Here is a 72089-nt window from a genome sequence, read left to right as displayed (position 1 = left end):
GTGTGGTCCTGCCCTGTGCTGTTCCTGCTGCAGCTGCTTCCACTGGATCATGTTGTGTAGTATGGCACATACCATGAAAATTTGGGTACATGTAGCTGAAGAGTATTGAAAGGCTCCACTGGATGTGTCCAGGCACCAGAAGTGTGACTTGAGCATCCCAAACACAAGCTCTATTATGATTCTTGTTTGTGCATGTGCCTCATTATGGAGCTCTTGTTCATTTGTGTGTGTATTTCTGATGGGTGTCATCAGCCATGGCCCCAGTGTGTAACCAGCATCCCCCACTAGGTGCCCGTATGGGATGTCCCCACTGGCGAATCTCTGGCACATCTGCGTCAGATGCCAGATGTGGGAATTGTGAATGCTCCCAGGGCTTCCAGCACACACATTCATTATAATGCCCTGGGCATCACACATGACCTGGCAGTTGATAGAGGGGAAGCCCTTGTGGTTTATGTAGACCCTGCCCTGCTCATGGGGTGGTGCTTTATGTGTATGTGCATGCAGTCTATAGCACCCACTACTTCAGATTATTCTGCTATTTGTTGGAAGAGATACATATTGCTGGCCAACGCCTCATGGGTGTTGAGGAAATATATGTGCTCACCGGCATGTGCTGACCTGGCATCCAGGAACTGAAGTACCCTGGATGCTGATGCCTGTGAGATCCCCATGATATCCCCAGTTGGCCTTTGGAAGGTACCTGTGGCTAGTATTCTTAAGCCTACACATAACATGGTTTCCACTGGGATGGGTTCCCTGCTGTTGGTTCTGTGTCTGAGATCTGGCCGGCACAGCTCAACGATATGCTGTAGGATGTCCCTGTCCACCCTATAGTGCTCCACTACCTCCAGCTCATGTAGCCCCTGGTAGGTTTCACTGGGTCTGTACACCCTTCTTCTCCTCCTCACTGTGGGTTGGTCACCAGCATTCACATCCTCACCACCCTCAGCCTCTTGCACATGTTGGTTTATGATAGCAAAAACAGCCCTTCACATTTTTTCTCTTGCTTTCGCTTTGCAAAATTTCCCCATTCATATACATTGGTGGTGCAGGTTTTTTGGGAAAAAACAAGGGGGAAAGGTGTTTGCATAATTTATAGTGGTGTGCTGGGCTGGGCTGGTCTGCTGCCTGTGTAATTGGATGATTCTGATACATTTCACCTGCCAGCTAAGCTAGTTCTCCTTGATTACCTTCCTACTACTGTTTTCCCTTCCCACTGCCTCCTTGTTTAAGCCTGTGTGCGCGCTGTGCAAACAGAGTGCTCAAATGTGCAAACTGCTGCTATTTCCTGGCTTAACTTCTGTTTTCTTCATGTAAAACCGGATGCATAGCGAGCACACCCGCTTACACTTTGTAAAGAGTGCTAGGCAGGTTTAGACACACCCCCTAGCTTAGCTGTGCTAAGCCAGGAGCAAACTCGAGCCACAGGGCTCCAATCCGCTTACAGTATGCCTGACACATCCACCCATGATGTCACCTACTGCCTAGTCTTGCACCCAGCTATTCGTACTCTTACACTGTTGGGACCTGCCTCGCATGCTGGGGAAAACTGAGATTCACTATCCTTCCCCTCATTTGCATATGATTGCCTGCTAATGCATAGTTACATGTCTCACACTGAGCCTCCCCCCTTAGCAATCACTACTCACTGGCCAGGTTGTCTTCTGCCTGCCATTGTCTCTCATGGCAGAATACTGATTTTTAGTTATAATGCTTATTTTAGGTTTATTTTCTTATTTCCCCCTCCCGATCCCATTTGCGCACCACTGCCCTATGCTTAAACAGCCGAGATCGGTGAAAAAAAATAAAAGTTGTTTTTTTAATTTTTTGTATTGTTTGTAATACCAATGGTCTTATACTTGGCCATTGGCATGCTTCCTCTAAGATATGCAGCCTTTATTTGGGGCTGTCATAGCTCCATTTTGGATTGTGCAGAAATGTACTCGGTTACTAACCGAGTACATTTCTGCAGATAACACTAGTCTTGCACAGACTGTTGCAAGCTTCCTGGATTGCAAATTCACCTCATTTGCATGGATTTCACCTGCAAATTGGGTGATTTGCATACAAGAGCTTAGTCCGTGCAAGATTACTGCAGGAGTTCTTCTGCACGCCCCTGCAGGCTGTTTCTGGATCGCACTACAGACATATTGCCTGCGTGTGCTCCTGCACAAATCTTGCACTCCGTGCAAGCTCTTGTGAATCCGGGGGAGTATGTTTAAATTTTGGCATGTTGTGGATTCCAATCCACATAGGTAATACATATACCTGTACGTGTTACTTTGGTTAACTTCACCCATAGCATTTTTTTGGAACACACCACATTGCAATACTCTGTATTAATGTTTATGTTGTGCATAGTAATGACTCACTGATATAATCTTCATATTTCTATGAATGTGGCCATAATCGGTAATGGTCTTATAACATCAGCTGTCTAATAACAGGGTTTGTAGAGCAGTTCTTCTTTGGTTAAGAATAATGTGCTGACTGTTAGCTTGGTCTATAAGCAAGCAGCCAGCATGTTTAAATTTTGACGTATTGTGTGTTCCAATCCACATAGGGGAAACATATATCTGTATCTATTACCTTGGTTAAATTCAAGCATAACATTTTTTGATTGAACTATATTACAATACTTTATATTAATGTTATGATGATCTATTTTCTCATAAAATATTAAAGTCAATAGTAGAACAACATCATCCACAAATTTTGAGGGTCTGGGATGGGCAAACTAACAGCTGAAATGCAGAACAGGGAGCATGTATGTATTTTCCTACTGATGTGCAATTTAGCACGGAATATCATGGTCCTGACACATATCTTACTGTGTCCATTATGTGCAGGAACATGTCATTGTCATACTGCTTGAAGAATGTATGCTCTCCATTATTGTTATTGTTTCTGAACACAGTTATAACAGGAAAACTGTTTAGCTACATGAGAAGCACATGTTCATACTTTGCAATTCTAAGCCAAGATCATTATTTGTAGAGCAACCCCATCCAGAATATGTTATAACTTAACTCTTTTCATTACATGCAAAAGATGCATTTTAGGTAAGATGTTTTAGACAGCCAGGTAGCTGTCAGGATTAAAGCTTGGATATAGATTGTGGTTGCAGGTTTGAATTTCTTGTCCTCCAATCTGTGTTTAAAGATGTTAACACCTGAATGTAAAAATATGAACTGCATAGTGTTATTATGAAATGTTCTTCAGAAAGAAATATCTACAAACGGCGATGAAAAATGTATATCAATGTTATTTGAAGAATTCATACATTCTAATTTTTGATTTCAGGTGAGGAGGATAACAATCAGAACAGAGCCATTTGCATCAAGCAGATGCACAGGCTTGAGGATAAGCTGAGGAAGAGAGGCATGTTGATTATTTTACTGGAAATGTCAACAGTATATTTTGACTATCTAATGTTCTTCAGAAAGAAATATCTGCAAACTGTGATAAGAAGTGTATATCAGTGTTATTTGAAGAATACATCACTCATACATTCCATTTTTTGATTTTAGATTAGGAGGATTGCAATCAGAACAGAGCCATGTGCATCAGCTGAGGGAGAAAGAGAGTGTGTTGATTATTTTACATTTTTTTAACTGAAATGCATCTTCCCATGTTTGCAGGCCTGTATTTTTCACAATAACATGTATATTGATTAGAATGCAGGAATTTCCATCATGCATCATTAGCAAAATCATCACATAATACTTGTGCTTACAACTGTGATTAAAACCTAACAATGTTGAAATTTTATGTATCATTGAGCAAGCGTTTCAGCACATATTTTTGAAATGTACTCCATAACCTAAATGACAGTTGGGATGGTGAATCTGTCACACATCCTTGAATATGGATGTTTTATATACATGTTTACATGTTTGTGATGTCGTTTTTGGAGTACTTGTATTTCTGGTGGTATATATGTGTATATAATATTTTACTTTTAGGGTGATTAAACTGTTGTGTATCATTGGTGTGTTCACAAAATGAGTGGGTGTCTGCTGTGTCAGTGTTTGAGGACTGTGTGGCATGCTTTTCAGTTCAACACTGATAATGGTATTGTCAAAACAGTTATATCCTAGATTGACTGACACTTGAGTAGCTACCAGTTTGATTGCAGCAGTTCATATTCAGCACACTCTGCAGGTCAGCATTGGTACTGCATCTGTTTTAAACCCCTTGGGTGTTTTGTAGAAACACAGTTATAGCCTAGTTTGACTGACACTTGTGCAGATACATATTTGGTTGTGGCAGTACAGTATCAGCAAGCATATTCACAATGTTTTGCTTTGTCAGGCTACTAATTGTTAACTGTTTTGTAGATAATGCATACAGTTGTACACATACAATACTTTTAGTAACAAATATATTAGATTCTCATATGTCAAAAGTTGTGTTGATTGAACATATCACATTATTTTTAATATGTACTCATTTTATTGATGTGTATTCAGCCAAATATCATGCTGCCTGTTTCGGATGTTTGTCATATGGCTTACTTATTGTCCACAATATTGTCAGATCACTTTCTCCTGATTTTAGCAATGACACTTTGAGGCTGCTCATATAAATCATTGAATGCAGACAGTGCAATCTGCTTATTTCAACATTTATGCATTTTTACAAAGTTAATGATGTGTGTGTGTGTGTGTGTGTGTGTGTGTGTGTGTGTGTGTGTGTGTGTGTGTGTGTGTGTGTGTGTATCTAAGCATATGGAATTGCTCAGAAAAGAATACTGTCATTCTTTTTAGGATTACGACATATAGGGCCATAGGTAACTCTCTCCATAATGGATGTGTCTCAGTCCCTGTGCAAGCTGCCATCATAATCATATTGTGTTGTGCTGTGATATTCATGAGACTGCTCTGCATGATAGACATTTGATTTTCTTTTCTTTTGTGTTTTACAATTAAACGCTTTACAAACCATGAGACCCATAGACAATCTTCGATCTAAAGATGACAATGACAACACGAGAGGCCACTGCCAGAGTTTTCCAAGGATGGTGGCGATGATGATGATGATGATGATAATGATGCCAAGGAGTCTGGACCTGCCTCTGCCCAAGCCATCCTGCTTGCACCCTGAAGGAGACATCAAGACAACCGGGTTAGGAATGATTATTGGGAGGAGAACAGGGAGGTCATGACCAATGTGTTCTGAACACAGATGACAGACATGATGGGGTCCTTCTTTGAAGATATGGCACAGGCTATGCAGGATTCATTCAGGGTGATAGCTCATGAGATCATTTGGGACTCTGAGCCCCAACAGCCTGGTCCCTCTGGCCTGTAAATATTTTCTATGTGCTCTACTTTTGTCATGCTGCCAACATGGTGATCCCTATTTCATTGATTGGACTATATATGCACAATTGTGTATATGCACAATTGTGTATACATACCATAAATCTGTCATGCCTATATGTTACTGTTGTATGACATTTACTTCTGTTTCAATGTGAACATGATACATATTAACACATTGCACTTTCCTCCCACATTCAACTGTCCATGCATTGTGGCAGTCAACCTGCAGCTAGTGCTGCTAGAGGTAGCCTGTAAACATGTGTGTTACTGGGGTGACTAACAGACAACATATGTTCTCCATACTCCATCACTAACAATGTGATATGCCTTGAATTTCTATTTTGCCATATCAGTTAAGTGCAACATACAGACATGTTATTCTACACATTTTTTGGATGAATCTATCATGATGTCCCACTGTAATGATGTGGTGTTGTGTCATGGTTTGTCACTACTAATGAAATGTGGGATCATATACAGGTATATCCTGTCTATGTGCAGTCTTCCTTTTCTGACTGCATCAAACAGCAATGTAACATTAATCTGTACACAATGTTACACATAACACATTTTTTTCACACTGCGTTTGCTGTATGTACACTTCTACACCTGTTACATAGTGACATTGGTGCACACCTTCCATAAATAGTAGTACATATTAAATGATTGTTCATGTGTTTGCACATAGTCAGATACATACTGACACACAAATGACTGTTCATGTGTTTGCACATAGTCAGATACATAGTGACATACAAATGTACCTTTATCGTAAGCATTCAGTGATTTACTGCTGATGTGCTGTAATGATGATCACAGGAGTGTCCTCCACTCCATAATGTCCAGGACGGCTGACATACACCTGCATTTCTTTATGACAGTATATGTGTATGTGCTTTTAATTCTCACCTTGCTTACCTATACATATGGATATGACATGATTGCACATTACTGTGTATGTGTGCTTTATACATGTCCAGTTCTGTGCCCTTTGTTAAAACTACTGACCATTACCATGTATAACTTTGACACTATGAAGAACGCAGGACATGGGCACACAAGTTTCTGGCTAATGCTTGCAATGCATGCTTGTTCTTATTATACTTGTGTGCTACCCAGTGCAGTTTTTTCACATCTATGTGCACAAACTGCTATATTTATTATGCAGTACTGTTAAATTTTTGAGCATATTATTAGATGTCATTGGTGTATGTATGTGTATTGACATTGATTTCATGTACATTCTATTTATAAAGCAGAGAAAAATAAAGGAATAAAACACAGTCAAAGGAAGCATAAATTGTTAAATTTAATTAAAGCATCTGATGAAGCTGAATGTGAAGGCACTTACCAGGTCTTGTTTAATCTGTTTGATTTACATTTAATTAAATTAAACATTTTATGATTCCTTTGAACATGTTTTTTTCTGTTATTTTCTGAGTTTTATACAAGTTTTATTTAATAATGGATTATTTATTCTTGGAGTCATAACCCTTGTTGTATACATTCCATGTATGCCACTGACAGACATACATACACATGTACACCTGTGTGTTGCCTTTGACATGGCATATGTATGTAAGATATACTCAATCCATTACCCATTCGCTTGTGCTGTCTAGACCTATTTATGTATGCAGCAACATTTGTTGCTCTTCTGCTATACTTCTGTTTGGCACTGTGCTTGGTTATGTGCCTTAAACATGCATAGTTCTAGGTTTAGTTCTGTCCTCTGTTGGAGTTACCAACCATTGTTAGACTTGCATTTGTTCATCTGTGATGTTGTTTGGCTTACACATGCATTACTGATTGACTAATTAGATGTCTTAATTTATACAATGTGTACTATGATCCTACTATATTATCTTGAATCACACATCTACCATTGATCATACTCATCCAGGTCTGACTGCCACACAGTTTTTTACATGCTGTAATGTGATAATGCATAGGTGGATATGTTTTTCTGTATTTCACCATGGCTGGTATGCATCCCCACCCTGCTTGTCAACTTTCCATTGTCCATGCTGTGCAGTGTACTGTCTGTGTGACTTATCTGTCCTTACTATTTTTTTCCGACCTTTGTCTGTCTTGTGTTGTACTATTTGTTCTATGGGTATACCTGCTATGATGAAATTCTCCTCCTCTTCCCCGATGTTTACATTTCCTTAAAAACTGGTCCTATTCTTACAAAACAAAAAAAAAATACCCACGGCCCTCTGACTTTTCCTCAGATATTTCAATTCCAATATCCCTCTTATAGGATTATCAGAAAAAATCAGGTAAACACCACTTAAGAATGCTGCCAGAAAAACAAAAGACTACAGAAAAACAAGGAGCGCATCACCACAGGCAAAAGATAAAACAAAGTAAAATCTTTAATGAACAATCCACTGAAAACTCAAAACAGGACAAGCGCTTTTGGCGTAATGCCTTCTTGAAATCCTGATTATTGAGTCCTGATTGCCTTAATTTAAAAAAACTGACTTCCAATCAGTATACGGAATTTTGATTAAGTGATTCCTTTTAAAATCTGACAGGAAAAAACAGTTAAAAACATTAATCCATGATATTTCATGGATCAGCCAATCCCAGATCATTAGAAACAACATGCCTATTTTCTAACCAATAGGGTTATTTACTCCATTGCTTACTACTCATTACCATCCAATAAGAGTGTACATCACCACACTGAAGTACCCCACCAATAGGGTGTGAGCAAGTGCTACACACCTCTTTTGTCGTCCTATCTGTAAACCGCAGTATATCTTTCATACTCAGAGAAAAGCTTCCTAAGGCAACTTTAATAAACAATAAGAAAGTTATGTCAGCTGCAAATAGTTTTCATCTGTAAACATCTAACATTCCTTTAAATTAAGAATCCACTTTTAATTGTACCATTGCAAATGTTTTTCGTCAGTGAACATCTAACATTCCTTTTAGGTTAACAATCCACTTTCAGTAATGATGTTGATTATACTGTGACTTTTATAAGAAAAATCTAATCAATTTATACTTCCTTATTCATAAACTTTCTGCTATTCTCTCTTTAAGCAGAAACTAAATAAGGGAATCACAAGTCCTCAAGAAGTGTATATGTATGTCATTGACTGTTGTTTAAAAAAAGTGTGGAGCATTGTCTCTACTCTGCATTAAATTGAAGCATACTCAATCGCTACCTCAACTCGCCAATAATAAGCCTAGATGAATAGCGATCTAATTCTCTGGCCAATGGCAAATCTTCCTCCTCTTGTTAGGTGTTTTCCTCATTATGAGGGGTCTGTTTTCTGTTACAATTAATACATCCATTGCAAGGCCATATGTAGTTGGCTTTTTCCAGTAATTTCAGCCATTCTTCATTGGAGCCAAGACTAGGCTGAGGAGACTACAAAATCTTTCTCTTCGTGTATTATTTTATCACTCACGATCACTTCCAAAGCAAAATAAGCCATAAAAAAGTATGGTAAGTGGCTATTATCCCATCCAATCAATGTTAAGTCAGAGAAATATCAATTCTAACCAATAGAGATGTGCTTCCTTGTGTCTGATCAATATTAAGTCAGAAAAAAACAGCAAACATCTATCTTAGCCAATAGGAATTGTGCTTTCGTATGGGAATGTCAAATATAACTTCCAGACAAAATATTGTGTCTCAATATGTCATGTTACTTAAGCCCATTGGTAGACAACTCTACCTTTTTTCTGCAGTCTTATAGGATCTTGGGATCATAGGAGATTGTTAGGCTATCAAAAAGAAGGTCATTTTAAGCTTAGCTGTTTCAACCCAATGTAATACCATAGAGGTACTAGTCAATATCCCAATATTGCATTTATTGTTGAGTGCCCATGTCCAGGAGGGTTGTGGGCGCTATTCCCTGGTAAGAATTTATGGTGGTCCATCCACTCATGCAGGTTCCTCTTGAACAGCATCTTAGAGGTGCTCTGTTTCACATGAATTAGTAACCTGTTCCAAAGATGTGGCAGTCACTGAGAGATAAATATGTCTCTCCAGCATGTCCTATTTAAGTCACATGTCATATTTAAGTCCTTGAAATGGGTGGCTGTGCTGCCCACCATATATGATGGCCACCAATATGTGTCATCCCCACACTTGGCCAGTAATCAAGGAGCCTGAATCCTTACCACTGACACTTGAGGGGAACATCCACTTGGAATATAAATGGATTATTGTGTGATTTCTCTTTGTAATATCCAAAATATAATTTCCAAGAGGGCTGGCAGAATGTCCTCATCTGGTCACCTGACTCTGGGTTCTCACAGTATTCCCCTTTGAAGCTGAGACAGGAAATTAGCACAGATGTCCACAATACACAGACACATGTTTATGGCAGTATCTGGGCTGTCCCCATTTTCACTGAGCTAATGGACAAAGACTCTTCCCAGACCCACCAACTCTGGTCCTAGTCAGCACTGTGTGGTGCCTTTTAATGATTTAACAGCTCATTTGTATTTCCCTTATTTTTCTTAAAGTAAGTTAGCTGGTTAACCTCTGCTGTGCCAGTTTCCTCATAAACATTTAATTCGGTTACAGTAATATATGTGCATTCCTTTTCATTTCAGCAGGGTGCACTGTTGATACATTTCAACACAAGCAAAGCTCACAAATACATTTTCATCACAAGCAGCTGTACAAAATCAGTTTGATATACAAATGACATACAGTTCTAATACATTTGTAACACAAGCATGTTGTATAAATTAGTTTGATATTCAAAGGACATATCATTCTTTACAAAACTCCAGCTGGCTATGTTTTCACTTACCCATATCATCACAGTAGCCCTAGACCCATTTGATGTATGGATATGCAGTAAGTTCATTAGGTTTGGCTCTTACGTTGCTCTGTAGGCCAGGCATAAGTCTCCCAAAAGAGGTCTATATGATACAGAGTATAGTCACAGAGATTTTAGACATTCCATGTAAGGCACATGCTGGATGGCCTTGATCTTCTTTGTTAGAAACCACTAAGGTCTCTCTAATTGCTGTAGGTGCTTAGTACGGTACATATCAGTTGTAGCATTATAGTCAATTATGGGCCAAATAAGTGCAGAGTATAGTGTGGTTATAACTTCTTTTGCTCTTGAGGTGATGCTTTTACTAATCAAGTGAGCTCCGTGGAAAGCTTTACTTACAACGGTAGACACATGGTGGTCAAAGTTAAGGTCGCGGTCCACCTGTGATCCTGGTTCCCTTACCACTTCATGGATACTTAGGGTATTGTTATTAATCTTATAGTGTGAAGGGAAATTGTGCCAAAGGGAATGATGATACATTTCTTTGCATTAAGTTTGTGACTGTGACTAATACACCAGTTGTTGGTCTGTGTGAGACTATCCTGGAGTATACTGACATCATTTGGGGGTTCAATGATTGCACCTAGTTTGCAGTCGACTGCAAACTTTGTCAGCCACAGCCCTTTAGTTATGACCTGAACTTCTGAGAAATATATACCAAACTGTAGGGGACCCAGCACTTACCTCTGTGACATCCCACTTGTAACAGGTCTGCTGGTTGCTGTAGTTTCACCCACTTTGATAGTGTGTGTCCAGTTTGTGAACCAGTTGACAACCCATCTTACAATGAAGAGGTTTACATTCAGTTTGCTAAGTTTACCGGTAATGCTTGAATGTGGGATTGTGTCGAAACCCTTTGCCAGTTTGAGGTATGTTGTGTGCACAGATATGCTCTCATCAATGGCCTTGGTTACACTTTTAAAAAAAATACACTAGATTTAACAGGCAGGATCTGCCCTTCACGAAGCCGAATTGGGTAGTATCCAGAGTTTGGAGGTCACCTATGTCTTTATTTATGAGGGCCATAATGATAAGTTCCATGGCCTTACAGATGAAGCTATTCAGAGTTATGAGTCTGTAATTCTCCAGGTCTGTTGTTAGGCCATCTTTGTGGAGGGGAATAACTGTAGCTTTTCTACATTTCACAGGAACAAAGCCTGTGGTTAGGATGTGATTGAAAAGGGTACTTGGTGGTGCTGCTAGTTAATGTTTTAGTCTGTTTAGAAGACAGCCTGGGATGTCATCTGGTCCCATAGAAGCCATGTTCTTTGTCTTGGACAGGGCTTTGAGGAAGTGCTCTTCAAATATGTAAGATGGGCGGAGTTTGGGGATGGTTTGTTGTAAGCTAGGAGGGGATAAGGGAGTGAAATTTTCATAAACCTACTCTTGTATGTCTATCATCTTCTCAGGTTTGCTATCTCTGTGGGGTCAGTGTGTGTGATACCGCTGGCCATCAGTTCTACACATGCTTGGGTCCTACCCTTCAAGTTACGTACATAGCTGTAAAAGGCATTATGGCTATCCTTCACAGTACTTGCTAGGTTTCTCTCAAAAGAGGTCTTGGAGGATTTGACAAGTTGTCTTAGTTGCCTGCTAAGGCAGAGGAGGGTGCTTTTCCATTGTTGGGCCTTGTTTTTCTTTTCTTGGACAGCAACCTTTTGTGTTTATAGTAGAGCTTGATGATGCTGGATGCCCACCATGGCAGCTTGATTTTACTTGGGGCTCTGGCTTTGATTCTGTCTGGTACAGCTGAGTTTATACACTTATACAAGTGATTGTATAGGGCTTTAGTGTAACCTTCAGCTTAGTTACCACTTTCAGCTTGGTTTGGGGCTTGGAATGCATTTATACCTTCAACTAGGAGGGTATAGTCTGCCTTGCTGAATTTCTTTAGTCTGATTTCAGCCTTTGTGAGTTCTGGTGTTAGTGTCAGTTCAAAGGTGACTGATTTGTGGTCGGTTTTATCTAATGAGGGTCCAACAGTTGCAGGAGTTCACCTGTTTGACATGTTGGTGAGGACCAGATCTAGAATGTTTGTTCCTCTTCTTGGGGTATGGACAATTTGCCCCAGGGTGTTTGAATTCATAAAGTTAAGGAACTTTTGTGCTAGTGAGTTTGGACTAGAGTATAGTTTTTGCAATTGATGATGGGATAATTGAAATCCCCCTCCCCCATAACAAGTGTGGTTTGTAAAATTTGGATTGTCTTCAGTTTGTTTAAGTAGGCTTCATGGGTTTCATCAGTCATGGATGGGGATCTATAACTGGCTAGGGCTCGAAAGGTGTTCTCACCCACTGTAACCTGAACCTGGAGTAACTCCATGGAATTGTCCAGTCTAACTAGACGAGAGGTGAATTTATCTCTTATATAGATTGAAACACCATTGCCTTTTGTTTTCACATGTTCATTTTGTGGTCTAAAGGTGTGAAAGGCAATGTACCCTTGTAGGGTCAGGGTACTCTCTGAGGCCTTAAACCAAGTTTCATTAACTGCACAGACATATGCATCTTCTAGTGATAGGAGTGCTCCCAGGGAGTGCAGTTTTTGGTTTAAGCTGCTAGCATTTAGCAGCATGACACTTATTTTGTTTTGATTGGTTAAGTTCACATCGGTAATGTTGTTTGAGACCTTGTCTAAAAAGGCACTATGGGGTAGGCAAGAGACATTGCCAGCAGCTGAAAGTCCAGGCGTGCCAGTTGCAAACTGTCTCTGGCAAAGCAGTGAGTTTTGCCGACCATGGCTTCCCAGGCAGACAGGAACTGGATCCCCTTGGAATGACACCAAAAACTAAGCCAATTATTGAACTCAATCATTTTTGTTTATACTGGGGCATCATTCTTGGTGAGGGTAGCATGCTACTCAAGGCTAGGGACATACCTGCCTGGTACACATACTTAGAGAGCCCCACCATGTTTCTCTTCCTATAGTCCAATAAGGTACATCTCAGGTCATTCACACCAACATGAATTATGACACAGTCATAACAATATTTGTTGCTGAGAGATCTGAGTGCATGTGTGATTTGGTGAATCCTGGCACAGGCCAGGCAGCTGACTGTGACTTTCTCCTTGTCCAGCCTGGGGAGTGGGATATCCGTGTGTTTCACTCTTGCATGTCCATCATCTTCACACATAACCCAAATCTTCTTTTCCTTCTGCCACTTTCCTTGGGTGTGTGTGCATTACTCAAACAAGTCCTGAACTCATTATTAGCAAATATTAGCTATGGAAATGTAGCTATGATTACCTTTCGCTTTTCATTTTTTTATTAGAAAAGTTACAGATTTCAAGGAATCCATATGTCCAAACCGATATATTTTAATGATACATGTATTATAGAGATATCCGTAGTTGTCTATGAGTTGACTGTAAAGACTGATGCCAGTATACATATTACAAATAGCCTTGCAGCTTTGAAGGAAATATTTTAGGTTAGTGGATGAAATATGGAAATATCCATAGTTGTCTGTGATGTTTCTTTGTCTGCTCCTGCAAATTTATGTTCTGAAAGCCATGCATCTATCATTGCGATAATTTGAATAGTTGTTCATAACCTTACTAAACAGATTCCATTGTATATATTTCTATAAATCTATCAGGATTCTTGAATTGTAACTTTGTTATTGTACAACATGGTTGGACAACCTTCTCTTATTACTTATGGATTACTTACAAATTTCTATAGTGTGCCACTGATACTGCAATATTTCATTGTGCGCTCAGCTATTCTGAGTTTATTGTCATACATTAAAATAATACAAAGTTATCTGCAAGTTTCATGCTGATATCAACATAATGCACTGGATTCCATGACCTTTGCAGAATCTGGGCTAGTATATATAGTAAAAAGGGGAAGGGTTGTCAAGAATTAGACAAACCGTGGATGATATTATGACTAGAAAAGAAGCAAAAAATCATGTTAGGAGAGCTTAATAAGGCATGTGATAAATTTTCACTTGAAATCTTATGGGGAATAATGAAATAATATAATATAATATAATATAATATAATATAATATAATATAATATGAGAAATTTAGGAAATTATTGTTGTTATTGTACAGTATTAATAAAGTAAAAATACTTGTAAATGGCTGGTTAATCCAAAAGGTCCATATGAAGAGTGGTATAAGGGAGGGATGCCCTATGAGCTGTATACTCTTTGCATTAGTTATGATTGTAATAGTACGTCAAATAAATTACAAAATGAAGGAGGTGGCATATGTAACACCTGAATGGTTAAAAATGCTAGTTCTGTTAACACATGCAGATGACATTATAATAATTATTGCAAAAAACAAATTTTTGATAAAAGAAGTAATAATTTGCAGTCTAGAGGTGATAGGGATGGTTTAAATAAAGATAAAAGTAAAGGTATGGGTGATTTAGTAAAGAGAGAGGGTATATACTTTTACAATGAATGAAATTCCTGTGTTAGGTATATAATTTGGGAACAAATATGTAGAATTCAATGGGAAAAAGCACAAGGAGTGAAACAAATATGTCTTTTCTGGAGAACATGTAAACTATCATTCAGAAAAAATGCTTACTTGATAAATTGAGTACCGATGGGAAAATAGCATGCTTAGCAAGTGCATTTATTTTGACAACAGTACTTGAAAAGGAATTATTATGGATAATTGTTTTTCCATTTATATGGGGTTCTAGATTAACCCCAGTAAAAAGAGGAGTTTTGTATGTAAATAAAGAGGAATGAGGTTTAGGGTTAATTAAACCAGTGGTATATGCTGCTTCATTACACTTGTACAAAATGTTATAGTGGATAAATGAAAAAGATGAGAGATTAGTAGTAAAATTGTATAATGTAAGTATGGTAAATTTATGGGTAATGGTAAAAACAAAAAAATAGTGTTTAAATGAAAAAATAAATGTTACCAAGAAAATATATTTTTGTGGAAAATAAAAAATCGATGATATAGAAAAAGAAAGAAAAGTATGACATAAGAATGCAATGATAAAACATTGCTATGTAAAAAATATGGGGAAATCTAACAAATGAAAAATTTAAAGCCATAAAAATAAGAAAGAATGATATAATCAGAAAGTAGAACATCAGGATTTTTTTGTGGAGACTGGTAATAAAAACTTACCAGTGAGATGGAATATGCCATATTAAAAGAAAAGTTATAGAATATGTTTACATTGTCAAGAAGAAGAAACTACTGAACATGTGTTATTGAAATTTAAAAGATTAAAAAAGTTATGGGAAAAACTATGTAAAGAATATTTTTTCAAAAATATAAAATAAGTTGATAAAATAAATATGGATATGATTAAATGTGGATATTATAGGAAGAGACATAAAGAATATGTCAAAAATAATAGATACAAAATAGATAAATAGTTATTTTATGTCTTATGGGTTATATGGAATGGAAGAATAAATGAAATTATATTTAATGGTAAATGGGTTTTAGCAACAATATTAAGTGTAATCAGATGGTGGTTATGGAAAAAGGAGTGAGGATATAAAAAGCATAAACATTTAGTATGATTGTAAGGAATATTATGAACTATGTGCAAGTACAGTTGCATATCTATATATTTATAGACTTATAAATTTTTGTAAGCATGTAGATATGTTGTAAATAAGAATTAATTTTGCATACAAATAAAGGACCCCTGCACTTTTTGCGGGTCTATATTTCATAACTGAACACTTAAATAAGCGAATGATGATTAATCAACCCCATGTAAGTGAAAGCTAACAATGTTGAAACCCAAGAACAGCATTTTTTTTCCAAGGGAAAAAAAATTGCTGTAACAAAAAAAAACAAAACAAAACAAAAAAAATCTTTAAAACAGTACATAAAGTGTGTGTGGGGGGTGTGCCCCCCACCCCACCCTACTTAAATATACCAACTCTGAGATCACACTACAGTGCCAAAAACTGCAAAAATAATGGAAGCGGCCAAGCAAATTCTTTCCCAGGGAAAGAATTTGCTTAAAAGCCGCTTCGCTATTTTGCCTTTTCGTTCTTTTACAGTCAGTCAAGACGCATTTGACAGAATGCATCTTTGATCACGTAATAGGAACCCCTTTTTGCTAGGTGCTGTAAGATCTCTTACATCCACCTGAGCTACCACAAACTCAAGCAAACATGACTTTAATTTAACATCTCATCCAAATGATAGCACATTCAGAAGTTCAGCACCCTCTTATGCTGCACTATAGTGTCAGTAATCAATCTACCTGTTGTGGGAATAGAACCCACAGCCTTGTTTTATATTTGATATATATATATATATATATATATATATATATATACATATATATATATATATATATATATATGCAAATGCATACAATACATACATCACACACACACACACACACACACACACACACACACACACACACACACACACACACACAAACATGTATATCATCATCTCAGAGTACTATAAATGTTATATTGTCTTCCATATTTTTTTTTCAGCACCATATATGAGTAATGGACCTCATTAACATGCAGTGTTTCACAATATCAGGGACTGATAGCCACACAGTGTCTGCTAACAACAGAGTTGATATTGGTTCACACATATTAGTAATGTAGTCAGCGTGCAGAAAAGTTTATTGTGACAATATGGTAATGTACTATTCCTATGCACTACTAAGAGCTGTACTAACATTTTTTTCACGTGCTTATAAAAGGTTTTGTCCAGCAGGTAAAACATGCTTATGTGTGTATAGAACTAAATTTATAGTGAACACATTACTAAGTTACCCATGGGCACTTTTTGCATACTTGTAGGATGACAGGTGCCCAAAAGTAATGGAGCTACATAAATGATACAACCTGACACTGAGACTCTGAGATAATAATCTCATTCTGTTGTCACACAGTTTAAGAAATATCATTGTGATAAATTAGCATTTTACTTAGGAGTTTTTGTCACATAAGTTTAATTTTCTTATTATATTAAGTCTCTAATTTATCAGTATGTATTTCCAGTTTAGGGATATGCAAAGTAATAGAATATTACAATGTTCAAGCTTTAATAAAAAAAAAAATCTTTTTTTTTTTTTTTGTTTTAAACAGCTTACTACAGTTTAGATCGCAGAGTGAGCACTACGTCAGTACATCACTCATGTTTGACCACAAATGCAATGCAGTCTTTTAAAACCAAGTATCACACTAAATAGCAATTGGGATTGGCTGATCATGCTATCTAACACTTTGCACCCTTCACCCCCCTGTAGCTACTCTATTATTGTTTAACACCAAACTCCAACAACTGTGCACCAATTATCTTCATAAACATCTTCAGCAATTGGTGGGGAAAAAACACACTTCACTACTAAAAAACAAAAAGCTATCAACTGTGTCTCACAGATGAAATATACTGTGTTGAAAATTAGTATATGATTATTTTTGAAACCATAATATAAGTAAGTAGTTGTTTTTGTAAGAAGTTAGGATATTTTAGTTACCCAGAATGCTTTGTCCAAATATGTAAATAGTTGCTAGTGCCTCTGTTGACATCATTGTTTGGGTACGGTCATGAGGAAAAAATGAGTTGGCAGGATATCTAAAACATCAAAAACATTGTCATAATCTTTGTTTTGGTTTCAAACCACTTGCAGCCTTAATATACAGAATATACCCAGAAATAAAATTAACTGTAGTACAGTGATATGTGAGACGTATAAATATACACTTTAATACCTATACATAATTGTTTCTTTCTATCCCCTCACTTTTGCATGTGTATTCTTTTTGTGCATTTCATCTATTACATAATACTAGGGTTTCAAGCAACACTTGCAGTGCTTTACATTTACATTGCTTCCCCCCTTTTTATTTTTATTTATTTGTTTGAATTTGTAAACCATGGTAGACCACTGATCCAAAACAGACAATTTCAGTTTCAGACAGGTGTAAATAGCATTCAGTAAAACAATTAATGTAATAAAGAGTATAATTTGCTTGAATTTTATGGGATATCATATATTGTTAGAGGGCTAGAGTTTACTGAGGGGAATGCATGCACTCTATTCAAACTTACCTTGAAGAAAGTTGCCCAGAAAATATTTAAATGTCATTTGCAGAGTTTGCAGGGTTTATATTGTGTTGGTATTGGGATGTAATAGTTATTATACCATGACCCCCCCCCCAAAATGTGCACGCTGATTGGCCAGCGTGCACATTGTAAATCGAGTTATACTAATGGAAAAAGGTCCGGTCGCCCGGACTTTTTTCCATTAGTATAACTCTACTTTTAAAACACTGTCTCGCTATGTTAAATGGGTTTAACATAGCGAGACAGCTTTAAAATAAGCAACGGAGATCTCCGTTGCTTATTTTAAAGCTGTCTCGCTATGCTAAACCCATTTAACATAGTGAGACAGGTTTTAAAAAAAAAGCAACGGAGAAAGCAAGATATCCGTTGCTTTTTACTGTTCGCTATGTTAAATGGGTTTAACATGCGAGACAGTTTTAAAATAAGCAACGGACATCTCTGTTGCTTATTTTAAAACTGTCTCGCCATGTTAAACCCATTTAACATAGCTTAAAATAAAAAGCAACGGAGATCTTGCTTTCTCCGTTGCTTGCCCACAACTCTGATGTACTGCGCAGGCGCGCAGTACATCAGAACTGCCGCGGATGCCAGACATCTGCCGAAGGGCAGTAAACAGGCATTATACTATGCCATTATTTAAGAAAAGTAATAGTTTCTTTTCTTAAATAATGTCATGGTATAATAGCAATAACCCACTTCTGGGTGTGGGTAATGCTGTATTTACCCACAGTTGGCTTTGTTTGGTCCCGAGGGCAAAGCCCGAGGGACCAAACCATGCCAACCGTGGGTAAATCCAGCATTACCCACACCCAGGCGTGGGTTATTGCTATATAGTTTCATTATTATTTTACCTGCTTCAGAATGGATTGGGAGAGATATGTATGTAGCTCAGCTCATTATGTATGCAAAGAAGTTCAGGCTGAACTACATTATTCTGTAGGTTAACAGCACTATTTGTAATGCTAGACAAACTTTTTCGAATCCTACCATGTTGTGGACTCGTGAAATGTAAGTTCATATTAAAAATATCTTGGCATACAGAAAAAGCATCTCAACATTTCAAAGTAAACCAATATTTTTAGTACAGTCTGATAGAAAAATAAGCTTACCTTCCACTGCTGACAACACATGCTAGTAATTATAACATTATTTTCCTGTTATAGCTATGACATTTTCAAAACTCATCTTGTTAGTGGACAGCAATAAACAGCAAAGGTCATCTCACAGAAGTGTAAGAATATGACTAAGATACCTTATTACACTACATGACTTTTCCTAGTTTCGTAGGCAGTAGAAAGGAGTTCATTAGCAGAGCCTGTTATTAAACCACTAAGCATTTCATTTTTAATTGGAATACAGTTACTAAACAAGAATTGCATGAGTCTGGCATAAGACTGCATATTGCGCAATTACAAAACTTCAATCAGGTGAGCATGATAATGATAGATAAGATGGCAATAAAAAACAATCCATTATGTGTTGTCATAGTAAGATTTTTATAAAAAAGTAATGTAACTGTTTTTTGTAACAATTGTATACTCCTCTGGAGTTTACAGACAGTGATGGCATACACTAACAATGCTAATGTTGTTTCTGATCAGAATATATATAAATTATGTTTTCATTCTATATATAGCAGTAGTCTATATTGCTTTTTATGATATATTTTCTCAATAAGTACCATTAGCTTTGGTAGGCAATATTTATAAACACGGTGCACATTGCATCACATGGGGAAAACATACAAAACTCCACATAGAGAGTGTCTGTTCATCAGGATGGAAACTTGGATCTGTGAAGGAGAGATTTTGAAGTATATTGACCATGATGTAATGTGCACGTTAAGCAACAAATCTATAGAGTTGGATATAACCACTTTACTATATACAATTTAAAATTATACAGTTTTTGAAGAGAAAAGTTTGTTGTTTTTGTATTTTATTTTCTTGGTAAGGATGGCCCTCTTAATGTTTTTTCTCTGAGCTATAAAATTCCTGCCATGATAGTATGACAGACAGAACCCATAATGCCTCACTACCTAAGTTAATGTATGAACTACTGTATCTCCATGTTAAATGCATCAGATGTAGATTATTTATTCATGGAAAGGCACATTGTCAATTAGTTCTTGCAGATATAATAACTCACACTGAAAATTATCACATAGTAATATAGAAGTGATAAAAATTAGTAACCAAACAGGAACACCAATAAAACCAACAAAACCAGATCCAACAAACGAGGCTAGGAACACCAGCTGAACATCCAAAATGTATTACACTCAAAGTAAGCATTTGTCTAGTAACTATAACCAGACTTCATCAGACAATTTCAATAAATTAAAACCCTTCTATTTATATACAAATAATTTAAGGCAATAAACTAATGAACCAATGAAATTTGATATTAGTACAGCATAATAGAATAATGCAATCAAATGTCAGCAGCAACAATACCCTAAAAAATTCATTCCATTATAAACTCAAGATACTATTAAAAGCTGGCTTGGTTAAGTCCCTGTATTAAAACAAACATAGTAAGCCAACATTTACCCAGAGAGCCATGTGGTCTAGTCTGGCAGTGATGTCATTTGTTCTAGTGTTACCAGGTGGAAATAGATGCCAAGAGATTAATACTATAAATTAGAAACAAATAAAAATATTTTTTTTGTTGTAAAAGGGGAGAATTTCTGGCTAAAGCTGTTAAAGCAAGCAGAGTTAGTAGGGAGCCAATGGAGGAATTACAGCACTTTTCAATAATCTTCACTACCAGGGAAGCTTCTGACATTAAACTTACATAATCAGATATAAAAAAAATAGCGAAAACTAAGTAAGATTAAAACAGCTAATGAAAAGACCACATGTACAACTGTATTAAAAAGTAAGATAGGGACAAATCTCATCATTAAAAATTGATAAATATAATAAAAATAAAAATAAACATTAAAAATAAATAATTTAAAAAATTAATACATTTATCTTTATTTTTTTTTAATGTTTATTTTTATTTTGGTTGCACTGAGGAAGGCTTTTTAGCCGAAACCATTATGCTGTTTTTGCTACCATTGTAGATATGCTATTAAGTAATTAAATGGAATTGTACTGACAAATTTGTGCTGGTCTTCTGTTTTTATTTGTGGATTATACCCACATCCTACCATTGGTGAGAGGTCCCAGATACACCCCCTCCATTCAATATAAATGCTTCTGCTTTACCTGTGTGCAGTTAGCACTGGACAATGCTTTGGAAGGCTTCCTCAATAAAAGTTTCAAAAGGCCGAATGACTCCAAGCCTCACTTTTACTACTTTAAAGAAACTTGAGATCTTGTTTTTCTGCATTTTAACTTTTTACTGCAGCTTACTTGAATTTACCAAAGGCTCTTTTGGCACATACTGAGATTTATATGAATGCTTAGATTTTTCACTCCTTTTGGGCTGTCTGAGAATTTGAACTTCCTCACAGCAGAGTTCACAGTAAGTATTCTCAGCTGGGCTAGTTTTTTTTTGGCGGGAATAAACCTCATTTCTTTATTTTATTTATTATTATTTTTTTTCGAGAATAGAAGTAAAGGAAAAGATAGAGAAAAGGGAGGACAAGGGCAAAGCAGCAGGTTTACGATATAACAAATATCACAAGTCATAATAGACAAAGGTTGGAAATACACATAAATGAAAGGTAAGATACACAGACAACATACTCTACAACATGGATAATGGAAAACTGACAGAGAAGGAATGTATACCAGCCATGGTGACATGCAAAAATACATATGTACCTATGCACTATATGTTTAAAACTGTGTGACAATCATATCTGAATGTGTATGACTGATGGTGGCTGTGCAGTGTAAGGAAATAAGTAGAGATCATGGCACACATTAGATATTGAATCCAATACTCAAGTAGACTGTCAGCAGTGTATGTGTAAGTCAAGAAACGGCACAGATGAGCATATGCAGCCCAGGAAATGCTGGAGAAGACCAGCAGAGGTTAGAAGAGAAACACTAACCATGCACATGACAGGAGCACTATATCAATGCAATGAACTGGCTGCTCCTTACACAAGTAAGTGTACACAACCCAAACAGATGGGTAATGGAAAGGATATATCACAGGCATATGCCATGTCAGAAGCAACACACAAGTATAGATGTATATGTGTTACCTTTATTGGCCTAACAGGAATCTAATAGAAAGCAATGTCAATAAACATACACACACCAATAACGGAATAATATACAATAGAAAATCTATGATTACTGTTATATAAGGATTATCAGACTGTGCACATGAAGTAAAACAAACTGTCCTGGGTAATATGTAACATACAAGTATAACAGTAACAAGGATGTAATGCAAGCAATAGCCTGCATATGTCCTACTTGTGTATAATGGCTAGAGGGTTTGCACAAGTTGACCTTCTAACAATACATATAGATATATATAGATTTTATATATATATATATATATATATATATATATATATATATATATATATATATTTCTATATCTATCTATATATATATATATATATATATATATATATATATATATATATATATTCTATACACACACACACACACACACACACACATGTATATATATATATATATATATATATATATATATATATATATATATAGTTGGTACTTACGTATTATCACAACCAGATTTTCACGGTAAAGGTATTCACTTGTGTTTTCCTTAAAAAATGAAATTAAGGATATTAATACTAAATAATGCCTTTTCTATAATATTTTTAATTTTTAGTAATATTTAAAGTTGAAAACACACATAAAATAACATTTTAAAATAGCTTGTCCCTTTTATCGCCATTAACGCATATGTGTTCCAGTTCTTCTCCTATACGAAAGTTGTCAAAGCTCTAGTCAAAGATTATTGAAAAGGCATATAGTTATTAACCATCTAAGGAGATTGCTGTAGTCATAGTTTTGTTAAAAATGTGACTGTGGGATTTACCTAAGGCAGATAAGGAGGCAATTCAGTTATTTCAACAGTATGGAATTATACACAGTTTTAAGGAGGACATGAAATGAAATTATACTATGGAAAACAAGTATTTTGGAAATGCAACTCTGATAAATGCTACCAGCATATAGGAGTTCGGGAAGGTAACTTTTTTGAAGGAAGTAGAATTTCTTTTACAACTGCTGTTCATTTTATATACACTTGGTGTAAGCAGTTAACTAGCATTAATTTCTGTCGCGAAAAATTGGATATGGCTGACAAAACAGTTATTGACTGGAGTAATTATTTAAGGGATGTATGTACCATGGAGTTGGAAAAACAAGACAAGAAAAAGATCGGAGGGACAGGGAATATAGTGGAATTCGACAAACGTTTATTTACTCTGCAGAAAAATAACAGCGGTCGCATCCTGCCTCAACAGTGGATTTTCAGAGGGATCTGTAGGGAAACGAAAGAAACGTTTGTAGTAAAAGTGCCTGACAGAATTGTCTCTATATTGTTTGACCAAATACAAAAAAAAATCAAAGACGGCAGCATTATATACTCAAACTCCTGGAAAACATACCAAACAAAACAACTACAAGAAGCTGGCTTCAGCCATGACAAAGTTAATCACAGCTGCAATTTTGTTGACACGGACACTGGAGTGCACACACGACATATAGAAATAATGTGGGGCTCAGTAAAGTGGTGAAACAAGAAACAATGAGGAACTGCACATCAACTAAATAAAAATAGTAGTCAAGATGTGAGATGAAATAACACGATGATAATAGCGTAGTCAATAGTTTAATACCCGCTTTCGTCACTGGACTTCATCAGAATACAAAAAAAACCACAATTCAATGCACTTAAATAATCAAACAATTAACAAACAAATTACTTAATTAAAATCAATCAAGCTTTTTTTAAAAAAACATTCACTTTAACTAAAAAACTCAAAGGAATCTAGTCCCTTGTTTACATGTAATTTCCTGTGTTTTAAAAAACATTTAATATTAATGTAATCATTTAAACCAGGGAACTTGTCCGCTTTGAGTTTTATTTGCCACATAGTTTCACGCTGTTCTAAAAAATTCTTATAATCGCCCGCTCTGAGATCAGGGTGCACAACTTCTAAAATAGAAAATAAAAATTTTTTATATGTACTGCAAATTTTCGTGTGTTTGTAAAGGGCGTTATTCTCGTCGTTAGTCTTAATACTGTAGAGGTGCTCTCTAATTCTAGTGTTTAAACAACGTGTGGTCATGCCAATATAATATGCAGAGCAACCTGAACATAGACTGATATAAACCACCCCCTTTGTTTTGCAATCAACATTACCAGGTACTCTAAAAGTGTTGTCAATGGTGTCTATTTTTATGTATGGACCCTCTGAAATGAATCGGCACATGTTGCAACTATAGCAACAGTGCATGCCAGTCTTATTGGTGTTAATTTTTGGTACAACTAAAGTTTTGTTTTCCAAAATTCCTTTTAAATTATAACGATTCCTGAAAACAAACTTGGGACCTTCACCTAGAGTCCTTCTCATCTCCTCATTGCCATTGATGATTTTCCAATTGTCAGTAATTATTTGTCTAATCAATGGGCCATCGGAACTAGTCTCAAGGGAACACAAAATTTGCATGTTGAAATCATTCCCATGTTCTCTCTCATTCAAACTATTAGTTGATGAAGTAGGAAAATCAATTATTGGTTTAAAAATGCTTGGGCGTTTCTGTAAAACTTCATTACTAGTTGAATTTAATTTGTTAGTGTCATACCCCCTGTCTGAAAATAATGAAAAAATGGTGTTAAATTCTTCAAGCAAGTCATGCAATTTGGATGTCATCCGGCTTGCCCGTATAAACTGCCCTCGGGGAATGTTTCTGATGACATGTCTGGGGTGGTTACTGGAATGGTGTAAATACCCATTTGTAAATGTCTCCTTACGATGAATCCTACTGTGTAAACGTCTTTCCTCATCGTCCCAGTATAGTGAGACATCTAAAAAATTCACAATAGTTCCCACGTTACCCAACGTGAACTTCAAGTAATCAGAAGTTGAGTTCATGTCTGTAAACAACTCATTTACTGCAGTGGTATCACCCTCAATAACAAAAAATAAATCATCAATATAACGACAAAAAAACTTGATGTTAAATTTTTGTTTTAACATGGGAATCGTCTCAGACTCCCACCAGGCCATAACTAAGTTTGCAAATGCCGGAGCCGCCGGAGACCCCATGGCGACCCCCTTCTTTTGTCTATAATATCTGTCCCCAAAAAGAAAAACATTGTTTTCCAAAATTAGTTCTAAAAATAACCTGGTGGTTGAAATAACTCCAGCAGTAAAACTACCACCTCTTTTCAATAAAAATTCACAAACTGCATCAATTCCTTCCGAATGGGGAATGCAGGTATACAAAGAAATGACATCAACTGTGAAAATTGTGTGTTTCAAAGGATCAAAAGCATGTTCCTGTAGAAAACTACCAAATTGGCTTAAAAAATGCCAAGAATCCTTGACATAAGATGGTTCATCACTTAAAATGGGACCCAAAATTGCATCAATTACTAAGGAAATGCCTTCCGTTAATGAATGTGGACAGGAGACAATCGGTCTTAATGGAGGATTTTTAGTGTCTTTGTGGGTTTTGGGTATCCCAAAAATCACCCCAATACGTGGCTCTGCCACAACACAAAAATCATAAACCTCACGTGTGATGTCTCCTGTCATAAATAACCCATACAATTCAGAATGTACAAAACGCACCCTGCGTTTGTAATCAAAAAGGCTTGTAGTCTCATATTCCTCTGAGTTGTTAATAATTTCTAACATTTTTGCTTGATAAACATTCTGATTCATAATCACAATGTTACCCCCCTTGTCGCTCTTCATGAACCTAAGGCGCTGACATAGTGTCTTCAAGTTCCTAAGAGCCACCCTTTCATCCCTAGTGAGGTTGTCGACAATGTACCTGTTCTGATTCAAGACTTTGTTAATGTCCGCAATGCATTGTTCCTCAAACACTTTAATAGTGTTGTGTAAATGAGGAGTGAAAGTAGAGGGTTTCACCAAAGACTTATTAGTCTGTTCTTTTTTGGTTAAAAAATCTAACACGTAGTGTACATTAAGTTTCCTAGAAAATTTTTTGATGTCAATGATGGTGTTAGTAAGGTTTGCCCTTGAAGTGGGAATAAAATTTAAACCATATTTCAAAACATTGATCTCACATTCAGATAAACAATGATCTGTCAAATTTATGATTTTAAACTGATCAAATGTCCTTTCTAAGTTTCGTCCCCTGAAGAATTGGACCCTAGAAAGGTCCGACTGCGAGTCAAAACAGTGTTCCTGCTGTTTTGAGTTCCCTTTTTGTTTAAAAAAGTGGAAGTAGAAGTAGAGCCAGAATTAACGTTGCCACCAGTGTTGCTACCCGTCTTGGCCTTAGGTCGCACTGACCCATCAATGTTAATGCCATGTCCATTAGTCTCTATATCACTGTTGTCAAAGTCAATAACTACTTCATCGACAAAAATGTCTTTGTCTCCATGAGAATCAACAAGTGACTCCTTAGTTGAACACCTGTTATGATCATTCCTGCTTGAGTGGTTTTCGCTTTGTTTGACTTTGCCTGCCGTGACCTCGTTGGGCCCAACCAACATCGGTTCCTTAGAACCTACTGTTGTGTTACTAGGGGTCCGGGTAACCCGCTGATTGGAAACTTTGCGGTAGTTTGTTTCACCTCTTGGTGCCCTGTAGTTGTTTCTATTAGCAAAGTTATCATATGCCGACCCACTGTCATAAGCGATTGAGTCGCGGGTTAATTTAACCCGGTTACGGCTGGTTACCTCAGCCGTATGTTGTTCCAATTCTTCTTGTAATACTGTGAAAAGTTCACCCGCCTTAGTTTCACCCAACAGTTCTTTAAGCTCACTCTCCAACTGCAAAATTTCAACTTTTAATTCACCCATTTTATCAGTGTTATTTTCAATGAGTAAAGTTAAAAAGTTAATGCCAGCCGTGTTGAAAAAGTTAACTAAGGTCTTAAAAAATGGTGAAGCCGCAGTAACCCCATTGGGGCATTTGAAAAATCTGAGTCCCTTTGGAACTATCCCCAGATCAATGCAATGTTTGAAATAACAGTTTTCCAAGTCTAATGAGCGGTGTCTTTTTAACAACCTTACTAGAAAATTACGTTTGTTATTCACATCAATGTAATTTGGTCCCCGATGTTCTTTACCTGAATGTCCGAATGGATTTCGGACTCCATTGAGAAAAACTTGCACCGTTTTGTGACCAGATTTGTAATCCAAAGAAGACTTCTCCCGTGAAGAAGACGCCGCAATCCGGCAATAATCCCTCTCACGCTTGTCTTCTGCTTCAATAACAGTGTTTAGTTCAAAAAAAGACGTGTTAGGACTCGATTCCTCTTCGGAACGTTGTTTGATCACATGAGAACGTTCATTCTGGTTGGCCCTCGACACCAGAATTTTAAGGGAACTCTTAATGTCCAACAGTGTAGCCGTTAGTAGCTCGCTCAAAGTAGTGGCTGCCGAATTCGGCGTAGGGTGTACTGTAAGGTTCAAAAGTTCGTCATCTCTCACCTCAGACATGGCACAAAAAGACACCAAATAAATGCAACGCCCAAAGTCAAATAAACTAAATAAAAATAGTAGTCAAGATGTGAGATGAAATAACACGATGATAATAGCGTAGTCAATAGTTTAATACCCGCTTTCGTCACTGGACTTCATCAGAATACAAAAAAACCCACAATTCAATGCACTTAAATAATCAAACAATTAACAAACAAATTACTTAATTAAAATCAATCAAGCTTTTTTTTAAAAAAACATTCACTTTAACTAAAAAACTCAAAGGAATCTAGTCCCTTGTTTACGTGTAATTTCCTGTGTTTTAAAAAACATTTAATATTAATGTAATCATTTAAACCAGGGAACTTGTCCGCTTTGAGTTTTATTTGCCACATAGTTTCACGCTGGTTTACATTAGTCAATGTTCAGGTTGCTCTGCATATTACATTGGCATGACTACACGTTGTCTAAACACTAGAATTAGAGAACACCTCTACAGCATTAAGACTAATGACGAAAACAACGCCCTTTACAAACACACGAAAATCTGCAGTACACATAAAAAATTTTTATTTTCTATTTTAGAAGTTGTGCACCCTGATCTTAGAGCGGGCGATTATAAGAATTTTTTAGAACAGCGTGAAACTATGTGGCAAATAAAACTCAAAGCGGACAAGTTCCCTGGTATAAATGATTACATTAATATTAAATGTTTTTTAAAACACAGGAAATTACACGTAAACAAGGGACTAGATTCCTTTGAGTTTTTTAGTTAAAGTGAATGTTTTTTTAAAAAAAAGCTTGATTGATTTTAATTAAGTAATTTGTTTGTTAATTGTTTGATTATTTAAGTGCATTGAATTGTGTTTTTTTTGTATTCTGATGAAGTCCAGTGACGAAAGCGGGTATTAAACTATTGACTACGCTATTATCATCGTGTTATTTCATCTCACATCTTGACTACTATTTTTATTTAGTTTATTTGACTTTGGGCGTTGCATTTATTTAGGAACTGCACATCACTATCCACATTCCTATCTTGTTGAATATATGTGGCACGAAACACAACTATCAAATTCAAAAGACTGCTTTGAAGAACTATTAAAAGCCATCGCTAACAACTTTCCTCCACAAAAAAACAAAAAAATCAATACCAACAACTACCACAGCAATTAACCAACCAACTGCTTCTAAGCCTTCAACAGTAAAAAACAAAACAATGCCCAGTGAACTATCCACATCTTCAGAACTATCTACACTGATAACCAATATAACAGCAACTGAAGAATCCACAAGTAACAATATTAAACAGTAGAACCCTAACAGCAGTGAAAATTAATGACATTCAAAAATACATTCAATGAAGAAGCAAAGCAGTACTCTGAGTTTACCTATATTACATTGCATATGTACCATTCAATGAATACAGTTTAACCATTGAACACTTTTCCTCAATCACTTACCTTGTCTCCATTTTCTTTATTTTTTTAATGAAAGCATTTAAGTAATCCAAGAATTGAATAATCCTTACGACTTTCTTCCACTGACCAAATGAAAATACAGCTGAAAAATAAATCTCCACATCCAACAAACCAAAAGCTCCTTCGATTGTTCCAACGATATCTCCAAAAGTCCTTTCCAACCAAAGTTCCAATGATAACTCCAAATTAAAAAACACCATCAATTGTCCAAATGATAGATCCAAAAGTCCTTTTCAACCCAATGACGTTCCGACAGCTTCTAAAGTCCAAAAACACCATTGATTGCCCCAATGATAGATCCAAAAGTCTTTTCCAAATAAACAAAGTTCCAGTGATAGTTTCCAATGTCCTTTGAGAGCTCCAAAATGAACACCACCATCCAACGATGCATCCAGTGATAGTTTCCAAAGTCCTTCGATAGCTCCAAAATGAACACCACCATCCAATGATACATCCAAGATGAAAAGCACCTTTAATGATCCCCAAATCCTTCGATAACTTCTCCAAAATGAACACCACCTTCCAAGGACACATCCAAAATGAAAAGCACCTTTAACAATCCTTTGATAATTCCCATACGACCAGCCTGTTCCTGCGACAGCATTCAAATGTAAAGCACCTTCGGAAAATGATGTCTTTTCAGCACACTACGAACCTATCCAAAAACTGTACCCATAAAACATTAAAAAATCCCCCACTAATATCCCAGCATACTTTTAAATAGGCCACCCTTCCTTAATAAACTACATTTACAAACATTCAAATAAATGGTGGAATGTACAGTACATCGCAAAATCTGGTTATGATAATACGCAAGTACCTTACATATATATATATATATATATATATATATATATATATATATATATATATATATATATATATGTATATATATAATGCCAAGCATGCAAAGGGGGAAATGAGGTGGACAACATGGGCTTACATCAATGTTGACATGCCAGCAAAGCTAAGTGGACAAAAGAAAAAGCAGGAGGTCACTGTGTAAGGGGACACATTACAAAGTCAACTCAAGCTATATTGAAGCAAATGGCAAATGTATGTCACATGGGCAGGCTGTACTGCTGATGGCAGTAAACAAAAAAGTGTAGAAGAAATCACATACACACACACACACACAAACACACACACACACACACACACACACACACACACACACACACACACACACACACACACACACACACACAGTAATATGCAATCATTTGACAACAAGAGACATAGGCACACAAGTTAAGAATCACTATCACATACATCACCATGCCAATATACAAAAAGTATGTAATAAACACCTATACATAGATATTGTAAGGAGTACCACACATGCCCACATGTAGCAATGTATAAATCAAGAGCAGAAATTCCTTGACATCTGCATGATTACTGCATGTCTAATGTGGTAATGTGTGTCATGCACCAGGCGTAAAATAATTCAAAATTTCATATGACATCTGCATTGTATGATTGGACATGTATCACAAGACACAACCAAATACCCTAATACTGGATGATTTCAACTACCCTGCCATTAACTGGATAAACTACTTGGGTACCAGCACTTTTTCCCAACGGTTATTGGAATTCATAAATTCCAATGCCCTGGATCAACTAATCCATTGTCCCACCAGGGGCTCCAGTATCCTAGACCTGGTCATTACCAACATGGGAAATAGATGCTCCACACCAGTGGTTACCCCCTCATTTGTCAAGTCTGACCAGAAGCAAATCACCCTTGATATCCACATCCCACCCCACCCCCCAGTAAGGAAATCTCTGTAAAAAACTTCTCCAATGCCAACTTCATGCTACTTAAGTCAAAAGTGACAAACTTCATGGCACCCTTGCAGACGGGAGCTGAAAGTTCGACTGCTGAACCCTACACTAAGGTATAGTATGAGCACATCCACTCGTGCATGAATCATGCCATCCCAAATAGAACCAAGACACTCTCCTACAAGAAAAGACAGTCAATTTGGTGGTCCCCTGCCATAAACAAACTATACAACAAAAGGAAGAAGCAGAAAAGAGGAAAATCCCAGGATGCAAAAAACTCCCTTACCAGTCTCAGTAAGAAGCTGAGATCCCTCATAAAATCCTCCAAAGCTAGTTACGAAAATAAAATTGCCAAAGATTCCAAAGACAACCACAAGGCATTCTATAGTTATGTCAAGAATCTAAATGGCAATGCTCAGATCTGCTCTGGGCTACAACAGAATGGCATTAAATATAGTGATCCCAAGGATATTGCCAATATCCTGCAGATCGATTTAATGCCAACTTCACCCCCTCTCACCCCCTAAAGGGCCCATCTCAATACAAAAGATTGCCAAATTCCCGTAATCATGATCACATAGGTAGAAACCACACTTTCCAAAGCTAAGAATACAGCATCCACGGGACCAGATGACATCCCGGGCTGTGTACTACATGAACTACAAAATGAACTGGCACCTCACCTAAGTGTCATGTTTAATCATAGCCTCACCTCAGGCTTTGTTCCCACTGAGTGGTGCACAGCTACAGTTATCCCACTCCACAAGGGAGGATCCACCTTGAATCCCAGGTCCTACCGATGCATCAGTCTGAGTTTGGGTTCGTGAAGGGGCGATCTTGTGTCCTGAACCTGATTGACTTATTTGAATCAGTCTCCAGAGCTGTGGACGAGAGTAATGCAGTCCACACAGCCTATCTGGACCTCGCCAAGGCCTTCAACACCATCCCCCATTCTGGAATCATAGATAAACTTACTAAGCTGGGCATAAATCCCTATGTCACTCGATGGGTTGCCAACTGGCTTACTGACAGAATCCAGACTGTAAAAGTAGTCGACTCCAAATCCAGCTCCAGACAAGTGACAAGTGGAGTACTTCAGGGTTCAGTCCTGGGACCGCTCTTGTTCGGCATCTACTTCTCTGAAGTACAGGCCAACTCTAAGGGACTCTGGCTAACAAAGTTCACAGATGACTGCAAACTGGGAGCTATTATTGAATCCCCAAATGATGTGGATATTCTACAAAAGGGCCTTACAGAAACAGATGCTTAGTTGCAGAGCCATGGGCTCAAGCTTAACGCCAAGAAATCTATAGTTATCCCCTTTGGGAAAAAACATGTACCCATGAATTACCACATAGGTGGCAGTACACTAAACACTGAAAGTGTGAATAGAGACTTAGGGACAGAGGTGGACAGTGATCTCACCTTCGATAACCACATCAGCACAATAGTCAGGAAATCCTTCTATGTGGCACACCTCATCACTAAGGGCTTTTCATCCAGAAAAAAGGAGGTCATTGTCCCACTGTACTCATCCCTCATTAGACCCATTATAAAGTACAACGTCCCATTTGGTATGTACCTCACAGGATATCTGCAACAGCTGGAAATGCCACAGAAATACCTCACTAAATGAATCACAGGCCTAAAGCAGATGCCCTATGCTGACTGTCTAAAAAACTCCAGCTATACTCTGTGGCATATTGTCTACTCAGAGGCAATCTCTGCTTAACAAACAAGGCCATGTCAAACCCTGAGCTGTTGGGCATGCTCCACTTAAAGAAATCCCAATCCCTCAGAGCCACATGCTCCAAGGATCTAAACCTTGTCATCACAATGAACAAAACATGCTGGAGGGATAGGTTCCTGACCCAGAGACTCCCCATACTCTGGAATAGACTGCCCATACATGTCAAGCAGAGTGCCTCCTTGGCCCTCTTCCAAAGGAACCTTGATGATTGGATGGGAGATAGGAAATTCACCCCAGGGATCATGTCAGTTGCCCTGCTAGACAGGGGTCCAGGGAAGTAAATATTGTGGGAAGAAATATCCGGGGAATTGTTTGGCTAGGCTTGTATAGACCCTAGGGCTGATAGCCTAGTACCAGTCTATGAACCTATGAATATAAGCATAGCAGCAATATGCTATGCATGCACAAGTGTATCTATACAGTCCAATTGCTTATATACCAAACACCATGGTGGTAGCAGTACACGTCTATAACAAATATGATACTTTCAGTCCTGAGGGCCTGACCTGATGGCGATAAACATCATGAGTGATCTCACAGGCTATTTTCCTAAATGAGTCATGCATAGCATACACCATATCTTGTAAGAAATTCCCATTCAGGTCCCTCAACTGTGTTTGAAAGACATCATCATCACCTTCCAGATCTGGTCCTAAATATTTTCTGCTGGTAATGGTGTTCGGGGTGTCCTCCAGGATGCAGCAGGGCTGATGGCATGTACAGGTACAGGTCCTTCCTTATCATCATCATCACCTCCAGCATGGTCATCATCATTAGTGGAATTCGAGGACTCTGACAGTGGTCTGCTATGTGCTCATCTCCAGTGTCTGATATGACAACACCTGTGGGTCCTATGGTCTGTCAAGGTGAATCACAGAACAAAAAAGAAAGTATAAAATATGCATTCCTGCAACTATATCAGTGCATAACATACCCACTGTGATGCAATACACAGGCAGAAATCATTCAGTATGACACATTACAATAAGGTATGTCCAAAGTCAAATATACCACCATATGTGATGTAAGGCATCATGAATCCAAGTAATAAGGATGAAAATGACATGTCTGTCAGGCTCTGCATTCCTGTGCAAAACATGTCTGTCATGAAACACAAACTGGTGTGCACATAAAGAACATAATAGACATGAACTGCTATGCCTTCAACATGATTCTTGCATATGAGAAGAAAGGTATATCAACATACTTTACAGGTGTCATTGAAAATCATTCTCAGATGATATGATCTATAAGGATTATGTATAAGGATTATAATAAAAACAAGTGAGGCTAGCAGGTGGATATTCATGCATATAACATGTGCTCAATGTCCTACTATCTATAGTTATGGATGAGTGCAATAGAATGTGTACAACAGAGGACAATGTCAGAGCCACTATATTCATCACAGAATATAAGCAGGTTATTGCAGTGCATGATATGGCATACAAAGCACACCTTATCTATGGAAATTCTACCATTACCTAAATTATTAACCAGCTATCATTATGCATGATAAACATGTGTAAGATACCGTGACATAGTAAGACAAGCATGCCACACGACTGATTTACACAACACTGATTAGTGTTGATATTGAAATAAGCACTACACTGTTAGGTCAGTGTGAAGCTAATAATATAAACAACTACTATGACCTATAACACTTCATGGCAAACAGACATCCCAAACAATACTACTATTACCTCCACATTTCTTGTCTTGTATGTGTACTTCACACATTTATGTTGGTGTGTGAATACGTGAATCGCTGGCTTACCCAGGTGTCTGTGCAAGTAATGAGTCATGTTAACAGCCTCCAAATAAGCAATTTGTATACTGATGATATAGTGAGATGAAAAGTCAGTGGGAAATATAAAAGCTATATGCAAATAAGATTAGTAATGCAACATGCTCCTTATCTGACAACATCTGGAATGCAACAGAACAATCTACATAAAACTGACAATCATTAACACAATGACAACATGTAATATATAAAACCATAGATTATGTCATAAAATCAGTGCTCTCTAATAAGATATCAGTGACCTAGGTACCTTTTAACAATCTCTATGTATGCAACTGCAAAATGCAAGCAGTGAAATGCTGCTTATTGATTAAATAACAGGCAGATATAAATGTAAAAAGGAGTGGCTACGTGTACAACAAAACAATCGCTATGGATGCAAATGCAAAATGCAAGCAGTGCAATGCTGCTCATTGATTGAGCAACAGGCAGATATAAATGTAGAAAAGGGCTGACTATGTGCACAATTCTTAAACACTGGATGAAACAATATTATACACAAAGCATCACCAATCTTGTAGGCAAAAGCACTAGCCATGCTGGACTTATGTGCCTGACATTCTGCCAACAGCAGTCCAAATTTTTTGACAGCAAAAACCCATTCAGTGAGTGAATTAGCAGACTATAAACAACAGACCATTCATTAAGTACACCCTACTATACAAACAGCAGTAAAAAACACAATTAACTTGTATGTGAAATATCATAGTTAACAGCACAATAACAGTTACGCAAAACTGACTGTCATTTAGGTTGTGATTTACAGTCGACAACATTATCCTTAGCAAACATGCCCTGCTCCCAATTATTCTGTACACATTTTTTTTATGAAACGAATACTGGTAAACAAAGGAAATGCATGACTACTGCAGTTAGCTTCCAGGTGTTTGCTAGGTAGTCTTGCATAAACAATAGAATGTATGGAACTGAAAACCAAGCCAGTCCTCTAATAAATTTCTGATACATTATAGGTAAAATAATGTGAAAATATATAAAACATACCTCTCTCCCTCCACTGCTCCTCTAGACTGTGTATCTGCTCAATTCACAATGCTCTGCTCTTCTCTCTGTCCACTTCACCTGCATAAAATTCAAAGTATGCTAGGTATGTTCAAAATAACAGTTAAATAAAATGAGCAGCACATGTTCTCTACCTTTTACACTGAATAATAGGGCAAGATTTTGCATATGCATTTATTGCTGCATCAGACACAACACTTTACACCTTAAAAGACAAAGGAACACAGATTGAAGATATTCAAACCTGCAGATCTCAGTTATGTTCACACTATAACTCTGACACATACCTGCCTAGCTAATCCATTTTGGTGTTAATTGCATGGGGTAAGTGCAGTTAAGCAAATCAAAGATATGACTGTGTGGGGGTGGAGTAATAACATGGATCAGTGCTTCCACATTACAATATGGTTAAACTACAGTCCAACTCTGCATACATGCTGTGCATTTGAAAACAAAAACATGCAATCCTGACTGCATGGCAGCACAGAGGTCACAACCAGAAAACACAACTGTAAAATTCTGTAGCTCAGATTCTGGAAAACCTCATAGTACACGTATAGCTGCTCTTAACAGACAACTAGGCCAAACTTCCTGTTCATCACATGCATCAAATTGTGGCTGAGGTAGGAGGACAGGTAATATCTACATAGATTTTCTTGTTCCATAACACATTATACATCACAAATGTCCCAGATATTTGAGATCTCACTGAGTTAGACTCAGACTGTATGCCTGCCTTTGTCACTCCCTCCAAATAATAGTGGGGGGATGAACTGCACTTAATAAATAATGACAGAGGCATACTGAATGTGTTTCTGCTGTCAAAACATTTGGACTGCTGTTGGCAGAATATCAAGCATTTAACTCCAACATGGTTTACTTTTATACAGTATTAATATACTGTGTACTAAACTACACTGTTGTACTGCAATTGTCTGCACTGCTGTGCCTGTATAGGCTCATAGGTAGGTATTAGGCTATTGGCCCTAAAGCCTATATAAGCCTAGCCAAAAAGGTACCCTGGCTTTTGCCACCCAAGAAAATTATTTTCCTGTGCCTCTGTCAAGCAGAGCCACAGAAGTGATAACCGGGGTGAATTTCCTTCTTCCCATCCAATCATCAAGATTTTTCTTAAAGAGTGTTAATGAGGAGCTTTGTTTGATATAGATAGGTAGTTTGTTCCAGACTATGGGAAGTCTCTGGGACAGGAATCTATTCCTCCAGCATGTTCTGTTTATTGTGGTGACAAGGTTTATGTCCCTAGACCATGTAGCTCAGAGGATTGGGATTTCTTTAAGTGGAGCATGTCCAACAGCTTTAGGTTTGATATAGCTTTGTATGTTAGGCAGAGATCGCCTCTGAGTAGGCGATATGCAATGGAGTAAAGCTCAAGTTTTTTGTGACGGTCTGCGTAGGGCATCTGTTTGAGGCCAGTAATCCTCTTTGTGAGGTATTTCTACAGCCTTTCCAGTTGTTGTAGATGTCTTCTGAGGTACATACCCAAAGGGGTGTTGTACTCTATAATGGGTCTAATAAGTGACGAGCAGGGGGGAATGATGACCTCTTTTTTTTCTGGATGAGAAACCTTTTGTGATGAGGTGTGCTACATAGAAGGATTTCCTGACTACTGTGACAATGTGATTATCAAAGGAGAGACTACTGTCCACCTGTGTCCCAACGTCTCTTATCATGCTTTCAATGTTAAGTAGACTACCGCCTATGTGGTAGTTCATGGGTACAGAGTTTTTAACAAAGGGGATGACAATGCACTTTTTGCCATTGAGCTTGAGGCAATGGCTTTGACACCAGGCATCTGTCATAGTAAGGCCCTTTTGTAGGTTGCCCACATCATTAGGAGTTTCAGTTATGGCTCCTAGTTTGCAGTCATCTGCGACCTTCATTAGCCAAAGACCTTCTGTGTTAGTTTGTACTTCAGAGAAGTAGATATCAAACAGAAGAGGACCAGGACTGAAACCTGTGGTACTCCACTTGTCATTGGTCTGAAGTCAGATTTGGAGTCTGCTACTTTCACAATGTGGGTTCTGTCGGTGAGCCAGTTGACAACCCATCTTATGACATAGGGATTTATACCTAGTTTAGTGAGTTCATCTATAATTCCATTGTGAGAGATGGTGTCAAAAGCCTTGGCAAGATCTAGATAGGCTGTGTGAACCACCTTACCCTCGTTTATGGCTTTGGTGACTGCTTCAAAGAAGTCTATCTGGTTTAGGTGACATGGTCTGCCTTTTACAAACCCAAACTGGGTGAGGTCTAGAGTTTGGAGATTACCAATGTCTTTGTTTATACGTTCCATGACGATACATTGCATGGCCTTGCAGACCAGGCTCGTCAGGCTAATGAGGCAGTAGTTCCTGGGGTCGGTGGTGGCTCCCCCTTTGTGGTGTGGGATAACCATTGCTGTGCACCATTCAGTGGGCACAAAACCTGAGGTGAGGCTATGATTGAACATGGTGCTTAGGTGGGGTGACAGTTTGTTCTGTAGTTCATGTAGAACACAGCCTGGGATGTTGTCAGATCCCATGGATGCTGTGTTCTTTGCTTTGGAGAGTGTGGTTTTTACCTGTGCAGCCATGATTATAGGAACTTTGCATTCTTCTGGTATACAGATGGGCCCTTTAGTGGGTGAGAGGGGGGTAAAGATAGCACTGAACCAATCTGCTAGGATGTGGCAATATCAGTTAGTTCTGTATATTTAGTACCATTGTGCTGTAACTCAGAGCAGATCTGAGTGTCGCCATTAAGATTCTTGACATAGCTATAGAATGCATTGTGGTTGTCTTTAGAATCAGTGACAATTTTGTTTTTGTAACTAGCTTTGGAGGATTTTATGAGGGATCTCAGCTTCTTACTGAGGCTGACCAGGGAGTTCTTCCAATCATGGGATTTTACTCTTTTTTGCAACAGTTTCTTTCTTCTGTTGGAGAGTTTGTTTATGGCAGGGTATCACCAGATTGGCTTCCTTTTTTTTGGAGGACAGCATCTTGGTTCTGTTAGGGATAGCACAATCCATGCACTCATGTAAGTGCTTATAAAGTGCATTTGTGTAGGATTCAACAGTCATACCTCTATTGTCCATCTGCATGGGTGTCGTGAAGTTTGCCACTTCTGTCTTTAGAAGCGTGAAGTTGGCTTTGAAGAAATATTTTACGCTGGTTTCCCTAATGGGTGGGTGGGGGTGGGATGTGGATGTCAAGGGTGATTAGCTTAGGGTTGGATCTGACTGAGGAGCTGACCTCTGGTGTGGAACACTGGTCACCCATGTTGGTAATGACCAGATCTAGGGTATTCCTGCCTCTGGTGGGAGTGTGGTTAAGTTGATCCAAGGCATTGGAATTTATGAATTCCAGAAACCGTTGAGCAAAAGAGTTGGTACATGTGTAGTTTTCTCAGTTAATGGTGGAATAGTTGAAATCACCCATTATTAGGGTGTTGGGTTGTACCCTAATATTTTCCAGTGTATCAAGAAATAAGGAGTGGGAATCCTGCGGCATGGTGGGGGATCTGTAGCAAGCTACAGTTTGGACCGCAATCTTGCCCAGAGTTAGTTGCACTTGGATAACCTCGGATGCATTATGCTGAGCAACTAGCCTGGAGGTGTGGATCTCCTTAATGAATATGGCCTCCCCCTTTAGTGTTTCAGTCCAGGTTAGGTGGCTGAAAGGTGTGGTATGAATTATAGCCTGGTAATGCAGGGGTGCTCTCTGGAGCCTTGAACCAGGTCTCTGTCACTGCACAGATATTGATGTTCTCCATTTTAAGGAGTGCATTGAGTCAGTGCATTTTGAGGTTTAGACTTCTAGCATTGAGTAGCATTATTACCCTCAGATTTTGCTTGCTTATACCTGTTATGGTGGTGAATTTGTCATTTGAACCTTGCCTAAAAAAGGCACTATAGGGTTGGCAAGAGCCTTAGCCAGTATCTGGAATCCCAAGGGTGACAGGTGCAGGCCATCTCTAGCAAAGCATCATGGTCTGTAGATCATATCATCCCAGGCAGACAGATACTGGATTCCCTTAGAATGACATCAGAAATTTAGCCAATTGTTGAAGTCAATCATTTTGTCCTTGTACTGTGGTATCATTCTGGGTGATGGCAGGATGCTACTCAGGGCTAAGATTATACCTGCCTGGGCTACAAGATCAAGAGATCCTCCATGTCTTTTTTCATGTAGTCCAGAGAGGTACATCTCAGGTCATTCACACAAACATGGACAATGACAGAGTCATATTTGTACTTGTTGTTGAGTGAACTGAGTGTGTGCATTATGTGGTGGATACTGGCACCTGACAGGCGGCTGACAGTAACTTTCTCCTTGTTTAGCCTGGTGAGTGGAACATCAATGTGTCTGACTATAGTGTCCACTCTGACTAGAGTTTTGGGTGCATTGTTATGCCTTATGGGCTGTGGTTGAGTGGAACACTAAGTTTGTGGACTATGTGTCATTTCGGTTGTGTTGGGGGGTGAAGGTTGCTTGCATTTCTGCTTTGGAGTTCTCTGTTGTTTGAGCAGATTTTTATTGAGAGCTTCCGCGAATGTAGGTGTGTGTTTTGTGTTTCTATGTGTGTGCTTTTCTGGTGTAGGTTTTGAGGGACTATGTGATGAGTGTAGTGTGGTGCAAGTGTTTACCTTCCCCTCTTGACTGTCTAGTCCAGTCTTGAGTGAAACTAACTTTGATTCCAGTTTTGCTATATAAGTGCATCTCTCACAGGTTGTAGTGTTGGGTGATAGGAGGAGAGGGTTGTCTGTGTACATGAGGCAATTGCTGCATTGCCTCAAAATGCCCAGATTAATCAAGTAGACAGGAGAAAACACCGGGAGCTGACCCTTAGACATGCCTGGATAGGTGCTTATTTATTAAGTACTAAAAACTGTTTTCCCCCAGACAAGTGAGGAAAGTTAAGTGCTGTAGTAATTTGTAGCTTATTTAGTGCTTACAATGAGTTCTGAACTTGTGCTGAGCTCAAAGAAACATATCTGAGTGCTAAAGCTAAAAAACTGGCTAGTTCTAAGGGAAAATTTGAAGAGCAGACTTCATGGCGCTGGGAATAGTTTAACCCTAGCTAAGCGGCGATGCATAAAGTGCATTTTTTTAAGAGCAGACTTCATGGTGCTGGGAATAGTTTAACCCTAGCTAAGCGGTGATGCATAAAGTGCATTTTTTTTAATATAACAGTAGCAAATGAGCAAACTGATTTAAACAAATTAACCAATTAATAAAAAAAAAAGCTAAAAACTGAGCCCCGTTCCAGCAGTCTTCAATCAGACAAGTCCTAACTGCACACTCCTGCCACTAGGGTGCAGGGGAACCTTAACCAAAAAACAATGGCCTGGACTAGTGCTCAAGTTATACAAACAAAGCTAGTTTCATCAAGTTTGAATCTAGTCTATGCTACAGCAAACAAGGCATACCAATTTCAGAAAGAAACAGTTGAAATAAGCAGGCACAATAAGCCTTTAACCAGAAACTCCCAGCTTAGAAGGGCAGAATCTATCCTCTCGTCCCACAAGAGTGCAGACCACACTTTCTTAATGTAAAATAACTGGCCCAAAGCCCAAGTGCTTAAACCAGAACTAATACACTTTTAGAATAACAGACAGTAAGCCTTCAATCAGCAACTCCTAACTTAGAAGAATGTAAGCTACCTGTCCTGCCACAACAGTGCAGACCACAAACCTTCTTAATGTAAAACAACTGGGTGAAGCCCAAGTGCTTAAACCAAAAGGCTTAGGAAAACAGTTACAATTTAATCAGGCTACTACCAAGCAGTAATAAATGCAGCAGAATAAATACAATTGAGTACTTTTAAGAAGAGGCAAAAGCAAAATAAAGTACTAAAGTAGGAAGAAACACAAATACAGTAAAAGCAGATGAATAAAGTGCAATTCTTTTTGTTAGTAAAGTGCAAGGAGAGAAGATGGAGGAGCAGAAGATAATCCAAGGATAAGAATCTAATTGGGTTGGTCTTCTCAAATGTCCTCTCTGTATTAAGTAGAGTGAACACTAGACTGGGAGGGGTGTCTCCGATCAAATTTACAGTAGGGGCACGCAACTGCAAAGCCACCAACTATAACAACACCACAAGAATACAGTGGGAGGGAGGGAAAAACAGTTTCAGTACATATGAGAAACAGAAAACAATGCCAGAAAATATATAAAATAATTCAGTCAGGGAAAAAAATAATTCAGTCAGGCAAAATTAAGACAATGCAGAACTCTGAAAGGTTAAAATGCCAAGAAATATACTTATCAATCAGCGATATATTTCCAGATTGTTTGAGAATCACACTTCAGCCAGAACACCAGGAGTTTCTAACAGTGTATGCAAGAATTTACAAACAGAAAATATTTTTAATCAGCAAGCCTTGAAGCAATCAGATAAAACAAAAGCTGTTAGACCAGTTTTATAAACTCCACTACAGGAATAGGGGGAAGCAGTTTCAGGACAGAAGAGAAACATAAAACAATGCCAGAATATATATAAAATAATTCAGTTAAGCAAATAAAATTATTCAGTCAGGCAAAATTAAGACAATGCAGAACTCTGAAAGGTTAAAATGCCAAGAAATATACTCATCAATCAGTGATATATTTCCAGATTGTTTGAGAAACACACTTCAGCCCTAACATCAGGGGTTTCCAATAGTGTATGCAAGAATTTACAAACAAAAACTATTTTAAATCAGCAAGCCTTGAAGCAATCAGATAACACAAAAGCTGTTAGACCAGTTTTATAAACTCTACCACAGGAAGAGGGGGGAAGCAGTTTCAGAACAGATGATAAACAGAAAACAATGCTAGAGAATATATAAAACAGAATTTTATTGCTGTTTCACTGTTTACAAAGTATTTTTTGCTATTTTCACTGTTTAAGTATTTTCTGGTATAGTCACTGTTTTAAAGCTATCTGTTCTGCTTGTTCTGGTTTTCCCACTAAGCAGTGTTTAAATAACCGATTGGTTAGCTGTATAAAACATTCTTTAGATCCTCCTTGCTGATTTTCTGCTGTTTTAAAATTTAGTGTCTCACTGCTATTTTTCTTCTGTTTTAAACATTTTCTAGTGTTTCTCACTGAAACTAGAGTGGCTAGTAACTGTAGCATAGTCCAGATATAGGCTTGCTGCATCTGGGCTTTTTTGTAGTGGTTGTTTGATCCGAGCACATTTTCTAGGCCATCTTAGATTGGAAGGGGCCTATCTGTACTTTAGTTAGAGGATTGTGTTGATTGGATCCTGTCTGGTAAAGGGAGGTTGGTCTAGGGCATGGAATAAGTATCCTCATTGGTCCTTTAGAATCTTTTAAAAATTTTTTTCAAGTTTTTAGCTTCTGGTATTTAGGCCCTGCATTTGAGCAGGTTTCTGCTTGTTTGCACATTGCCCAGCACCATGCATCGCTGCACAATTGTGCACCAAAGCCAGGCAGTTAAATTCAATAATTTTCTCTTGGATACAACTATAGCACACTAGTGTAGCTCTCATTGTTAGTGCTTTCTCAGTCAAAGAAATGCTGCTAGTGAGGTGTAACCTATTAACCACCAGCAAAAAAAATAAACAAATAAAACCCCAGGCAGAAATATCCAACCACTGAGCTCCTCCATGAACAATTCTGAAAAGCTACCTCTAGTGACAACAGTATTCAACCTAGCATTATGGACAACTGGACTACCCTTTTGTCTCCTGCCTACCTTGTTGACTTGACTTCAGTCTCCTGATGCAGTGTAACAATTGCCTCATGTACACTGCCAACCCTCTACTAATAACTCACTCTAGTACAGAGTGCAAGAGATGTATCTACACCAAGAGTCTTGAATCCATGCTTTCTCAAACAGAAGAGGTTGTCAACTCAGCTACCACTACACATGCGCATAGTACCATTACTCATACACATAGTATGCATCAAACACAAAAATCTACATACACAGAGGTTCTCTTGAAAAACATACTGAAACACCAGAGGCCTCCAAAATACAATACAGCTGCAACTAGCACAGTCCCTACAGCACCCATGACACATAACACTAGTGTCTCACGCACCAACCCCATAAGAAATAACACTAAAAAACAATTTTTTTTGTCATTGGAGACTCCGTAGTGAGGCACTCAGATACCCCAATCACCAGGTTGGACAAGGAGAAAGTCATGGTTGATGCCTGTCTGATGCCATGATTTAGCAGATCACACATCTGCTCAGGTCTCTCAACAAGTACAATTATGAATCTGTCATAGTTCATGTTCGTGTGAATGATTTGAAATGTACCTTAGTGGACTATATGAAGAGAGACATGGTTGAGCTCTCTGAGTATGTGTCTCAGGCAGGTATGTCCCTAGCCTTGAGCAGCATACTACCCTCACCTAGAATGATGTTGCAGTATAACAAAAAAGGATTGATTTCAATAATTGTCTTAGTTTTTGGTGTCATTTAAAGGGGATCCAGTTCCTGTCAGCATGGGAAGCCATGGTCCTCAAACCGTACTGCTTTGCCAGAGACAATTTGCACCTAGCACCTCTAGGTTTTTGGCTGCAGGCAAACGCTCTTGCCTCCCACATAAGGCCTTTTTAGGCAACATCTCAAAAATAACATTACCAACATGTAACTAAGCAATCAGAGCAAAATAAGGGTCATGTTGCTAAATGCTAGGAGCTTAAACCAAAAACTGCACTCCCAGGAAGCTCTTCTATCACGTAAAGATGTAGATATCTGTGCAGTCACAGAAACCTGCTTCTAGGTCTCAGAGAATATACCAGCCTTGTGAGGCTACAATGCCTTCCACCCCCTTAGACTGCAAAATGAACATGTATAAACCAAAGGGGGCGGTGTTTCTATCTATATTAGAGATAAATTCACCTCCCATCTAGTTAGACTGGACAACTCTATGGAGATGCTCCAAGTCCAGTTTATGGTGGGTATGACCCCCATTCAAGTCATAGTCAGTTAAACCTCATCCTTTATGGGTCATGACACCCACAAAGCCTACTTGATCAAACTGGAGACAATCCAAATTTTACTAAACACTGTCGTTATGGGGGATTTCAATTAACCCACATTCAACTGGGAAACCTACGCTAGCCCCAACTCATTAGTGCAGAAGTTCCCTTGACTTTGTTAATTCAAATGCTCTGGAACAAATTGTTCATACCCTGACAAGAGAAACAAACATTCTAGATCTGTTCCTCACTAACATGACAAACAGATGCACTGCAGCAACTGTCGGACCCTCATTAGTTAAAACTGACCACAAATCAGTCACCTTTGAGATGGCACTAACACCAGAACTCACAAAGGGAAAATCAGACTAGAAAACTTCACCAAGGCAAACTATACCCTCCTAGGTGAAGGCATAAATACATTCCAATCCCCACCCCAAGCTGGAAGTAGTAACTATGCTAAAGCTTACACTAAAGCCTGGTACAGTCACTTGCATAAGTGCATAAACTTGGCTGTACCAGCAAAAATCAAAGCTAGAGCCCCAAGTAAAAACAAGCTGTCAAGGTGGACATCCAGTATGAACAAACTTTACATTAAATGCAAAACGTTGCTGTCCAAGAAAACTAAGTCAAGACCCCAACAATGGAAAAGCACCCTTCTCAGCCTCAACAGGTAAATAAGATAGCTTGTCAAATCCTCTAAGGACCCCTTTGAGAGAAACTTAGCAAGTACAGCCAAGGATAACCATAAGGTCCTTTACAGCTATGTATGTAGCCTAAAAGGTAGGACCCAAGCATGTGCAGAACTAGTGATCAATGGTATCACCCACACTGACCCCAAAGGGATAGCAAACCTGCTAGCAGATAAGTTTGGTGAAAATTTCACTCCTTTATTCCCTCCTAAAATATTACGAACCTTCCCTCAAACTTCCCCCCCACCCTACATATCTGAAGAGCAGGTTATCAAAGCCTTGTCCAAGGCAAAAAACACGGCCCCTATGGGACCAGATGACATCCCAGGTTGTCTTCTTAGCAGACTAAAACAGGAACTAGCATCACCATTAAGTATCCTTTTCAATCATATCATAACCACAGGCTTTGTTCCTGTAGAATGGAGAACAGCAGTAGTTATTACCCTCCACAAAGGTGGCCTAGCAACAGACCCAGGGAATTACAGACCTATAAGCCTAACCAGCCTCATTTGTAAGACCATGGAATGTATCATTATGGATCTCATAAATAAAGACATAGGTGACCCCCAAACCCTGGATCCTGCACAATGCAGCTTCATGAAGGGCAGATCCTACCTGTTAAATACAGTGGATTTTTTTGAAAGTGTGACCAAGGCCATTGATGAGGGCACATCTGTGCACACAGCATACAACTTGGCAAAGGTTTTTGACACAATCCCACATTCAATCATTACCAGTAAACTTAGCAGACTGAATGTAAACCCCTTTGTTGTAAGATGGGTTGCCAGCTGGTTCACAAACAGATGAAAGACACAGCCATGGGCACTCCAGTGTCTAGTAGCTATGCCAATATCATCATGATTGCATGGGAACATGAATATATTTTATTAGAACAACAAAATCAATACTATCATCATATATCATTCTACAAGCGATTTGTAGATAATTTGTTTTTGTTTTTAATATGGAAAGGCTCATTATCTACCCTAGATAAGTTTATTACATATATACATACTACTATTAATTTTTTAACATTCAAGAAAACTGAACATTTTTCTCAGATTATTTGTATATTAGACTAATTTAAATATGATGGGATGAATAGAAACAAGTCTTTATAAAAAGATGTTAAGAAGAACACAAATTTACATCGCATTAGCATGCATGCACTTTTTATTTTTAATAACAAAAAAGCAGACGATGCATGCAGCAAGATTAAATACAGTAGATTGTAATATAAATGTTAAGATAGATAATACGTCTTGTGATTTTAAGAGTGGGGGATATGATAAATGAAAAATAATAGAAATAAAGCAAGAGAATGTAAACAAAAGAAATTAGAAGCAAAACCTATTTTTTTCAGAGAAAAAAGGTAATCAACAACAAAATGATGGCGTGATGCAAAATTGTAGATGTATATTTACCTATAAAAAATTACTCAGCAGATTAAATGCATAATTAAGAAAAAAATGACCAATAATAAAACAGATAGCCCTACTGAAGGAAATAGGAAATGGACAGCTGTGCTTTGGATTTAGAAAATTTAACACATTAAAAAATAAACTGTGCTATAAAGAACAAATAAGAACAGTTAGTAGTTATAGAAGCAAAAAAGCAAGGGACTTATATATGAAATAGAACTATATATTGCAAATATATTTATACAGAAAAAGTTATAATATATCCAGTTAATAAACATTTTATATTACAAACATATGGCACTTGTGACACTAAGAATATTGTTTATATAGTGAAGTGCCAAAATGTGAGGCTTTCTATATAGGTAAGACAAATCGAAAATTAAAAGAGCTCATAAGCGATCATTTGTCTGAGATAAAAAGAGGTATAGAAACGAATGCTTTGTGTAAACACATTCCCCAGGATTTACTAATCTTCCATGTAAGACTAGATTAGTCTTAAACGGAAACGCCAGTCTAAGAGTATGACGGCAGTGCGCCATGCATATTATTGAGGGCGAGCTGCCTCAACTCTAAAGCTTACATGGAGCATGGACGAGTGCAAGGGACATGTAGGACTGCTGAGCAGTCCAAAATTCCATGCCCCTGCACTGACAAAACCCAAGAAATGTCAAGTTACATGAGCGAGTATGCTCACATGTGTACATTGTAGCACTACACTCCCCCATATGTTAAACCTCGTACAAATTTAAAAATTAAAAGAAATTTTTTTTTGTTTGTTTTATTTCCGATATAGCTGCCCGTATTTGCACTTGTTTGCGCGGGATTTCCCATTGCTTAGCTACAGTTAGCAGCTTAGACACCGAAGAGGATAATAAGAAAAAAATATTCAAATTAAGCAAAATAGCGATAGCGTAGTGGTTAGAGCCTTCGCACAGCGAAAAGGCATTTCCGGTTCAAGTCCCACTACTGCACATTCCATCTTCTGTTGGAAATCTGTATATAAAAATATTTCCTGATATTTATCATGTATAAGTTTTTGTAAAAAGCATTCTAATGTTATATGTAGTAGTGAAAGAATTTTATATATATATATATATATATATATATATATATATATATATATATAAAGGTGAAATGGTTATGCATTCTGAGGCATGAATAACATATTTTAAGCAATATAAAGCTCTGCTAAGCACATTTTAGCAGTATTCAGTATATTTAAAAGCAATTGCTCATAGCTGAGCACCACGTTAACGAGCGCAATGTATTTGTGTGTAGCTGCGCACTGCACTAACCAGCTGTATTTGCGCATAGCTGTGCACCGTGCTAACCAGTGTAACATCGAGCAATGTCGAGCAATGTCGAGCAACGTTGGGCAAAGTCGGGCAAAGATGAGCAAAGTCGGCTAAACATGGCCACACCTCCTTTACTGTACCTTAACCATTCAGGTCTGGCCAATAGGAAAATAAAAAGCAGTGACATGGCTCGAACTTAGGATACTGTGCATTATTGCCACAGTATATAACCACTAAGCCATGACAGCATGTCATAACCATGCATTTTCAACAGCCACATATCTATCAAAAGAATATTAAACATTGCCAACATCAGCTAAGCAGGTGTGCCTACAGCTGAGTTTTTTTCTAAACTGGCCATTCACAAATAAGTGTGGAAAATGAGGCATATTTAAGCTCCACAGGTGGGAATACTTGCCATAACTCGTTGTAGCTGCCTTCTGCAGTCAGCATAGCCGGTGTTGGAGAGGGCACTCGATTTCGAGCACAACGCTGGGGCATTGAGGAGACCAAAGTAATGGTTTGGCTTCTTGTCCACAATCATGAGGAAAGACTCCTTTGGGGCCAGTACCAGGGCACCCAATATAAAACAGAGGCCTAGAACAGGCTTACTCATGATCTCACCAGTACCACTGGTGTTCCTAGGACTGGTGAGCAGGTCAGGCACCATTATTCTGACCTGAAGTGACGTAAGGAGGATCAACTGGACCAGTGGATCCAGGAGTCCTGTGTGATGCCTAATGCCCCAGTACTGAGTAAGTAGCCATTGTATTAAGTAGTTAAGAATTTCTATGCTTGTCTATAGCATGGATAGGTATGTCTCTATATCACTTCACAGCTGCAGGTGTCCGGGCTATGAATCAGCAAGCACATGAAGACAGGTTGTAAAGGCTGTGTCATCCAGCAGGTTAGTAATTAGTCATGCATGTACTGTTATATAAAATAAATGAGAGACCCTTCATAAAGTGCTTTAACCCAATAAATAAAGGTGTACTGTTATATAAAATAAATGAGATTCCCTTCAAAAAGTGTTTTAACCCAATAAATAAAGGTGTAATAATCCTTTAATAAATGTATAATTCCTGGAGTTTGTCTGTGTCATTTCTTTGATATGTTGTTGTACTGTTGCATTTTACAAATAGTACTGTTGTATTAAGCAGTGTTAACCCACACTTGGGTAGGCTCATATAACATGGGTGGAGGGAGTGCCAGTAGCTTTTATGCATATTTACAGCCCTCAACTGTTGGTTCATGCCCAGCATATACAGGTTAATCTGGCACATGTGTATCTTGGAATTGTGTTCCCCAGAAATGTCAGTGTGCTGCCAGAAATGTAGGGAGCTGTTAACATATAACTGATACTTTCACCTGAACATATCTAGATAATTATATGAAAGTAGAGCTTTCAGTGTACAATCTTAGCAGGAGTGTGTGTGAGCAACTCTCAAAATATGTAGCAGTAACATCTGCATCTTGGACAGTTTGTATGTAAGACACAGCTCATGTATATAATGATCTAGCAAAATCCAATTCACAATATAAAGACATTGGGTAGTGTAATAATACATGTAAGGGACATATAACTGCAGTTAATAGGAATGTAGTGAAAACTAGAAGGATATATAAGTTGTTAATTGAGCTATCCTTTTCCACCCTACTGTATGTGCATAAAAAATGCAATTCCACACATCAATTGGTATCTCTAATCTTAAAACATTTGTTGGGACATATGTCCTATTGGTTTATAAATATTTGCATTTATTTCTATGCATGTGCCCTGTTAAAATACCACAATATTGGTGACCTGTTGCCATCAATTCAAACTGCATGCTGTTGAAATGTCCATTATTGTTCTATATATGCATGTGTTATCCTTGCTTTTCAACTGATGAAAATCTGGTGTGTTGGGTTAATGGGTATACTTTTGCATGCTGTTATAACTAATTGGGAATGCTGTTGACTGTTACTAACCCAAATCTTTATTAAACCCTCCAAAACATAGTTCTTATGGGAAGGCCGGTCCAAGTGGACCCACCTGTCCCACCTCAGCTGGCCATGGCACCTGGCACCAGCAGGTCCAGTGCCCAGCCTGGGACCTCCTCCTCCATTGGCCCTGTGCCACCTTTGGGTGGAAGCACTGCAGGGAATGGGGCTCACCCCCCCCCCGTGCAAGCATGGGCAGAGGAGGGCCACCTATCACCTTTTGAACGGTCCGGGCTGTGGTGCGTAGAGAGAGAGATTGAACGTTCTGTTGCAGAACGTCTATGCCAGCTTGAAGCACGAGTTGCGCAACTTCCGGGTCAGCCTGCCCCTCCTACACAGCCCCCAGCACAGCCACCCTCTGGGCTGTGAAGGTGCAGTGGTGACTGCCCATGGGTGGGGACCTCAGTCCCACTGTTTCCATCTGTGGGCTCATGGGCTTGCAATTTCCAAACATCCCTCCCCGTCAAAGGTGTTCACCCACCACATGTGTCATATGCCACCCCTGTATGCGTCTTGTTTGTCTTGTCTGTTTACCTCCCCAACCTACCTCCCCAAGTATATGTACTTTCCCTATCCCACATTCCACTCTCACCTGAAAAATAAAAGGGCAATCTGCTCCCAAAAAAAAAATTACACCCCATACATAGCTGCTCATTTTGCACACATGTCCACTGGACACATAAAATGTAATTTAATTGGCATTACAACATACTTTGTTGTCCTCACCCCTCTCTCAGAGGTTGAAGGTTTCATATCTACCTCCAAATGTATTCCATATGCACAACTGTTGCTGTTAAAGAAATGGGCAGCTATGGACCTTCCCTACACCTGTCCTGCACATCCCAAGCTACTTTCCATACTGTATTTCCCTCTTTGTGCCCCTTTTTCACCACTTTCTTATCTCTCCATTTTTCTTTTCTTTCAAAGAAATTAGTGCAGGGGTTAGCGGGAGTAAGCACTATTAAGCAGTAGTTAGTGGGTTTGCCCGAGTGTGTGCTTATTTGCGCTTAGTTAAGCATTGCTAAGCATCACGCAAACCCACACAAACCCGCTTACAACTGCTTAAAAGTGCCTGTATGGCTTAAAATTGACTGTATGTGAGGGCCCTTGTTCTGCTCAGGAGCAAAATAAAACACCTCTGTCAGTCTCGAACCCTGGACCTTGTACACACTATACAACATGAAGCACCTCTAAGCCACGGTAAATATACAACAAGTTGGTGCTGAAATAAATATATCATGCATCAGAATGAGTGACTGTAAAGGAAAAATAGGAATGCCATACCACACAACTTGTTCTGTGGATCTTTACCAACAGTTGTTGTGGGATTATATTGCATGACTGTGATAAGAGAAGCAGAAATTCTAGCAGAAAATAATGTTACACCATCACTTTACAGCCCCACGCAGTATCACAGCAGTACAAACACTGGCATATCTGATTAGGGCAGAGGCCATACCTCCCAACTGTCCATAATTTTCAGGGATGTCCCTGATTTTGACACAAATTTTAGCTCTGTCCCTCTGAATCCCTCCTAAAACTTCTGACTTTGGGCAGAAAGGTGGTGAATTATACTTAATGAATAATGACAATAATTAAGAGTTAGACACTTCTTTTACTTCAGAAAAGGTGTATTAATTCATATGCCCTGATTCTCTCAATGTTTCAACTTAATGGCACTAGCATTTTAAAGGTGTCCCTGACTTTTTCTTTACTTTTCCCTGAGTCTGTTCAAATATGTATCTGAGTGTTTGAGAGGCCTGGCAGAGGCAGAAACACAGAAGCATATCAGCCTTTCTGCTGTTAGACACTGTGCAAATAGCTTTGGAAGGAGTTTCGGAAGCATACCCTTATGTAGGAATACAACACTGAAATACAAATGGATGTAGCCATGTACTGGTAGCAACTAACTGTAACAATGCCATTGCTCTATTGCTGAAAAGACCTGTGTGGTGCACAGACAAAAAATAACAGGCTATTCTCTGGCTACAATGTGGATAGGTCCACAGTTGGGAGTTACGCAGACAAACTACTTGCCTTGATAAACTAACAACCCTGTAAGTCCAGCAAGATAAAATCCACACAATAATACTTACGCTCTCTGTACTTCTGTACCCCTACCCAAATGTAGAATATACCTGTGTGTGTGCAGGGTCTACCAAGGATGTAGGTAAGCATACTCACAGTACTGACATGTGTCCAGTTTTTTCTGAGCAGCTTGTGCTAATGTCAACACTAAAAAAACACAAACAGTTTAGAACTGAGTAAATGAATATTCACAGTATAGCAGTTCACAAACAATTCTTATGCCAAAGGAATACATCTGAATAACTAGCTTTGTATGGCAGTTAATTGTAAAAGTTGAAAAGAAAGTACATCTTTCCATGTATCTTGGGGTAGCATTTTGAAGGGTGAGTACATTTCTACACTGACAAGTGGGTACTGGAAGCAGCAACATTAAGTCTGAGTACAAAATGTAAATCTCTGGCTACACCCCTGGCTTCTGATATAAGAACTATACCAACCTTCTGTCTTAAACAATGATGTCCACAGCAAACAAGGATGATCTCCATCTTGGAAAGATGAAAGGGTCACGCCTACCTGAGTTAGCAATGTATAGTACTGGGTTGCTATGACAGTGATTACTGCAATTAATACACAGCAGGCTGCATGTAATTAGCAAGTGGTGGCCACTAATTGGTGCAGAGGCCATCACATGCTCATGTGCAAATACCTACAAAAGCAGGCTGCAATCCCCGCCAACAAACTCAATCACTCTATTGCAGAGACTGACAGAGAGAGAGAAACAGAGAGAGACAGAGACAGAGAAAAGGAAAAAGAAAAAGAAATATTACCAAATCATACAAAGGAAAGGTATGTGACACATATGTATTTCCTGGCATGTAGTAGATGTTATTGAAGAATAGTCTACATAATGTGAACCATTCATATGTGGCCACAGTACTTATTTATGCATAGATGTTCTGCTTAACTACTGCTATTGACAATGCAGTGTGTACCTGTGTGCAGTGGGACATGCCTGTGAAATGTGTAGCTCAGCATTAAATGTCAAAGATCTGATCCATGTTATCTGTGTTCTGTACAGTAGTGTGGCCAATGGCTGTTGGGGGGATTAGAGCTGACAGAGCAACACATGCATGATAGTCATATTAAAGTGTAGCTTAGCATTGGCAACTGCTGTAGCAGTCTAGTATGCTTATCTAGCATTTGTAGTCATATATACCCCCCCCTAATGTTAGTGTGTGTTCATATGTGACACTTGTTTGTGTTGCAGCAAGGCCCAACAGTTCAGCTGTGATGTCCAGGGACTTACAACAGTGTGGACCTTGTGTGTGTATGCCACACACATATAGAGAAATATATATGTGTCATATATATTCACACCTGCATATGTGCATAGAGCAGGGGACATTTTATTTATTTTATTTATTTGCAGTTGGTTTACCAGGATAGTCCATTGGGTCATTTGAACCCATTTTCAATGGAGTCCTGGGGAGAAAAGCTCCAATAGCACTCTAGGTTACAATAGTTTAAAGATTATATTTATACAAAGGTTGCAGTTTTGAACAAGACCTTTACAATGAATACAGCAAACATTGCAAGTAATACACACTAGTGATGAGGTTGGAGTTAAAACTGACTGGCAATGGAACATTGCATTGTACAGCTGAGAGGCATTTCTTCTTAGGAACATGCAGTTCATAGTTACAGTCTGATTCATTGTTTACAAATCGCATTTAAGTAGCAGCAGTCTGATGCATTATTTACAACTAACATATAAGTACTGGAATAAAAGTATATGGAGAGATGAATAGAAGGAGAAAGTTTTAGATGAGAATAAGATCGAGAGAGAAGAGAGAAAGAGAGAAAGAAGGAATCTAAGGCATTGAATGAAGTGAAAAAGGGGTTTGTTACTTAAATGCGATTTGTATCTCTATCTCTCCTCAGTCTGCTCATGTGCACTTTTGCTCGTCTGTTCTAACTTAAACTGACTTCCATGTTCCCTCTATTTATTTCTGTTCTCCTGTTCTTAGTTCTGCTTGACTCCCCTCACCTCTTTATTGTCTGTCTCTTGCTACTCTTTAGCTGACTTCTTATAATCCTGTCTTACCTCTTATAACTCCTCTCTAACTTTTATTTCCCCCTCTCCCTCTGCTAGTTCCTGACCCCACTAAGTCCAGCTTTTTTCCTTTCTCTTTACGTCGTTCTTGCCTTTACCTTTTTCAGCCTCTTAAAATCCTCTTCACCTCTAACCTGTACATTCACACGGTATTTTTTAACCTCTTCTTACTTACAACTAATACCTACTTGTTGTTCATGACTAACTACTATGGACATTTTTTACTTTAAATATTTATGTTGATACTGAAACTGTTTCTCCTCAGTGTCCAACTGATTTTTAAATTGTAATCTACTCAGGTTTTTACATCAAAAACGTATTTGTACTTGTATGTAGCCATATAATACTTTATTAGTTTAGTTTTATTTTGTATAGTTAGTATTACTAGTGACCTTATAAACAGTAGTGTATTTTAGTTTTTTGATAGTGGAGCTTTTCTCCTCGGGCCTCTGCTGAAAATGGACATGTATCCAGCCAGACTAGCCCGGTTAACAAATGTAAAATAAAAAAAAAAATAAATAAAATTGTTTTCCATAGAATGAATGGAACAGGAGTTTGATATCATTTGTTATGTGGGGAGAGAGCAGGAGCATTCCCAATGGGATATTAGGTGTGAGTAAAGAGATTTTTTAAAAGAGTAATGGTTAGAAGTGGTACGAATGGAAGGTGGTAGGGAGTTCCAGAGACGTGCTAAACCATAAGATAGAAGATTTTTGCCTGGTGGACGGGATGATTTGTACACTTCTATTATATTTTGATTATTGGACCTTAGTACTTTTGCAACTGTTTGTAAAGGTTGGAGATATATATGTTGGTGAAGGTTAGTATGCGCATATTTGTATGTAGGTTTTAGTGTGTGACAAACAAGGCAGCATACAGTGCTGGTATATGACATGTGGTGGTTAAACACTGTGGGTGGTTTATTCAGTTTGCAATGTTGAAGTCAGTGAGGCCTGCTAAAGCTATCTGGGCTGTGAACACCTTCAATGCATTTATCCCAAGACTGTGTGATTTTATTACATTACTGTACACCTCACATCCTTTGTATAATTGATATTCTCACTATGAAAGATGAAATGTATATGTGCCTACATATATATGTATATGTACATCAATGGATGTGTATATGTATATAGTTATATATACTCATACACACCTACATCTACTTGTTGCAATAGATTCTCTGTACTGTTAACTGACTGTGATGGTCAATGTGTTTGTGAATACGTCAAAGATATGTATCTGTGGGATAGCTTAGTGGGAAACTGTTTATGTCATGGTATGATGGGTCCTTGCTTTGATCCTAGCAAAAGCTGTGTATCTTGTTGCCAGGCAGAAAAAGTGCTATTGCATACAGTGTGATACTGTATGCAATAGCACTTTTTCTGCCTGGCAACATAAGTCCCTTGCTTTTAACTAGGGTGTGTCATTGGAGGCTAAAGCACTACATCTATGATTATTGATTGGTACTGATGTTAAATCTAAATCCTGTGTGTACTGTAGCACTACTTGAAGCTCTGGGCCTGTACAGCAAAGTATGGTGTATGTCCACATTGCTTGCATCCAATGTTTTGTGTGGTCCCTGTATTCATCACAGATTACATTTCTCAAGATTAAGGTTGTGTAAGTACTAACACACAGTACTGTATAGTACACACTGTAAGCTTATCTGGGTTGCCATACCTTTGTGTCCTGTAATTATGTCTGATGTGTGTGTGGGTATGTTTGTAACATGTCCTTTGACATATGTGTGGTAAAACATATAACTGCATATCTAGCAACATTCATAGTGTACTACAGCAGTATGCAACCTATATTCCCAATTGTGCACATATTTTGGACACGGATTTGCCATTAACAAGTTGTGTGGTATAATAATAATACATTTACTGGACCTTACACTCATTGTGATGGATGATATATTTCTTTACACATCAGCTTGATGTATATCTGTTGTGGCTAGGTGGTGCATCGTGTTGCATACAGTGTGCCAGATACTCTTGTATAGTCTTATATAGTTGCTGTGCAGGACATGGTTCATTAGAATGAGAGTGAGCCAGGCACTTCCAAGCAGTTGTGGGGTGAGCAGTGATAAGTGGCAATTAAAGGGTTTCACTCTTGGTTAGCTAATAGGTTGCTATATATGGCAGTTCAGTGATATTTGTACTGTATAATGTTAAATGTGCCATATGACTTCCTCAGACATATTTTCATATTTATGTCTTCCAGGGATCATAGCACATCACAGGAACCCCAGTTACAGTAGTGCTGAAGATGACATAATTACTACCAGTATGATTCAGCACTACAGTCTCATGTTCTCACAAATCAGCCAGGACCAGCAGGAGCGTACTGCAATTTGGCAAGATGTTGTCCATAGGGTGAATGAAGTAGGCCTGCATAACCAGACATATGAGCAGGTACACCACCACTGCAGTGATCTTCTCAGATATGTCCGTCAGCATGCTGCTGATGTGTGGAGACAACAGCTTGCAACAGGAGGTGGTGTTAATATCCATCACCCCCTCACCAGAGTGGAGGAGCTGCTCCTGAGCCTGGTGGCACCTGCCCAACAACAACAGCAGCAGACATACACCATGATGGAGGTTGGAGCCACCCAGCAAGCACACATGGAGCATGCAGGTAACATGGCATATCTGTAGACTACTGTTATCTGTATTGGTAGATCATGCATATGTGAGATGTGGAGTGTGTCGTTGAAAGATGTGGAGCCTGTTGCTGTGCAATACTGATCATTTGGAACATAATCTGTAGCCCTGTGAATGTAAACTGTCGTACTGTAAGATTGCAAACACACAGTAGCAATGCCACAGTTGTGGCCACTGAGAAACTGTCTCATCTCTATGTAGGTCCCTCTGGGGGTGACATCAAGGCAGCGGACAGATGCTGGCGAGTGTGTTCTACATTTATTATTGTAAATAAAAAGTGCATGTCATAGTTAAGGTGTAGGCCATGTACACATGTAACACACCTACCCATAATGCATGCTGTGCATTTTTGATGTAAGACCATGCACATCTCACTAATGTGATTAGCTGCCTCAAACACATGCAATACCCAGACCATCTCAAGCAAATGTGGCTAGACTGTAGTGACCATTGGATAGGCACAGTTGATACTCAACATGCACATAACATACACATCTATATCATACACAGAACATTTTAACATGCTACACAGAAAGGATTCCCAAACCCACTGTAAAGACACACTCCAGTATCCAAAATCTCATCCACACATTATACATAATATACCTGAGGGGTAGAGGCCTATCATGGGGCATTTAAACACTCTGCAACACACTACACATTCATGTCAGGGAATGCTCCTTATTGGCCTCCTTAAAAACTCATGTAACAACTGGTTGTGAAATGGTGAATGTAGCCAAGGTAGTACAGTTCCGGTACAACATGAGTAGTGCTGGTTTGGGAAACATTTGTAGCCTTGAGTGACCACATGATGCTTCATGTTGATGGCCAATGGTACTATAGCCCATCCAGTTATTGTAACCACAGTACTACACATAGCTTTCATTGCTATACACCTTGCTATACACCTTAATGTTGCATGTGTGCACACATATGCACCTCTTAACAATATGCATAGCAGTCACCATTTGCACAACTGACACATATATGTCTTGTGATGCTATTGAGTGGCTAGGTCATATGACAAACATTGGGTATGTGTAGTGTTTAAATATGCAGTTGTGTTTTAGCATGCCATGTCATGGATGACCCTGGCATGTCCACAATATGATCTACACTCACCATAAGTACCATACATTGGGTATGTGGCCAAATGGTATTCCATCAATTATCCATGCACCACTGATGATGTTGTATGAATACTCATCATGCATGTGCTAAAAATGTGACTACAATTATTTGCTAAAGACACACAGGCTGTAATCAGCACTGGATACCTATCTGACACACAGATACACATCCAGTCATGGTATGTACACCGGTTTGTTATGGAGCACAGTACATTACAGAGTTTTGAATACCTGCACAGCAATGCTGTGTCCATGTATGCACTATGTTCCAGGGGGAGACCCATCACCTAATAACAAAACACATGCATCAAAGCCATGTAAACTGTTAGTAACAAGGACTGTCTACACTTGCACTGCATGCTGTTCAGCAACACATGTCCTGCATGCTGACATGTGTGATATGACTGTTTTGCTTGTGATACTGTATCCCACCATCACCTGCTATTGTGTATGTTCTGAGATTGCTGGTGTTGTATGTGTCTGCTGTATGGAGGAGTGTACTTTTGTGTGTGTGCATGTGTGCATGTGCGCGTGTGCGCATGTGTGCATGTGTGCATGTGTGCATGTGTGGATGTTTGCATGTGTGCATGTGTGCATGTGCGCATGTGGTCTGACATCATGTTCAGGTCTTCAAGTGTGATTCCTGTTTTCCTCTCAAAGGTGCCGAGGTGGGACTGGTTCAGTACAGCAGGGAACCTGATGTCACTGAGACAGACAGTGGTCATGAGGATAGGTGTGTTGAAGCACAGGCAGGTTTGTCAGGGTCTATTGTTGGGCCACCAATTGACAGTACACAGGTCTCCACCCCATCCATGCACACAGTCATACTGCCTGTACGGCCATCATCACCATTGCCCTTAGCTGAGGGACAGTGTATGGTTGGCACTGGCCAGAACAGTGTGGTATCTATGGCACATGTATCAGGACACAGCAGCCATAGCCAGATGTCCGGAACGGTACCACATAGGCAGAAGCCCAGGGGTTCTCGTCAGAGCACTGCTGGTCATCCTGCCCCTGGCAGACGTGCCACACATATTTCTATCACACGCATGTTCCAGGCTGTCATGGAGGCACAGACATGAATGGAGCGGTACACCAGACAGGGATTAAGTGCACAGAGGGCTCATAACACCTCTGTAAATGACAATATCCATGACCTAGCAGGTGTCATACGTAAGTACACTGAGCTTATTGATAGGCGTTGGGGTGAGACATTGGATGTCCTCCACAATGTCATGTCCATGTGTCATGACAATGTGGGATGTTTGAGACGTCGACGTTGATGTATGCCATCAACATCAGCAACTGGAGGACACCGTGGACGTCCAGCAAGTCACAGCCACTCCCATAGTGCCAGTACCTGCCCCAGCAATGTTGAGGGTCTGTCCATAGACAGTCCTTAAAGACCACATGCACATGGCTCTGGCCAGTCCCAGCAGGGACCTGGATCCAGTGGACATATGTCAACCTCTTTGGATAGTACCCAGTCTGGATTAGTACCTGATACTGTCTGTAGCACCCCTGCCAGGCACAGGTTCCATATCAGTGGCCAGAGACGGTGATCTGTAACGCCTGCCAGGTACAGTCTGCAGCTGTCTCACAAATTCCTGTATATGGCAGCCACATGGTGGAACTGTGTGCATGCAGACACACACACATAAACCAGAAACCTAGGGCAAACACATACCCACACACATTACATCAACATTGGCCCATGACAGTACTCATGGCCCTCACAAACACACTCACACACACACATGTCGATTGTATGGCTCAGTGTAGGCCTCTGGAAAACCAACAACACACCCTGTGCATATGATGAAACCTGTGCCACCTCCTGTCATCTGTAGCACTAATGCAGGAACAGGCTAACATGGTGCTGATGCAGAGGGTGACTTTAATAAAGTATAGCAATGGTTGAATGTGTAGCATGTTGTCAGCAGTAAAGTGTAATGATATCCTTGAAGGTGTAGCTGAGCAGGCATGATGCATTAAAGCTGTAATTAGCAATGTTGTATTGTTTCCACCAGTGTTTATGCCAATTGTGTTTTGTTTGCCCATGTGCCACTTGGCTGATGTGTGTAGTTGTGTCAGCATGTGTTATACAGTGGACAGTAAGTGTGGGGTGTGTGCAGCACAGGTTTGCAGGTGTACATTTGTGATCATGGTGGAGGTGCACTGTCAGCATGTACGTGCATATTGGACACATGGGCAGGGAGAAATGCCCTGTATTAGCCAGTGTTAACACTCCATACTTTCTATTGGTGGCCAGTATACATTGTACTACACACATTTTGGAACTTGAGTACACATGTGTGTGTATGACATGAGTTGACAATGTGCTGTGGGTGATGCTGTTGTTGCTATCTGTCACTGGTTTGCATTACTAAGGTTAACACTGTCCCAGCTGCATAATCCTGTATTAATGCACACTGTTCACCTACAGGGTTGCATGGACCGTGCTATCACAAACACAAGAAATTCTCACTTATACAGTGAAAGTGCATTAGTCTCATGAACCCCTGCCATAAACTAAATATATAATAGAAGGTGTGAAGTTGTGCCAAAAAAGAGTTACATACCAAGAAGGGATAACCTTTCTGGTCAGTATCATTGGGAAAAATACAATCCCTCAATAAACATACAAGGCAAGCTTCAAAATACAAAATGGCAAGGATTCCAAAGACAACACTAAAGCTTTCTTCAGTGTTGTTCATATTCTACAGGGGAAATCTCAGATCGGGTCACAGTTAACGTAAATGGTCACAAAGTACACTTATCTGACTGACATTATCAATTCCTTGTCAGACAGTTTTAATGCAAATTTCACCACCCTGTCATTACACAAGGGCCACATTTCCAGACCTGAAGAATGTAAAACCTGATATTTCACAGACACTCTGGTTAAAACATCTCTTTAACAAAGTACATACCACAGTGGCAATAGTACTGGACAGTGTCCCTGGCTGTGTCATACACAAGCTGACATATGAAGTCACCACTCACCTAAACGCTCTGTCCAGATGCAGCCTCTATACAGGTTATATACTTGTGGAATGACACTCGGTCATGGTGTTCACAGTCCACAAGAGTTGAGCTACATCTTCTTCTTCTTCTCCTTTTGGATGCTCCCATTAGGGGTCACCACAGTACATCATTTCTTCCTGCCCTCTGCATCTTGCACTATCACACCATCCACCTGCATGTCCTCTCTCACCACAGCCATAAACCTCATCTTAGGTATTCCTCTTTTCCTGTTACCTGGCAGCTTCATCCTTAGCATCTATTTCACAATATACTCTGCATCCCTTCTCAGCACATGTACAAACCAACTTAATCCTGCCTATCTGGCATGGTCTACTAACCTTCAAACCTGGCCTGACTCTCTAATATACTTATTCTTAAATCTGTCCACCCTTGTCACACCCAGTGCAAATGCTAACATAAATTGATTAAGGGTAGAACTACAACAGGTCCTGGAAACTCTCACCCTATAAGCCAGACCAATGTTATCTGGAAGGCTATGGAGCACAGCATTATGGAACTCATTAACAGAGACATTATGAACCTGCAAACACTGCACCATACCCACTTAGGTTCTCTAAAGGCCAGATCATATTTCACAGACACTCTGGTTAAAACATCTCTTTAACAAAGTACATACCACAGTGGCAATAGTACTGGACAGTGTCCCTGGCTGTGTCATACACAAGCTGACATATGAAGTCACCACTCACCTAAACGCTCTGTCCAGATGCAGCCTCTATACAGGTTATATACTTGTGGAATGACACACGGTCATGGTGTTCACAGTCCACAAGAGTTGAGCTACATCTTCTTCTTCTTCTCCTTTTGGATGCTCCCATTAGGGGTCGCCACAGTACATCATTTCTTCCTGCCCTCTGCATCTTGCACTATCACACCATCCACCTGCATGTCCTCTCTCACCACAGCCATAAACCTCATCTTAGGTATTCCTCTTTTCCTGTTACCTGGCAGCTTCATCCTTAGCATCTATTTCACAATATACTCTGCATCCCTTCTCAGCACATGTACAAACCAACTTAATCCTGCCTATCTGGCATGGTCTACTAACCTTCAAACCTGGCCTGACTCTCTAATATACTTATTCTTAAACCTGTCCACCCTTGTCACACCCAGTGCAAATGCTAACATAAATTGATTAAGGGTAGAACTACAACAGGTCCTGGAAACTCTCACCCTATAAGCCAGACCAATGTTATCTGGAAGGCTATGGAGCACAGCATTATGGAACTCATTAACAGAGACATTATGAACCTGCAAACACTGCACCATACCCACTTAGGTTCTCTAAAGGCCAGATCATGGCTCCTACACCTAGTAGACTTCAAGCCAGTCAACAAGGCTATAGGTGAGGAAGGGGAGGTCAACACAGCCAAGCTATAGCTCACCAGCAATTCATACCCATCCCACATACTGGAATTATACATAACCTCAACAGACTGACCATAAACGATTGTTTGATGATGGCTTAACAACTGACGCACAGATGTAGGACACACAGTAACATTTGCAGCCTCCATTTAATATTCTATGCCAGTAACAAGTGGTATTCACCTGCACTCAGTCCAGGGACCACTCCTTTTTGGCATATAGCTTTCTTAGGTACAAGCAAACACAGTAGGGATATGTCTGCCCACGTTTGACAATGCATACTTTGGGCTGTACTTTATTCTCCAGATAACACACACATCCTCCAAAAGGGTATCATACAGACAGATACTTGGTATCAAACTCAAGCTGTAAAGCTATAAGCCAAAGCAAGCATAGTTATCCACTTTTAGAAAACAAAGTATCCCCAGAGTACCACATAGGTAATAGCCCCCAAAATGTGGAACAGGTACTAATGTATACATAGAGCCATATGTTAAGTAGTCATCTCACCTTTGATAATCACATTACCAAAGGGTTTTGGAAATCCCTCTGTGGAGCACATAAGCAATAAAGGGTTTGCATGCAGATCCACAGAGGTTGTTGCACACCTATAATGATTAGTCATCTTTGCCAGACTTTGCTTGCTTTGGAACAGATTTCAAATATACCCAAGCATAAACCCTCACTCACACTCTTCGATAGAGACCGTGATAAATGGATGTGAAATGGAAGACATAGCCCAGGGATCACTGCAGTGGCTAAGCTCATCACACGCATACAGAAGTGACCTAAGGTCTGGAAAGTGCCAGCATGCTCTGGCAAAGATAACAGACGCGTTCATGGAGAAAGCAGAGTATCCACCTATGAAATACTTGAGATCACATGTATGTATATGGATTTGCCCCACAGCTACCTTACATGTGTAATACACATGCAGTTGTCATTGTGATATTTCATACACTAGAAAAATCAAAACCCACACCACATTGGCCACCGGTGTCACACACACACAGTTAGCAAGTGCAAGATTCAAACTCTTTCCTAACTACATTATGATACTACAGCAATACACATTTACACGACGCACTATACACATTACTGGGATTTCACCTTTCCACAGTTATATTTGTAGGATGGTGACATCATGAGACTTGACAAAGATGAGTATAACACTTTTAAGGGGTGTGAGTAGTCTCCAAATAGGTTGCTCTTTCCCTGGGAAACATACACACACAGTTGGTAAGTGTTGGATTCAAACCCCTGCTTAACTACATTGTAATACTACAGCAGTACACATTTATAAGACATGCTATATACATTACTGGGATTTTACCTTTCCACAAGTATATTTGTAGGATGGTGACATCATGAAACTTGACAAAGATGTGTATACCACTTTTAAGTGGTGTAAGTAGTCTCTAACAAGGTTGCTCCTTCCCAGGGAGACACACACACTCGGCAAGTGCAGGATTCCAACCCCTACCTAACAGCATTATGATAATGCAGCAGTATGCATTTACCCGACGAGCTATACACATTACTAGGAATTGCAGCTTTCCACAGGTATATTTGCAGGATGGTGACATCATCAGACTTGACAAAGATGAGTATACCACTTTTAAGGGGTGTAAGTAGTCTCCAAAAAGGTTGCTCCTTCCCAGGAAGACACACACACTCGGCAAGTGCAGGATTCCAACCCGTATCGAATTACATTATGATACTACAGCAGTATGCATTTACACAACACATTATACACATTATTAGGTTTTCACCTTTCCACAGGTATATTTGTAGGATGGTGACATCATCAGACTTGACAAAGATGAGTATACCACTTTTAAGGTGTGTGAGTAGTCTCCAAAAAGGTTGCTCCTCCCCGGGGAAACACACACATTCACACACACACAGTTGGCAAGGGCAGGATTCAAGCCCCTACCTAACTACATTGTGATATGACAGCAGTACACATTTACACAACGCATTATACACATTACGGGGATTTCTTCTTTCCACAGATATATTTGTAGGATGGTGACATCATGAGATGACAAAGATGAGTATACCACTTTTAAGGGGTGTGAGTAGTCTCCAAAAAGGTTGCTCTCCCCAGGGAGAGACAAACAAATACACACACACACACACACACACACACACACACACACACACACACAGTTGGCAAGTGCGGTGTTCTTAATCCAAACTAAGTACATCTTTACACTTCAGCAAGCAATATGGAGTTACAGGGTGCAATACAGACATTACTTGCTGACAGTTTGCACAAATGTTTTTTTCACATTTGCTAACCTCAGCAGGCTTATCATACTAGGTGTATTGTGAGTGTATTGTAAGCATAGGCCATGACCATATCATATATGGGTTGATGCACCACATGCTGGCACACACAGGGTAAAACCTTGAGTAGCATCTTACCTTCACCTACATGATACTGAAATATAACAGAAAGATGTTAAACTTCAACAATTGGCTGAGCTTCTGGTGTCATTCAAAGGGGATCCAGTCTCTGTCTGCCCATGATGATATGATAGACAAACCTTGTTGCTTCTCTACAGATGGTTTGCACCTGTCGTCCCTATGCTTCTGAATACTGGCCAAAGCTCTTGCTGTCCCCATATTACCTTTTTTAGGCAAGACTCAAAGGTTCATAGGTTCATAGGTAGGTACTAGGCTATCGGCCCTGGGGCCTATACAAGCCCAGCCAAAAAGGTACCCTGGCTTTTGCCACCCAAGAAATGTATTTTCCTGTGCCACTGTCAAGCAGAGACACAGAAGTGATCCCCAGGGTGAATTTCCTATTTCCCATCCAATCATCAAGATTTTTCTTGAAGAGTGCTAATGAGGAGCTTTGTTTGATATAGATAAGTAATTTATTCTGGAGTATGTGAAGTCTCTGGGACAGGAATCTATCCCTCCAGCATGTTCTGTTTATTGTGGTAACAAAGTTTGGTCCCTAGAATGTGTAGTTTCATAGGTTCATAGATAGGTACTAGGCTATCTGCCCAAGGGCATTTATAAGCCTAGCCAGAATGTGTTGGCTTTCGCCTCCCTTTTAAATTAGTTTCCTGGGCCTCTGTCTAGCAGGGCTACTGAAGTGATCCCAGGGGTAAATTTACAATTTCCCACCCACTCGTCAAGATTCCTCTTGAAGAGAGTCTGCAAGGCTGTCTAACATCAACTGGGATTCTATTACAGAGTGAGGGAAGTCTCTGGGGCAGGTATCTATCCCTCCAGCACGTCATGTTTCATGCTTTGCTGAGGTTTAATTCACTGGAACGTGTGGCTCTAAGAGATTTGTTTTTCTTGAGGTGGAGCATGTCCATTAATTCCGGGTTGGACATGGCCTTATACATCAAGCATAGCATAGATCACCTCTGAGCAGGCAGTAAGCAACCAAATAGAGCTGGAGTTTCTTTAGTCGAACTGCATAGGGCATCTCTTTGAGGCCCATGATCCTCTTGATGAGGTAATTCTGTGGTCTTACCAGGTGTTGCATGTGCCAATTAAGGTACATACCAAATGGGGCATTGTTCTCTATTATGGGCCTAATGAGTGATGAGTAAAGGGGCACAATAACCTCTCTTGATCTAGAGGTGAACCCTTTTGTGATTAGGTGGGCTACATAGAAGGAATATCTAACCACTTTGGCAATGTGATTATCAAAGGAGAGGTTACTATCTACCTGGGTCCCCAGGTCCCTAATTACATTTTCCGTACCTAGTGGATTACCACCTATGTGGTAATTCATGGGCACTTTGTTTTTTTCAAAGGGGATGACTATGCATTTTTTGGCATTCAGCTTGAGGCCATGGTTTTGACACCAGGTATCTGTCTCTGTAAGACCCTTCTGGATGATGTCTGTGTCAGCCAGAGAGTTGATTATGGCCCCCAGTTTGCAGTCATCTGTGAATTTAGTCAGCCATAGTCCTCCCATGCTTGCCTGTACCTCAGAGAAGTATATACTGAACAGGAGGGTTCCCATGACCGAGACCTGTGGGATGCCACTTGTGACTGATTTAGAGTCAGACATGGCACTCGCAACTCTGACCATGTGTGTTCTATTTGTGAGCCAGTTGGCCACCCATCTCATGACATAGGGGTTAATGTTCAAGCTGGTAAGCTTGTCTATGATGCCATAGTGGGGAATGATGTTGAAGGCCTTAATGAGGGCCAGGTAGGCTGTATGGGCTATCTTCCCTTCATCTATGGTCTTGGTAACTGTTTCAAAGAAGTCAACTAGGATTAGGAGGCAGGATCTGCCTTTAACAAAGCCGAATTGGGTAGGGTCCAGTGTCTGGAAGTTCCCAATGTCTCTGTTTTTGAGTTCCATGATAATTCGCTCCATAGCTTTGCAGACCAGGCTGGTCAGGCTAATAGGGTGATAGTTTCCAGGTTCTGTTGTGGCACCACCTTTGTGGAGTGGGATGACTGTTACTGTATGCCATTCTTTGGGTACATAGCCTGTGGTAAGGCTGAGTCTGAACAGTGAATTTAGGTGACGGTTTAATTCCTTTTGGAGCTCATGTAAGACACAGCCTGGGACACCATCTGGTCCCAATGATGCTGTATTCTTAGCTTTGGAGAGGTCTCACCTGCATGTCGATGATGTCTGAGGCTCTGCATTCTTCTGGGATGGACACAGGCCCTTTTGGGGGTGAGGGGGGGTGAAGTTTGCACTAAACTTGTCCACCAAAATGTTAGCAATGTCAGTTGGTTCAGTGTATTTTTTGCAATTTTGCAGTAGCTCAAAGCATATCTGAGAGTTGCCACCTAAATGTTTGATATCGCTAAAGAAGGCTTTGTGGTTATCATTAGATTCCTTAGCAATTTTTCTTTAGAAACTGGCCTTGGATGATTTTATGAGCAATCGTAGTTTCTTGCTAATAATGATCAGTGATGCTGTTCCTTTTTGGAATTTTGCTCTATCATGTAGTGGTTTCCTCCTTCTGTTGTATAGCTTATTTATGGCCAAGGACCACCAGACTGGTTTCCTCTTTTTGGAGGAGCGAGTCTTGGTTTTACTCGGGATGGCTTGATCCATGCATCCCTGTAGATGCTCATATAATGCACTTCTAAAGGATTTTGCGGATTGGATAGCATTATCCTGTAGCAAGAGGGCTTTGAAACTTTCCACTTCGGTCTTGAGAGTGTGAAGTTTGCTTTTGAAAAGTTTTTCACAGTGGTTTCCTTGACTGGGGGTGGGGTCGGGATGTGGATGTCCAGTGTGATTACTTTATGATCTGATCTTACCAGCAAGGGGTTTACCTTTGGTGTGGAACACTGATCCCCCATGTTGGTGATGATCAGGTCCAGTATGTTGTCACCTCTAGTGGGCATGGTGACCAGCTGTTCCAGGGAGTTTGAGTTTATAAACTCTAGGAAGCACTGGGCAAAGGAGTTTGTACTTGAGTAATTCTCCCAGTCAGTGTTTGGATAGTTGAAATCTCCTAATATCATGGTGTTTGGTAGGACCTTTATATTTTCCAGTGTTCTCAGGAATGCTGAGTGAGGGTCCTGAGACAATGTAGGTGGTCTGTAGCAGGCTACAATCTGATAAGCAGCTTTGCCCACTGTTAGTTGCACTTGGATGGTCACCGAGGCCTCCTGCTGTGCCACTGACCTGGAGGTGTGGGTATCCTTTATGAAAATGGATACACCCCCTCCTTTTGTATTTCGGTCTGGGTTTTGGGGCCAAAGCTTGGAGAGATTGGGATTTCTTTAAGTGGAGCATTTCCAACAGCTCTGTGTTTGACATAGCTTTGTATGTTATGCAGAGATCACCTCTGAGTAGGCGATATGCGACAGAGTAAAGCTGGAGTGTTTTGAAATGGTCTGTGTAGGGCATGTATTTGAGGCCATGAATCCTCTTTGTGAGGTATTTTTTTGGGCTTTCCAGTTGTTGTAGATGTCTTGTGAGGTACATATCAAAAGGGGCGTTGTACTCTATAATGGATCTAATGAATGATGATTACAGGGAACAATGACCTCTTTTTTTCTGCATGAGAAACCATTTGTGATGAGGTGTGCCATGTAGAAGGATTTCCTGACTACTGTGGTGATGTGATTATCAAAGGAGAGTCTACTGACCACCTATGTCCCAAGGTTTCTTATCACACTTTCAATGTTAAGTACACTACCACCTATGTTGTAGTTCATGGGTACAAAGTTTTTACCAAAGGGGATGACAATGCACTTTTTGGCATTGAGCTTGAGGCCATGGCTTTGACACCAGGCATCTGTCTCAGTGAGGCCCTTTTGTAGGATGTCCACATTGTTAGTAGTTTCAATTATGGCTCCTAGTTTGCAGTCATCTGGGTACTTCATTAACCAAAGACCTTCTGTGTTAGCCTGTACTTCAGGGAAGTAGATACCAAACAGGACGGAACACAGGACTGAACCCTGTGATACTCCATTTGTCACTGGTCTGAAGTCGGACTTGGAGTCTGCTACTTTCACAGTGTGGGTTCTGTCAGTGAGCCAGTTAGCAACCCATCTTGTGACATAGGGATTTATACCTAGTTTAGTGAGTTTATTTATAATTCCAGAATGGGGGATGGTGTTGAAAACCTTGGCAAGATCTAGATAGGCTGTGTGAACCACCTTATCCTTGTCTACGGCTTTGGTGACTGCTTCGAAGAAGTCTATCAGGTATAGGAGACACGATCTGCCTTTTACAAACCCAAAATGGTTGTGGTCCAGAGTTTGAAGATTACCAATGTTTTTGTTTATAAGTTCCATGATGATACATTCCATGGCCTTGCAGACCAGGCTCATCAGGCTAATGGGGCACTAGTTCCCGAGGTCCGTGGTGGCTCCCCCCTTGTGTAGTGGGATAACTGTCATTGTGCACCATTCAGCAGACACAAAGCCTGAGGTGAGGCTATGATTGAACATGGTACTTAGGTGTGGAGCCAGTTTGCTCTGTAGTCCATGTAGAATGCAGCATGGGATGTTATCTGGTCCCATGGATGCTGTGTTCCTGGCTTTGAAGAGTGCTTTTTACCTGTGCAGCTGAGATTACAGCAACTTTGCATTCATCCGGTATAGAGATGGGCTCTTTCATGGGTGAGAGGGGGGTTAGCACTGATCCTATCTGTCAGGATGTTGGCAATATCAGTTGGGGCTATATATTTAGTGCCATTGTGCTGTAACTCAGAGCAGATATGAGTGTTGCCATTGTGATTCTTGACATAGCTATAGAATACTTTGTGGTTGTCTTTAGAATCAGTGGCGATTTTGTTTTCGTAACTAGCTTTGGAGGATTTTATCAGGGATCGCAGCTTCTTACTGAGGCTGACCAAGGAGCTCCTCCACTCATGGGTTTTACCCACTTTTGCAATAGTTTATTCCTTCTGTTGTGCAGGTGATTTATGGTAGGAGACCACCAGATTGGCTTCCTTTTCTTGGAGGATAGCATCTTGGTTCTGTTTGGGATAGCATGAATCATGCACTCATGTAAGTGCTTATAAAGTGCAATTATGTAGGATTCAGTAGTCGTAACTGTATTGTCCATCTGCATGGGTGTTCTGAAGTTCACCACTTTTGTCTTAAGAATCATGAAGTTGTCTTTGGAGATATTCTTAACATGGTTTCCTTAATGGGGGTGGGGGGCAGAATGTAGATATGTAGGGTAATTAACTTATGGTCAGATCAGACCAATGAGGCATTGACTTCAGGTGTGGAACACCGTTCACTCAGGACAAACCAAACCCCGTAACCAACACAAATAACCAGAAAGTGAGCTAAATGCTACTCATTGTCAGGGGTCTCAGCCTCCAGATGCACACACTCGAGGCACTTCTCAGTATGGAGAATATTGATATCTGTGCAGTAAAACAAACCTAGTTCAAGGCTCCAGAGAACACACCAGCACTACCCGGATACTACTCATTCCATACCTTCCAGCATCAGAACCTGGATCATAACACATAGGGTGGGAATGTATCCGTATTCATCAAGGATACCTACACCTCTCTCTACATGCTCTCTACAGGATATGTACCCATAGAATTTTGCACAGCAATGTTCTTCCCACTCCACAGGGGTGGGGCCACAAAAGACCCTTGGCATTCACGCTCTATGAACCTGCCAAGTCTGATCTGCAAGGCAATGGAGCCAATCATAATGGAAGTCAACAATAAAGACATTGGGAACCTTCACATAGTTGAGCACACCCAGTTTGGCTTCGTCAAATGCAGATCATGCCTCCTGAACTGGGTGGATTTCTTTGAGACAGTTACCCAGGCTACAGATGATTGAAATGAGCTCCACACAGCCTACCTATACCTCGCTAAGGCCTTTGACACCATTCCCCAGTCAGGTATCATAGATGAAATCACCAACCTGGGCATGAATCCATACATCACAAGATGGATTGCAAACTGGCTCACAGATAGATCCCACAAATTAAGAGTTGCTGGCTACATGTCAGATTCTACACCAGTAACAACTGGTGTCCCCCAGGGTTCAGTCCTGGGGTCCCTCCTGTTTGGTATAGACTTCTCAAAAGTACAGGCTAACACAGGAGGGTTGTGGTTGACTAAGTTTGCTGGGAACTGTAAAGTGCCATAATAGATTCCCCGGATGACACAGATATTCTCCAAAAGGGATTCTATGAGACAGATGTGTGGTGTCAGAATCATTGCCTCAAGCTCAATGTGGAAGAATGCATAGTAATCCCCTTTGGTGAAAACAAAGTACCCACAAACTACCACATAGGTGTTACCCCCTTAAAACTGACAAGGTAATAAGGGATCTGGGGACACAAGTAGATAGTCATCTTTCCTTTGACAACCATGTTGCCAAAGTGATTGGGAAATCCTAAGTGGCCCACCTAATCAACAAAGGGTTTGCATCAGGATCAAAAGAGGTAATGGTGGCCCTCTACTCTTAAGTCATCAGACCCATCATTGAGTACAATGCACCATTTTGGATGTACTCAACTAAGCATATCCAGCAGCTGTAGAGACCACAGAGGTACCTCACCAAGAGGATTACTGGCCTCAAACAGTTGTGTTATGCAACACAACTGGTAAAACTAAATCTGTTCTCTGTTGCGTACCACCTACTCAGAGGCACACTCTGCCTAACATACAGATCCATGTCCAACACATAACTGTTGAACATGCTCCATCTACGGATAATAAAATTGAGTCGCACTACACACTCCAGGGATATGAACCTCATCACAACAATGAATACAACATGCTGGTGGGATAGAGTACCATCCCAGATACTTGCCTTACTGTGGAACAGAGTCCCAATGTACATCAGACAGAGCCCCTCGCTGACACTCATCAATAGGAACCTTGATGAGTGGATGGGAAACAGACAATTCATGCCAGGCAGCACATCATCAGCTCCACTAGAAAGAGGCTTAGGGTATTAACTATTAGAACTAGGCTTGGGAGACTACCCAATGGGGTGGCAAAAGCTGCACAACTTGCCTAGGCTAATATATGCTTTCGTGAAGATAGTCTACTACATACCTATGAACCTATGTGACAGGTAGATGTCTACAGATAGTAGATGTGTACTTTATTGTACAGTCATGATGTACAGGAGGCACATGGACCACATACACTGTAATGCTTACAGAAAATGGTGGCTGTTCTGTACAGTGGGTGAGATGTACACCTCATGTCTTTTGTGCCATTGGGATGTATGCTGGGTGGGACAGTCCTGGATGGCTCCCTGTCATGGTCACCCTCTTACACACATCTCTGCCCATCCATCTTTGGCTTATTATACTGTGTTCTTCCTACAGAT

Source organism: Protopterus annectens, chromosome 5.part0 (genome assembly GCF_019279795.1).
Source record: "Protopterus annectens isolate FY-2018-M chromosome 5.part0, PAN1.0, whole genome shotgun sequence".
NCBI classification, from domain to species: domain Eukaryota; kingdom Metazoa; phylum Chordata; order Ceratodontiformes; family Protopteridae; genus Protopterus; species Protopterus annectens.
This window is presented reverse-complemented; position numbering follows the sequence as displayed.